Source organism: Nuphar pumila, chromosome 1 (genome assembly GCF_984573655.1).
Source record: "Nuphar pumila chromosome 1, dmNupPumi1.hap1.1, whole genome shotgun sequence".
NCBI classification, from domain to species: Eukaryota; Viridiplantae; Streptophyta; class Magnoliopsida; order Nymphaeales; family Nymphaeaceae; genus Nuphar; species Nuphar pumila.
In genome coordinates, this window is record NC_143249.1 from 181,934,997 (window position 1) to 182,007,085 (window position 72,089).

Sequence of the window (72,089 nt, forward strand, 5' to 3'; positions counted from 1 at the left end):
CGCTGCCCCCGAACCCCCGACTATCACACAAATAATTTTTTTTTGCTACACCCCTGTTTGCCCCCCCCCCCTCACACCCTTACCCTATTATAATGCAAGGGGCTGGTGCCCGTGAGAACTGAATTTTGACCACCGGCCTAGCAGCTCCCCTACCACTATGCCAAACCTCTCGAACAGTTGAATCATATCTCTGTAACTTGTTACGAGCCAAGCCTGAGCACTCAGGCTTTTGGGCTACCCGAGCTTGTACATGCCAAGCTTGGCTCAAGCCAGGCTCGTGCGTGTGCTGGCTGCTATAAGTGAGGAGAAAAGTCCTCCAAAAAGGTCAATATGATACCACCGACCCCTTAAACAGGGAGATATTGGCTTCTTTCTCAGGTAAAGCTCGAAGGAGAAGGTGAGGCTGCCACACACACACACACACACCAATCACATCATGGTCGGAGTTGGAAAGGCCAGAAGAGTTTATCATAAAAAAAAAAGGAAGAAGAAGAAGAAGAAGAAGAAGAAGAAGAAGAAGAAGAAGAAGAAGAAGAAGAGTTGTTTATCTGGATCTTGCCTTCCTGCCCTAATCAAATTAAATAATACTTTAGTGAGATCCAAACTTCTTAAGTCTGATTGTGTCAGAAATAACCAAACTGGAATTCTGAATCCTGGTTTAGGATTTCAAGCCCAAGTTTATTTGCTTTCTTAGTCCCTCAATAAAGATATGTGGCTCAGTGAAACCATTATATTGGCATTAATGTGTTTCAATTGCAACGGTGACCAAGTAAAAATTTCTGGACATAATTAAGATACATGCAGTTTAACTTAAAAAAACTATGCCATTTAAGATCTGCCATACAGAGCTCAATGGCTTATTTTGCTCCACTAAGATCAGTGATCTCTGATGCAACGAAACTTGGAGATTAGGATGACTACTCATGTGATATAAGCTGTTGGAAATCTTGAAGCACAGGCAAGGAAGATCAAGCGTTCTGCTAAATGTACTGCATTGAAAAGAGGTGCTTTTGAGGTCTCCAATACATCGTAAATGAATTATTTGGCTCCACTATACTACTGTTTGTATACTATTTCACCATAATAAAGATTCACGGATCATCCCTATGTACTGTGACTATGGCTCTTCAGTGATCTCTGATGCAACGAATCTCTGAGATTAGCATGAGTACTTATGAATGACAATTGACAAGTTTCATATAAGATGCTGGAAATCTTGAAGCATATATAGCAAGGACGATCACGCGGGTGGGATTGCAGGTTCAAAACCCCAGTGGTACGATTGAATAATAACTGGTGGGGGTCTACCTAACCCCAGCTTGCCTTTCAAAAAAAGAAAAGGACGATCGTGCGTTCTAAATGTACTTAATTAGTTACTATCATTTATTATGAATGAGCCATGCATGTCCTTGATGCAATTGACATTTCAAATAACTAATAACCTTAAACCAACCAATTATGAAGAGCTTGGATCAGGTCAGGGGTGTACCTGATCGTAAATTGTCAGAGGTTCCTCTATACCGTCCATCTATGGGGATTAATGGTTTGAATCCACTGTAGCCAAGTTGTTTATGTCTCAGATGGACCTCACAAAAATTTCAGATTATTGCTGTTTGTACGCATGAATGAGAGGTGTGGTTAGGTGATCGAGCCTGGTATTTTACAAAGTACTCGGGCTACACAAAACGCAGAAAATCGCTCTACGGGCAGCGCTTTTCTGTGTAAAACACAAAACACGGAAAATCGCTACAATTGCAGCGATTTTCTGCGCTTTTTGTGGCCAAGTATTTTGTAAAGTACTCGGGCCCAACCACTGGAATTGCACTCAATTATAAATTTAAGGGAGACAAATGGGTTAAGCTGAATTTTGTTAGCCCAATTGGGCTTTCTTCTCATTGCAGACATAAAATCTGATTTGGGAACTCCGAATTGCAGATGTTTTCAGAAAAGGATTCTGCTGCTGGTGTTTATACAAGGACACCCTTGCTCACTCTCTATTCAATATATAAAAGGTAGGAAGAAAAAATTAGCTTTCTTATGAGGTTATCATATAATCATATTACGAATAGGGACGTAGTGCCGCCAGCCCCACACCTCAAGTTTTCTCTTTATGGTGGCATCACGCTTTGGTTGACTTGGTTTTAAACAATTTCTTAAGACTTGTTGCCTCCCCTCGTATCACGTTCCCTTGACGTGCACTAGATTTTGTTGTACAGCATAAAGGTCCCAACCAAGTACGAGCTTAGCTCAAATTCCTTGTGTCTAGGTCTGGGCAACGGGCGGGCCCCATTGAGAAAACCCCAGCCCACAGCCCGCCCATTAGACCGGTCGGCCTAATCGGGTTGGGCCAGGCCTATATATATATATATATATATATATATATATATATACACATACACATACACGCGCGGGCAGAGCCAGGCCAGCTCATATGTCAGCCCGGTTTGAGTTTATAGGCCCAAGCCAGGCCCGATATGCCCACAGTTGTGTCCCCCATTCCAACCACAAACTCAAAGATGCTAATCATTTTTGCATTTTTTGTTTTTATGATGAGGAAACCTCGCCAAGAACTGGGTAACTTAATGGGCCTGACTCTATGCAAGGTAAACCTCAGGTGGGGTTAGCAACACCCAAGCCCTTACGGAGCCTAATAGGAACAATGGGTGGGTTGAATGTAATTATATTGGCCTTCAATAATATCGCCATAAAATTGCAATGTTTTAAAAATATTGGCGATATTTGTGACTATGCATGAGACATCTGGCCTCGGCCATGAATCTCAAAGTCTGAAATTAGCTCTCAATTAGCTCCCTGATAGCCAATTAAGATCTCTTTGGCCAGGAACAGTCAATGGATCAGGTGACTTTCACACCATTGGACAGGAACCGAGTTGGTGTGAAAGTCACCTGAGTCCAGGCCCATCCGATCTGATTCGAGCTTATATAGCAAGATCAACTCTGTTAAATTATCACTGTTGCAAATTAGTAGCTAGATTGGATCCAGCAGTTAAGAATACGATGCATTCAACCAGCATATTCTGGTTGGTGCATTGTAAATCGTAAGAGAATCTGCCAAGTACTCATCCTTCATAAGATTTGAATGCACTGAAATAGTGATTTTGTGCCTGGAAATTATACAGCCTGATCCTAGCATCACAAAATATTTTCTTGGTACAACTGTTAACGTCACAGGATTAAAGGGTCGACTAATGAATCGATCAGGCTTGCAGTACTGAGACATGGGCTCGGTCTGCGACTCGGCGTCTTCTGGCTAAATCAAGTCCAAGCTTATTACATGGATCTAAGGAAGTCCCCAGTAAAAACAGTACCCTAGGTGGGAGTAGGCAGGCTGGTTCATGGTCTTAGCCGTCTTGGTTATGTACATTAGGACTAGTCTTGGTCAAGTTAATTTTAAGTCTTGGTTCTGCAGTCCATAACAGGGCCAAATTTGATATATCTAACTTGAACTCACTAAGAGTCAGGGTCCAGCAGGCCATACATGAAGTCCACAGTATGACAACATTGAGCATGATTTTGAATGACCTTGTAAGACTAGGGGTGGGCATCTGTCTGGGCCGAGCCAGCCTAAATAAACCCCGGTAAGGGCTCGACATGAACCCAGGCCCTATTATTATCAGGATCGATCTGCCTGGTTATTGTTGGGATGCACCCGACCCATTGAAGTTATATTTGGGCCGGGCCTAGTTAAACACCCAATTAGTAGTTGGGCTAGGCTGGACACTACTACTATCAGGCCGCGTCTGCAAACTGCTGCAGCCCGGACCTGACTCATATCAGGCCGGAGACCCGAAAGCTCGTCAGGTGGGTCACCCGATGTCTACCCCTAATAAGAAGCATGAAAGACTTGACTGAGTAAACTCGGTCTGCACTGACTCTACCCAGTTTTAGATGCATCCATCATCCAAGTCAAAGGCCAAATATCAAAGTCCACAGCCTTTTAACAGAGCCTTCACATAATGAACTTGATAGTATTCTCTTTTCAGCCTGTGAATTTGACTCCCCGGATGTAAACTGCAACTTGTACTGTCTTGACTTCTTTGGCTATAAAAAAGAACGGCACCATGATGAGAAACTCAGGTTTGCAATGGAGAAAGCAAAGCAGATGGCTGATCCTGTCCTTGGAGATGATGAAGCAGAATTTGAAGCAATGGACCCAAACCCGCCATCTCTCAAGGCAAGGAAAGTCTCATGGGGAAGCCTTCACGTCGACTCCCTCAACTTTGAGGCTGAAAGGTTCACTAGAGCTGCAGGACATGGCAGCAAGGTCATACACTCAACCATACCATACTGTCTAATAGATACCACATATTTTTCAAATTTTAATTGATTCTTTTTGTGGATCAAGCCCTTCAGATATGCTCTACACGGTTTACTGAGTCAAAAGCATGTTTTGGATCGTTCAATTATGTTGTGTAAGAATGTTTTGAACTGCTCTCTCTCTCTCTCTTTCTTTATATATATAGGAAAACAAGTAACATCGGATGAGTTTAACGGTGGATGCGCGCCCAGCGTTAATCTGCGACATTTAGCTGTGGTAACAACCGCTGTTAAATGTCTGGGTGAAAAAACGACAATTAGCGGAGGTTGAGACTACCGCTAATTGTCTTGTTTCAATAAAAAAAATATCCGCCGCTGATCTGCACCAATATCTGTCCAATAACAGTGGATGAGCGCTCTCTCTCTCTCTCTCTCAGAGACTTGTTTGCGTGGCAATAGCCACCAAATGATGGATGTAACCATACATGTGTCTTTAACATGATTTATTTGATGTATTAGTATGTTTAATCTTCAATATGTTCAGTTTTTAAGATCGTGAAAATTCTTTTTTTTCTATGAAAGGAAAACCCTCATCGAAAACCAGGTCGCTTAATGGGGCCCACATCTATGAGTTTAAACTCCGAGGACACCTAGCCTCACATGCCCCAACTGTGATAAAGAAACGGCAGCCCCCATGTTCCAGCATAATTCGATCCTGGGCCTTTAGCTTGACACAGGACTCTGCTGTCCATATGGGTAACCATTGCAGTGGTAAAATATTTGAAAATCAAAGGCTCACAATTCATGTAGACTAAGGTGATCTTAGAAAAACCTAAAACATTATATTAAAGTAAACTTTAACCCATGAAAATAGTAAATAAAACATGCCAAACACGATCCGAATGTTGCTTTTGGAAATTTGATATCCAGGTAAATCGAGTGTACCACCACAAGTTATGGATGTTCAGTATATATATACCAGCCCCCTTTTCTCGTTCCACATGCCCCATTAGGCCCCTTAGTTTGAGTGTTTTATGATAGATCTGATAGTTAGATGTGTTTAGCATGCTCAATTTAGTGCAAATCGACTCTTGGATCATGTTTTTCAATGAAAAAATGCATTTTTATGAGCTGCAAAAAATTGATGCCTTCGTAACCATTGATTTTGGATCACCGGAAAACCTTGTATAAAGGTCAGATTTTGGTGATCCAAAAGCCATTTCCCACTAAACAAAACCCATATAGATCATGTCTATATATGGTGTTAAACAAAACATTACTCGTGTATATATATATATATTATTTATTTATTTGTACCTTTGTCGTTTTGGCTAAGACTAAGTATATATTTATATTTATATTTATATGCCACTCGAATGGGCTAATCCCTACTGACTACTGAGACCTCAGTGACCTTGTAATGCAGGTGGGATGGGGAATCACACTCAAGTTGGCATTTCAGAGTATTGGGGTGGCCTATGGAGACATAGGCACATCCCCACTGTATGTGTACTCAGGTGCCTTCACCCATGGTATTAATCACAAGGACGACGTCCTGGGGTTGTTATCCATCATCATATATTCCCTGATCCTCCCCATGATCAAGTACGTCTTCATTGTTCTCTGGGCCAACGATAATGGCGACGGTACGTTTTCTCTTGATACTACTTGGGTCAAGCTGCACATTATAAACAAGTATTCCAAGTTGAACTGGATAGTGCTCGTTTCCACAAGATTGGTTAGGAGGTGTGCCCATGTTTTAGGCCCACGCCTAGTAGATGTACGTGCATTCAACCACACGTTATATATATATATATATATATATATATATATATATATATATATATATATATATATATATATAGAGAGAGAGAGAGAGAGAGGATAATATTGGCTAGAATCATGAGTTCATAGGGATAAGTCACGTTTAAATCAGACCCATAGATGTGCTCAGCATGGTCAAAATACTAGGAAACAACCCATGGATTTTATTTTTATCAACATAAATATGATTTCTTGAAGGGTAAAAATTTAGCACATTTCAAGTCATTGATTTTCAACTTTCTTCAGACAATCTGAGTTACACGTTGAAAAAACATGAGGGCTGGTTTCTACTGAACCAAATATGTAGATCACATCTCTAGAGTTAGATGTGTAAAAAATAAAAAAGATAAAGCTTCTCACTCATGGGTTCCAAACTCATGTTTAGCTACTCTCTCTCTCTCTCTATATTTTGTGTTCTTTTTTTTTTTGGGGCTTTGTGTTCTTTGTTGGTCTGGGTCCTGTGTGTTTTGTTTGCCCGTTTCAACTCGTAATGCTCATATTCTTAATTCGTCTCTCTCTCTCTCTCTCTCTCTCTCTCTCTCTCTCTATATATATATATATATATATATATATATATATATATATAGGCACCAAACTATTGAGTTGGAAACCTTAAATAATAGTGTTGAAGTGCTGGTTGTATCATATTAGCCGCTGCTGCTTCCTTTTCTTCCTACTGCTGCTGCTGCAACACTGCTGTCAGTCGACGTAACTTTATCTCTTGTAGGGGGAACTTTTGCTCTGTATTCGTTGATTTGTCGATACGCAAGGGTGAGCTTGATCCCAAACCACCAAGTAGAGGACAACCAACTTTCCAACTACAAGCTAGACCTGCCATCGGATCAGCTGCATAGGGCCCAAAAGATGAAAAAGAAACTGGAGAACAGCAGAGCTGCTAAAACTTCATTGTTCCTCATCACCGTCCTTGCAACGTCCATGGTCATTGGAGATGGCATTCTAACCCCAAGCATATCTGGTAATTCAAATTTATTATCTTAACATGGCATTCATGAGTTTCTTCAGCACCAAGAATCATAGCTCTTGATTACTGGTTGGTAAGACTAGAGACAATAATTAGAGTCCCACCACTCATACAGCAACAACTTTCAAATTCAAAATTTCACAGTATCAATAATCTCTCACTAATAGTTAGAATGATATTACTGCGTGGATTATCATGCCGAGCACATGCCATTGGCACTCTACCATTCAAGAGTAGGGCTGGGGAACAAGCTGAGATGCTTGTTACTCAGCTCATGTTTGGCTCGTAAAGAGCTCATTCGAACTCATAAAATAGGCTCGCGGCAAGGTGAATATGATCAATAGGTACTCAACTCAGCTGGACTCGTATAAGCTCGTTGGGTAGTAAAAAATATATTTTCAATATATTTCACATGTATTTTTTTTTTTTTGTAATCCTGTTTTTCCAGCCCTAAAACAATGTAATTTTTTATAAACAAGCTAGATCGAACTCGGCTTGTTCAACTCAGGCTTATTATGAGCTTGAACTCGGCTTGGCTTGCAACAAGAATGAGCCAAGCTTGAACACTTCAAGCTCAGCTCATTTACCAGCCCTATTCAAGAGACATGAATTTTCATTTTAAAACAAGAGGCATGATTCTTCATTAACCAAAAAAATCTCATATGGTGATGATCCAGCACCAAGGTAGCTCTCAGCCTGAAGGCTAGTCTCTCTTTCTGATAAGTTCTATTTCTGTATTGCAGTACTTTCTGCAGTAAGTGGGATCAAGGAGTCAGTGAAATCCCTCAGCCAAGGTAATCTTCTGGATTATGAAATTGCAACTGCCACATTTCTCATTAGCAGAGTCAACAGATAGCAGATTTTTTGCGGCTGGAATACAAAACTAAGGAGTGGAGTAAACCAGTGCAAGAGCAAGAATGACAATATCAACATGCAAAAGCCAAAGGGACACTCAAACAAAATGAAAAAACAAAACAAGAGCTATAATTTTGTGTGGGCAGCATAATAGATCTCACGTGAAGTGAAGTAGATCAGTTTTGACTGATCAGTGGGCCTAGCAAACCTTTTGTAGGCCTATAAAACAAGTTCATGAAATTTGTGGCCCTGCTGAGCCATATGCAGTATCGGTTCTCAGTGAAGGATAACTGCAATTATACTCACAAACACCATATTTATCTCATAACAGCTGCCAACATCTGCACTCATAGTTGATATTAAGTTCAGCGTATCCCTTTTGTCCCCAAATAAATTTAAAACCTGTGGCGGTATTTAGTCTTTGTTTGGAACTGGACATTGGAGGGAACTTGAGAAATTGGAAAAGTAAATGCTCTGGAGTCCTGGAATTGACAAATAGTATCTCTAGGAGGTAACAGGTGATATTTGCCGGCTCACTTTTGGGTTCACATATAGAGGAGTAAACGCTAGAACTACTTCCTCAAACTCCTCAAATTCCTCCACACCTTTGGAAACAACACTGCCAAAAGAGTTTGACCAAACTCCAACTCGATTCCCCAGTTGTTACCCAAATCATTGACTTCGAGAGTCTTAATAAATTGTAGTATAAGTCTCTTTGTATTCGTACAGTATAACTAATAATTGTCATATGAATTTTTTTAAGTATTTAATTATCCACAATGGCAACAATTCATATAAAGAACCATCGCATTCTTCTGAAATATGTTAGAAGCAAAAAAAAGTGGTGAATTCGATATAGTGAATGCATGTGTGTTGCACACCAAGTCACTTGTTTTTGGACTGACCAACTACTTTGCTTCTTCTGCACACAGATTTCGTTGTTGCAATTTCGATCGTAATCTTGATCCTTCTCTTTGCCATTCAACGTTTTGGAACAGAAAAAGTTGGCTACTTGTTTGCTCCTATTATCTTGGTGTGGTTTTGTTTCATTGGACTCACTGGAATCTATAATATATTCAAGCATGAAGTGTCTGTTTTTCGTGGATTTAATCCAAAATACATTGTGAGCTACTTCAAAAGAAATGGAAAGCAAGGTTGGATCTCCGTAGGAGGTGCTGTGCTAGCAATTACAGGTAATACAAAATTGGGGAGTGTAACGTAAAAAGAATTGGAGAACCACATTGTCCTCTGATGTGTTCATTGCAGTTTACTTGATTTCATGGTTCTAATAACTTGAAGCATGTCTATAACAGGCACTGAAGCCATGTTTGCAGACTTGGGACACTTTTCTGTCAGATCCATTCAAGTATATGATCTTATAGCCTTCAAATTCAGCTTTAGAATCAATAAAGTTTGACTGTATGATGATGTTCCTATCTACCAAAATGCAGGTGAGCTTCTCCTTGATCGTGTTCCCTGCAGTAACATGTTCTTATATGGGTCAAGCAGCATATTTACAGAAATTTCCCAATGATGTTACCGATGCTTTCTACAAATCAATTCCAGGTAACTTCTGCAAAATCATACAGATTTAACTCAATATTCTCAGCCAATTGCCCTGAGGTGTATATTAATTCCACAGTACAAATGACTTTCATGGGGCTCATGAATGGCAGGTCCATTGTACTGGCCTACATTCATAGTGGCCATAAGTGCTGCAGTTATTGCCAGCCAAGCTATGATATCTGGTGCTTTTGCAATAATATCCCAGTCATTATCGTTAGGCTGCTTCCCAAGAGTCACGGTGATTCACACTTCTGCAAAATATGAAGGGCAGGTTTACATACCTGAGGTAAACTATATGCTCATGATTGCATGTGTAATGGTGACACTTGCCTTCAAAAGTACAGAGAGAATCGGCAGCGCATATGGTAAGTTCGTTCTTTTTGTTAAGAAAGATGAGACCTGTACATGTTTCTTCTTCTTCCACATGCTGAATACTTTGCCGTAGATAGGCTTCTAACACTTAATGTGCCCATTTAATCAAAGACGGTATGTTCACACGGTAACTCAGATATATAGCTCTCACCTCAATTATCCATCCAAGAAACCACATATCATCCCCCCATGCCAGCACCAAGTATCAATGAAATTTAGGCTCTGCTTGGAAGCCTTGAATCGTAGGTGTGCTTTAGTTTCTCCAACATCCTCTGCTATTTTGGAGCAATGCATTGTGGTTTTCCCAACACCTTATGTTGTTTGGGAGCAGTGGTGATGCCAAAACATTACGTTGGGGATGAAATTGGGCAAACCCTAACACCACATGTCAACACCAGTCACAGGAGTATCAAGAATATTTTTGGCAACTCCATTCCCAACACCACACTTTGGCAACAACACATTTTGTCAGAACCATATTTTGGCTACACATAGAAATGGTGTTTCCATCTCAATACAAAGCTCTCAAACAAAGACTTGAGAGGTTTACACTTCTGAAAGGATCATGGAGTGGACATTGAGGATAACGTGTTTCAGATAGACAGCGATGGGAAAAGAGCTTCAACTCAGAAACAACACAGATTATTGTGACAATTATTTGGCAATTGACAATGCAAATGAAATTTATATTTCTTGTACAGGTGCAGCAGCTGTGGCTGTGATGGTACTCACAACCTTCATGGTAGCACTCGTAATGCTATTGATATGGAAGACAAACATCTGGCTGATTTCACTATTTGCCATTGTGTTTGGAACGGTTGAAGTTATTTACCTGTCATCTGTCTTGTATAAGTTCAAGCAAGGTGGTTTTCTTTCACTACTCTTTGCAACATTTCTGATGCTTTTAATGGCCATATGGCATTATGTGCACAAAGAAAGATACATATTTGAGCTTCACAACAAGATTTCCGATGACCACATGCGGGCATTAATCAATGATTCAAACCTGACCCGGATGCCGGGAGTAGCCTTTCTATATTCAGAGCTTGTTCAAGGTGTTCCACCCATGTTCTCCCATTTCCTAGCTACCATACCGGCGGCCGTTCACTCTGTTCTAGTTTTTTTATCAATCAAACCCATTCCAATAAGCAAAGTGGCACCTCAGGAGAGGTTTTTATTCCGGCAGGTTGAGCCAAAGGGCAGTAGGATTTTCCGCTGCATTGTCCGGTATGGGTACAATGATGTTCAGGAAGAGCCCTGTGAATTCAAACAGCAGCTGTTAGAGCACTTGAAAGAATTCATTCGGTGTGATCGCTTCTTAAAACCAGGACCTCTTGAACAACCTACTCTACCTAAGCTTGAGGGAGCAAGAGTTTCAGATTCTAGTTATGATGTTGAGCAACAAACATTTCAATCTTCTAATGTGAATATTGAAGAAGGCATACAATGGCATAAGTCTGCAAATGTTTCATCAAGATCCACCCATCCAATTGTTACTTCCCATTCAACGGACTCACCTAGCTGGATTATAAATGGACCAATCGAGGGAGCTGAAGAAGAGATACAATACATCCAGAAAGAAATGGATAAAGGGGTGGTGTACCTCTTTGGAGAAGTTGAGGTGGTTGCAAAACAAGAATCTTCCTTATTCAAAAGAATCGTCATTAACTATGTTTACAGATTTATAAGGAGAAACTTGAGGCAGGGAGACAAGATTATGTCAATCCCACAAAGTAGGCTTCTCAAAGTTGGCATGACATATGAAATCTGATTCAAGAAGCCAATAAATGCCACCAAAGTCGCCTGTATCATCGTGTGTAAACTGCCTTAAGTGGCGTTACATAAACAGTTAAAATAAAAGACGAGCAACTTCTGTGTTAGCAGAATTATTATTATTATTATTATTATTGAAAGGCAAGCTGGGGTTAGGCGGACCCCTACCAGAACAACAGCCGTCCCATGTGGCAGAGGGATTCGATCCTGGACCTTCAACTTCTGTGTTAGGAGAATTATGCAGAAGGATAACTGAAGCAAAAGTTTTTTTTTCTCTGGCTTGCATCTTCCGAAGAAATGTAATGTTGAGATACTGATAGGCACAAAAAAAGACAACCATCACCCCCAACTTAGAGGTCATGACATATGAAGCAATTTCTCTAACAAAAAAGAATCCAATTAACATGAACAAAAGAAAGTTGCATGCTCAACTAATTAATAATAATGAAGGTAAAAATTGTCAAACAAAACAATAGCGAAGAGATGAGAATCTTTGATACACTCAGATTACACTCTTGGAATCTCGAGAATGCATTTTTTCTTCTTCTACATATCTTATCAAATTTATTTCATTATTTTTGAATGCCCTTAGGGGAGTTGGTTTCACACCCACTTGCAGGAAGACACTTTCCTGTGAAAGAGACACCTATGACAAAAGTGTTTTTCCATAGGGGGGAGGTGTGTGCGACAACCTATTCCTAAGAAAAAGTAGTTTTTGTATTTAATGATCAGACTCCACTGCCTCTTTTTCCAAAGTAAGTTTTTTCACTCCATTATAAAGAAGGAGGCTGAAACAAATCCCCCCTTAATATAAGGGAAAGTTTCTCATCATTTTACTGTGAAAGAGACGAGAAACCAAAGTATCGCCAGGTCAGCACCTGCCGAGATTTTGCTGGGAACAGTATTACCACGTGTTTTGGATTCAAATTCGACCCTGCTGTATTGAATCTTATTCTGATCCGGAGTTGGATTTGGATCTAATTGTACATTTTGGATTCATATTAGGATCTGACAAGATTCGGCGTCTGTATGCATCTTTGTAATTTGTAATTGGCTAGGGATGTAGACTGTTTGGATTCAGATATTCAACTAATTGGATGTTGGCTAAATGGATTTCGATGTTAAAAAGGCTATACCAGATCCGCTTTTTTACATGTAATATACGTCAAATTTAGATATTTATCAGATTCGGTAGCAAAAAAAAGAAAATCAAAACCATATTCGCATCGGCTTAACAAAATCGAATTCGGTCGGATATCGGATATAACCCGATTCTTTGAATTGGCAGACATGTAGTGGTGTGAATGAACAGCAAAGGAGAGGGCATTCTAGTCATTCTCCTACTTCAAATCCTCACCTGCCACTCTGTGGATAGTGTGCTCCTGCGCCTTTAAATATCTTCCCTCCCCCCCCCCCCCGCCCCCCCAAAGGCGAGGGAGAGAAGCCCAAAATCCAACGGCGGCACGGACCTCCATCCATGGCGGCAACCCTTCAATTCTCGATCTCAGCCGTACGTTTCCCCTCTCCCTGAGCGGAGATGGCTTCCCTCGGAACGACTCTCCTCCCTCTCTCCCTCTCCCGCTCCGACTCTTCGTCTTCCCTCTCCTTCGGACGCCATTTCTTCTTCTCCCCTGGCGAGGCTTTCGCCGGAAGATGCTTGTTCCGGTGCCCTGGAAGTCTCTTTCCCTCCCGGATAAGGGCCGTCGCTACGCAGGGAATCTCGGTCGCCCGCGGGGCGAAAGCCGATCGCCGAGAGAAGATCGAGACCGAACAGGATGATATCTCGATTCTGCACGAGAAGATACGGCGGACGGGCGCGGGGAAGCGGGACGGTTCGCGGACGGCGATGGCCTCCGCAGAGTCCGACAAGTACATTCAGATGGTGAAGATGCAGCAGCAACGGGGGTTGCGCAAGTTGAAAGGGGAGAAGGACGGCTCCTCGGGCGATGGTTTCAGTTACAAGGTCGATCCTTATACACTCAAGCCTGGCGATTATGTTGCTCATAAGAAGGTCGGTATCGGGAGGTTCGTCGGGACCAGGTTCGATGATGGGAGGGATTCGACGGAGCCGATTGAGTACGTCTTCATTGAGTACTCGGACGGGATGGCGAAGCTTCCCGTGAAGCAGGCTTCTCGGATGCTCTACCGATACAATCTGTGAGTTGTTTCTTTTGAGGAATTCACTGAATTCATGGGATGAAATGGTTGAATTCTATATTCGAAATCTGAAATACTTTGGAGTCCCTTGTTTCACTTTCTGAGGACTGAAACAGGTTTAGATACGTTTAAACATTGGCTTGAGATGTTTTAGGGAGTTTTTCTTTTCTTCTGACAGTTGTGTTATTTATTCTTGGGTGTCTGCGAGCTAGATATAGATGAACTCTTTCTACGCTGGAAGTGCATTGTTCTAGTGCTCTACATTGCAAGAGCTCTCAACGCTACAATATAAGAGACGAGATATTCATGGTAGAAGCCCCATTACGTTATTGCATGATGCTAATGTGTCATAGATAGTTCTCATGATCATTTACCTTGTCAGCTTCTTTGATACTGCTAGGTGACACAAAATGGGCCAATTAACTGCAAGGTTGGTGACACGCTATGGATTTATGAACTTCTTCTGCTTGAGGGTTCTCATGAGGATCCTTCTTGTTGGCTTCTTTGATGCTGTTAAGTGACAAAAAAATATTGCTTCAGATAACTGCCCGGTTGGTGATAGACTAGGGCATTAAGTGGTCAGGGGTATAAGTAAATTTCATTCTTTTGATAATGAAACGATTGGCCTTGGTTGGGGGTGCATAGTATGTGTAGGCTAGGATGAGCCATATCTAAGCTCAACTAACTAAGTGCACTTGGAAAATTAGTCTAGCCTTGAACTAGCCTGAAAAAGACCATCTTAGTCAGTCCAGGTGGGCTCAATGACAAACAACAGGGCCTTAAGCATTGAAAGTTGAATCCTAGATCTGGGCAGATTTATTGAGCAAAGCAAACTCTCCTAAAATCTTGGAATGGCCCATCTGCAAGCAGATTGATGTTTCAGCATAAGGGGAATCTTAAATAAGCTAAGAATTGCACAAACAGCTCTCCATCTGTTTGCTGTTTCACATAGAATTGACATCATATTTGGAAATTACAACATGTTTGCTTGTTTTATGCAATGAAAGAGTGATTTCTATTCTATCATGAATCGACCCAAATCCAAGGTAAAAGATCTTTAACTTGGTCGGATGGATTGAGTTTTGCCTGCAACCTGATGAAGATGCTCGCTGATTTAGGCCCTCATGAAAGCTCTCAACAGGTTTCAACTTGTGGCCATGAATATAAACTAAGATTGTAGTGGAGTGCTGCATGTTTATTTGGGTTCTTTTATTTCTATTGCCCCTCACATTTTTCTTAAAAGATATTTGCTATGAACAACTTCCACATGGAGATATGTGGGAGGCCCTCTGCCAAGAGGAAAAACTGCCTTATCCTTCATGTACTGCAGTTATTTATTGACAAATTTCCTCATTCGTAGAATCCCTTGTTTTGTTGAACAGCCCGAATGAAACAAAGAAGCCACGGTCATTGAGCAAATTAAATGACACTAGTGCTTGGGAGAAGAGAAGGATAAAAGGAAGGCTTGCTGTCCAAAAGATGGTTGTTGATTTGATGGAACTGTATCTGCACAGACTCAAGCAGAGAAGACCACCCTATCCTAAAAATCCTGCAATGGATGAATTTGCTGCTCAATTTCCATATAAACCTACTCCAGATCAAGAACAGGTGTAGTATATCAAGAATTGTAAGAGCCCCTTGTTTAGCCATTGAAAAAGTTTTACCTTCTTAAAATCCTCTATGAGAACTAAACTGCTAACTGCAGCCTGCCTTGAGTGTTCATTATAGAGAATTTATTGTCAAACCCAAAAGAATGCCATATCGAGCAGTGCTAGTTCAGTCATATTCTTAAGATTGTTATTCATGTTCATATTTTTATATTTAATTGGTGGGATACATATTCATCTCAGTTTGTCTGCTGCTCAGTCAGTTTGTAACAATGAACTTTTCTTCCTATGTGCACAGTCTCATTTAATATGTTCAATTGAATCCATGATCCACTGTTTCCTGCATTATATTTGTCTCACTTTACATTGTTTGGTTTTGGTTGCAGGCCTTTATTGATGTTTACAAGGACTTGACAGAGAGGGAAACTCCGATGGACAGATTGATTTGTGGAGATGTTGGATTTGGTAAAACTGAAGTTGCCCTTAGGGCTATTTTCTGTGTGGTTGCAGCAGGAAAGCAAGCCATGGTTCTGGCACCAACAATTGTACTTGCCAAGCAACATTTTGAAGTTATGTCTGAACGTTTTTCTCAATATCCTCATGTGAAGGTTGGACTTCTAAGCAGATTTCAGGTATGTTAAAATTCTCAGAAACTTTTAGGATACTTCGCAGCTTCTGGTGCTGTTGTTCCAAATCCTGTTCCATTCTTCCACCGTTTTAGGATATGTGATTCAAATGATGACCTTACCTCTCCAGATAGGGAAGTACAGTGCGCCTTTCTAAAGTCAAAATGTCTATTATTTATGAAGGACTTCACCTATTATAACAGGCAAACCAATTCGGGGAATTTCCCACAGATCTCTCTCTCTTGATATATATATATATATATATATATATATAGATAGATAGATAGATAGATAGAGAGAGAGAGAGAGAGAGAGAGAGAGCTTCTATGGTGGTACTGTACCACCATAGCTTATGGTGGTACTGTACCACCATAGCTTATGGTGGTACACACTTGATTTACACAGTTCTAAGTTCCAAAAGCAAAAATATAACCGTTGGATCATGCTTAACATATTCTATTAATTTTTTTCATGTGTTAAAATTGACTCAAATATGATGTTTTATACCATTTTTAAACTGCCCTTTTTTCATGAATGGTGAGCTGTTGATTTTCACTATGATGTTTTCATGAATTGTGAGCCCTTTTTTCATGAAATCTTATGGTGTATTAAACATGATAAAACCTTCTACTATACTAAATGAATCATACTAAACACATCTGTATGGTTAGATTTACCATTTGGTGGCTAGATCTATGCAAACAAGAGTGTGTACCACCATAAGGTATCATGTTTCAGAACCTTGAGTCACTTGACCTTCTTCACCTATCGCTGCTTTTTCACTCTGAATGTTCATTGGTCCTTATGTTTTCACTCTTTTTGTCCATCTGACATCACCCGTTGGTCTGCGTTTATTTATTTTGCCTATCTTTTCATGCTATATCCAGACAAAAGCAGAAAAAGAGGAATATCTTGCAATGATTAGGCAAGGGCTACTGGACGTCATTGTCGGAACTCATGCACTTCTTGGAAGTCGTGTGGTTTATAACAACCTTGGCCTTCTTGTTGTTGATGAGGAACAGGTATGTGTGCTTCTATTTATGATTGTCAATATGTTATGTTGAGCCAGACAGAAAAAGGAACAATGTGTGAGTACAGAATGTTGCAATTGTTAGTTGGACTCTTTAAAGACTGTTGAATATGCCTAAAGTTGGGCTGGATAATTGGGTCTGCATGGTATAGCATAATTTACATTATGCCAATAGCATGATCTTGGAAGATCTGTTCTTTATAAGCTTTTCCTCTCTAACCTTTAGTGTTTCCTCCTCAAGGTTAAGAGGGCTTTGTGCTGCTGAATGCCTTTTCAAGTCTCAGATTCGTCGTGTTGCATGTGTTTTGATAATTGTAGATGCATCTATATTTTCTTGTGAGGGTAGGGTCATCATTTTTCTTCGTTATTTGTGCCCCTATATCTACGAAGATTTTTGTGAGTTATCCATTATTAAGGTCTGTCCATAACAGTGCTCATAAATTTAACATCTACATTGGGGAAGCCTTTAGTTTCCTTCAGAATGTATGCGTGCGCAAGTTCTTTGCACCAGGTGTATGTCAATTAATGTTAAAGAATAACTGCGAAGATCTGATGCTGTAATTTTCTTTGATTCATCATTGCACTTCTTTGACTTCCATGTCTTCTGGTCTTCTTGCCCTTGTAGAGATTTGGTGTCAAGCAAAAAGAGAGGATAGCTTCATTCAAGACTTCCATAGATGTTCTCACTCTTTCCGCAACACCTATACCACGAACTCTTTACTTGGCACTGACAGGATTTCGTGATGCAAGGTGTTTTCCTATGGTTATAAATTTTACTCTAGCTTTAATGTGATATGCTTTCAAATTGCTCCTTATCAAGAAAATGTGTCTTTTGAAATAACTCTAATGAGAAAGAGAACTCGTTGCAGTTATTTTAAGGCATTTATGAGTAGAAATAAGAATGAGACTTGACCATGTTTTATGTACATTATACAAAATTGGTCAATGTGTACCTGATTGGAACTTACAGTTACGTGTGAATTTTAAAAATGCTAATTTATAATGATTAGTGCAGAGGTTCAAGTTTGTGAAAGAATGATGACTCCTTAGGACTGAAAAACGTTACTAAAAAAACAATTGAAAATTAAAACTGGTGTGCACATGATCAATGTGTGACTCAGGACAAGTGAGGAGAAGGTGAAAAAAAAATGCTGCTGCTTCCATTTATTGTTTATTATCAGAATAATTGATTTTTCATGTAGCACCTGCATGTTCTAGGGAGGGCCTTTCATTCAGAACAGTTTTTGGGAATAAAGGGAAGTTGTCCATGCAAGACAAACAGCAATGTGATTGAGCTCAGTGGAGCTTTTTTGTGTCTTTTGAACTCTCAGTGACACCTTTTTGCATGCTGCAGACTTTAGCAACACCATAAATTAGGACGATTCCGCATTTATATGAAAATTTCCTTTTTAGTTGATGCAGGAGCAAGGGAAACACATATCCGGGTCCACAAGATCCAATTGGATCCATTTTGCAGTTTATATTTTTTTATTTTGTATGTAGATATTGGATCTACATTGGATCCATATCTAATTAGGAAGCTTATCAACTTATCTTATTTAATGTTTATCAAATAGGAAAGCTAGATCTATTAGGATTAGGATCCCTCATCTATAAATAGATGAGAGATTTAGGGATAGTCGGTTGATTGGGATATGCAATTCAATTATTTTCTTTATTTTAATTTCAGTTAATTTCCAGTTTCTTTCTTATTTCCAGAATTTCCGGAAGCTTCTTAGATAGGTGGGAAGCCCGCTTCTCGAAAAGTCGCTTCGAAAGCACGATACTCGCTTCTGAAACTTGATGAGAATCTTGATTCTCTTGCGTTTCTCCTATGCTTTCCACACACATCATCTATTCTTCTTATATGTTCGTTCACCCTACTTTTCATGTTTTTTATGTGTTTCCTCTCACGCTTCTCACTCATTTCCATGTGCTTTCTCTAAATTGAAAGTCATCATTTTTAGATTTTGTTAAAAAATTAATTCTTACACCAAAAAATTATGAAATTTAAGAATAGTCACTTTTATTTTAGTTTTTATTTGTGTTACATTTTGATTCTCATTAAATTCTTATATTATTTTTTTTAATTCCTCGCTTCCCGCTTCCTATACATTTTAAAATGTATCGCTTCTCGCTTCCGCTTCCTGTATCATTTCCCGCTTCTGCTTCCTAGTTTGGCAACCTTGCTTATTTTTGCATTTTCCTGTTATTTCACGCTTTTTCGTAAATTTTTCTTGTAAATCCGGGGTGATTTACATAAAGTGGTATCAGAGAAAGATCATCAACTCGATATGATCGAGGAACGATCTTGACAGGTCATAGATTTGTCAAGCAAAACTCGAGGAGCAGTGTCGATCAGAACGTGGCTTACAACTCCCTAACAATCTATTCAGATCGGAGGCATCTTTGGCCATCAAACAACACTAGATCCTGTGATTGGTTGCCCTTTGCATTGTTCTTGGCAATTTTGTTGTTGTTATTGTTGGTTTTCTGCATAAAATTTATTGTGTAGTTGAGGATTGTGGTTGTGGTGAAGGGAGAATTGATTCAACTTGACCTAGTGAAGTTTGATGGGATCCACACATCTGTTTGTCAGAATGCTAGATTCACTGATGAGAGGGTTACTATGTCAGAAGCATCCAAAGGTGACATGAGTGATATAAGATGCTACTATTGCAAAGAAATGAGGCATATGAAGCATTGAAAAAGAAAATTGGAGGTTCTACTATTCAGCCCATTAGAGAGAGTCCTAGGGACAAAAATTAGCAAATGGATGATAGTGAAAATACTCAGCCTTCTGATTTTTCTATGAGAAGTTCTTTTGAGCATTCTGGTAGGAGTCAGTTACGAAATTTTGAGTTGATGTAGTAGATTCAACAATAGATTCTCCAGTTGCAGTTCTTAACTCAATCACTCATTGTTGCCCCTTCTCTCTCTCTCTCTTATGTTCCCACTTCCTCTTTTGACATTGCCCAATTATATCTGCATGCCTTTCTGGGTGTAGGGATGGCAGTGGACCGGGGGACAACGGGGCTCTGCCTCGCCCCGTTTGGACCAGGGATGAAGGGCATGAAACGGGGATGGAGGCGGGGATGAAGGTTAAAATCTATCCCCGTGCGGGGATGGAGGCGGGGATGGACTTACGCTTTTCCCCGCCCCGCCCCGTCCCAATCCCTGCCTAGCCTCGTCCCCAATCCTTTAAGGAATGACTATAGACTAAGGGGAAACAGGGCCCCGCCCCCGTTTGAACCAGGGATGGAGGTGGGGGTGGAGGTTCGGATTTTGAAACGGAGCAGGGGTGGAGACCTTGTCCCCCGCCCCGGTCCGCTGCCATCCCTACCTAGGTGGCTGATAGAATTAGGAGAATCATGTCACATGACGGCTCATGAGTCCATCTTAGCCAATTGTCAGACATGCAGTAGTACTTTTCGCACTGCAAATGGCTCCTCCATGGTTGTATCCAAAGTTGGGTCCATTATTTCTAATCTTTGTCTTGGGAGTAAATTGAATATTTCACAAATTTTTCTCATGTCCCTTCTCTTGCAATGAATCTTATTTTTGTTGATCAAATTACCAAGTTTAACTGTGTTGTTTTCTTCTCTCCTGTTGATTATGTTGTGCAAGATCAAATGTCAATAAGAAGGATTGTGATTGGCCATAGGAAGGGAGACTTGTATTACCTGGATTGGTTGAATGTGAGTTCACAAAAAAGATGCAAAGTCAGTCTAGGAGTTGTAGTTGTGGATGAGTCAGTTTTGTGGCACTAGAGATTAGGTCATATCTCTAGTTCTAGGTTGCAACATTTGATTTATGTTGGTAGTTTAGGTTGGTCAAAGTTGTATCAAGGCATGTGCAAGACTGTGGGAGTTGTAGGCTGGCGAACGGTCATGCCTTGTCATTTGAGACTATACATAAGGAAGTTGAGTGTTTTTTTTATCTTATTCATTCGGATGTGGGGTTCCTTACTAGTCATGTTTGATGGTTCATTATATTTCATCACCTTTATTGATGACTGCACGAGATATACTTGCACATATTTTATGAGAAATAGAAGTGAACTATTTGAGATTGTAAAAAAGTTTTGTACCATGATCTAAAAACTCAGTTCTTGGCTAAGATTAAGACTCTTTGAACTGATTCTGGTGGTGAATATGTCAGTTTTGTGTTTGAGAAGTTCTTGTAGAAAAAATGAATAAACCATAAAAAATCTTGTTCTTACATAACAAAGTGGCTGAAAAAAAGAACATACATATTTTGGAAACGAGAGCTCTTCTCTTTGGAGGTTGTGTGCCAAAAGTTTAATGGGCTGATGCAATTGAGTTGACTATCTATCAGATAAACCATGCAATCAAGTGTTCTTAAGGATGTATCTCATTTTCAAAAGTTATATGGAATGGTTACAAATTATAAAATGATGAAGGTGTTTGTCCTTAATCTCTTGGAAAAGTAAGAAATAACAAAGCAAAATACAAGGCTATGACTTAGGTTACAACTGTGATTGTTTAGATAAGGTGACTATTGAGAGAGTTAGGAGAACTTGTTGACGGTCGGACCTCTTTATGTTGTAACAATATGAGTGCAATTTATATTGCAAAGAATCCGGAGTTTCATGAAAGAACCAAGCACATTGAAATAATTGCCACTTTGCAAGGAGGGCCTATGAAGATGAAGTTATCTCACTTGAACATATGGGATCTAAGCATCAGATTGCATATATGTTCACCAAAAGTCTTCTTCCTTAACATTTTAGCTCATTTCTTTTCAAACTTGGGATGATTCCATTTTCATCATCTCAAGTTTGAGGGGGAGTGTTGAGCCTTATGTATCATATGTATTTTACCATTCTTGTCTGTTGTCCCTATATATATATATATATAGCATTCTATTTAGGGGTATTTTGTACCTTTTCAGGTAGTGTAGAGTCAAAACTCAAAAGTTTGGTCCTGTAGAGTTGAGGGAAAGTCCATTTATATGAGTATTCTTCTCATTTCAGAATTAATGAAGTTTCTTGTCTCATCTTCTTCTTTTCTATCTCTCTCATGGTTGGAACTCTATTGCTGTGATAGATACATATAGTCAAGAAAATGGAAGCCCATACTTGACCTGTATTATTTAAAGATTGTTTAAAATATTAACCTTTTACATAAAGTTGTGTATAAAATAGTTGGGACAGATACATGACAAAAATCATAGCTCAAACCAGACCTGTATATAATTCAGTTCAGGTTGAACCTCATTAGTGCTTGGTCAGCATTTTCATGTCATACCAAAAAAAAAAAAATATGTGGGTTTTTTCAGAAAAGTATTGACTTTTAACTAAAATAAAAATGTTAAAAAAAGAAACATTTTTTGATGTTATAGCAATATTTTTATTTTCATTTTTTTCAATACATCATGATATTTTGTGCAATTTTGTTTTTGAAAAAAAATCCTTTAAAAAGTTTGAATTGAAAAATATTGCAATATTTGCTGAACATGATATGTGTGTGTGTGTGTGTGTGTGTGTGTGTGTGTGTGTGTGTGTGATATTGATAAGGAACATTTGGTTATTTTCTTTCATTATTACATGCATGCTTTGTTCAGTTAGGAGATAAATTACCAGTGGATGATACTAGTAGTTCCTGAATGATTTATACTAGTTTTTTCTGATCGTGATGCTTTCCATGAGTTCTATTTTGCAATCTTATTTTTATAATATAACTTTGTATCTGTTTGGTTTACTTTCCTTAAACAATTGTTATTCACCTTTCAGTTTAATTGCGACCCCTCCACCAGAAAGAGTTCCAACAAAAACTCATCTTTCATCATTTAGTGAGGAAAAGGCTCTTTCAGCAATCAAGTATGAGCTTGCTCGTGGTGGACAAGTTTTCTATGTTTTGCCACGAATTAAGGGTAACCAGCACTCATTTGTTAAGGCAAAAACTTTCTCTTTGCATTTGTAAAATTTGCAAAGTGGTAATTCCTATGCTGCTAAAGCAGTATGTTCATATTTCCAATGAGTAATTTTCTAAAATTCAATGTCCATCAACTTTATATTACAAATTCTATTTCAATTTTCATGGCTGATCAATGCTTATATTTTGAAGAGATCTTTCTTGGTTACCTATTTAATTTTTTTTTGCATGGTTGTTTAATCAATGCCATTCCAATGGCACAGGACTTGAAGCGGTAGTAGATTTTCTTGAGCAATCATTTCCAGATGTTTCCATAGCAGTTGCTCATGGAAAGGTAATTTTATTGTTTTTTAATGCATGAAATATGTTTAATTTGCTGTTAGAATTTGACGTAGTGCAGTTTTTAAAGTTCTGTTCTTTCCTGTTTGGCTGCAAGAAAATGCATGAACTTAAGTCTTTTTTAGATGCATCAAATGTGCATTATGTTCTCCTAATTACATTAATTTATATGCTCTACAAGTGGGGATGATTGGTTATGCTTCATATATGCTCTATGTGAGATTGTCTTAAGATTGGGTCCCTTAAGTTACAATCTCTCACTCTAGGGAGTGCATGGTGGCTGTGTAGCCTCTCCCTTGTTTGTCTGGTACCAAGAAAATGCATCTCATTCAAGTGCTCAGAGCTTTCATGAGTTGGTAATTAATTGTGTTTTATTTTCTAAATTCATGGATATCGGGTATTTAAGTTGGGAAAAGTAGAAAGCAAATGCATTAAGATTCAAGGACTAACAAGGTGATGACTTACTGAATTTTATAACTTACTGCAATTCATTTTTCTAAATACGTGAGCATATACTCTACAGATGTGTGAAACATTGGTAGATGGCATCAACTGTTTTGTCATTGGCTCATTGCATTAATCTTTGGACTTTAATTAATGGGTCTTTCTTTCATAAATGACAATAAATTGTGGCCATTGTGGCTTCTAGGTTCTGTCTTGTTCATCCTATGCCTATGCTTGTAATATTTCCCATGCTTTCACATCCAAAAAAGAAAAAGTCATTTTCTTATCAAGGTTTCCTACTTTTTAGCATCTGTAAAAGCCTGAAAATGTTCTTACTCTTTTTTAGGAATTCATAACATTACAATGAAATTGGAAAAAACCCAGAAAAGTAATTGCAGAATTTTCTGAGATATTGATTTTTCCATAAGCATTTGAAAAAATTGTCTTACCCAGAAAAGGATATGAATGCTTTGAACCTCACCGAGGACATGGCATTGGATAGAAATGAATGGAGGAGAAGGATTCATGTGGAAGACCCATAATGATTTTCTTTGTTGGTTCATATCGCCGACCCCAATTGTTTTGGGATGAAGGCGTAGTTGTTGTTGTTGTTGTTGTTGTATTTGAAAAAAATGTCTGCTTCTATGTCTTTTATGATCACAACTTTTCCAAAGTTCGCCAAAAATCCAAATTCACCTCTAAAGCTATGGCATTGTTCTTTACGAATTATTCAAATGAATTGCATGCTGGCCCTATAATGCACCACATCCACTTGCTTTGTGGTCCAAATGATTTTTTCTTACCAAAGTTAGAGATGGGTTTCTGCATTAGGCTGAATTTCCTAAAGTGGCCCTTATTCCTTCTAAGTTATGTTTCATAATTTTGCTTCTTTGATTTGGAGTAACTTGTGATTTTTTGGATGAATCTCTAATTGTTTTTTATTTTTTATTATTGTTGTCAATCTGTCAACGTCATTCCTATTGATTGTACAGATTCCTTTCTTAAGTTATACAATTTCTTTTGCAGCAATATTCTAAGCAACTAGAAGAAACGATGGAAAAGTTTGCACTTGGAGAGACAAAGATACTTGTTTGCACAAATATAGTTGAAAGTGGTCTTGACATCCAGAATGCCAATACAATAATCATTCAAGATGTTCACAAGTTTGGACTTGCACAACTGTATCAGGTATAGCTTCTGGCTCCATATATGTTTATCCATGTGTTGTATGTTCTGATCAAGCCTTTTTTGTGGACCTATTGATTGTAATAGCAAACGATGTGCTATATATATAATGATGTAATAGGTAAATACCCATTAGGGGTATTTTGGTCATTCAGTCCTTGTAATAAGTTGTGCCCATTAAGGGTACATTAATACTTTTACTTTATTCTTTTTTGTCCTTTTCAGTTTTTATAGGGACTATTTGGTCAAGTAACAAATAGAGTTGTTGGAACAATTGAGGTTTCCCTCTCTCTTTATGTGTATAAATAAGGTTTTTTATCTCCTTTCATTTTCTAATGCTTTTCTTAAGCATTCATGCTCAATAAAATGTATATTTTTTATATTCTTGTGTTCTTTTAATTCATTTATGTCTTGTATGCACTTAGTGCTTGTGTAGTGCCTTAGGAATTGTCCCTTAGTTGGACTTGTGTATGTGCATGTGCATTTTGTGTTTATGATCATGTAAGCCCTTAGAAGCCTTTGTTTTGTATTTCCACATATTTCATTACATGGTGTCAAAGCCAAGAAATCTTTCTTGGTATTTTTTTTTTGGGTTTTGGGATTCTTTGGTTTGAGTTCATGTTTTGTGAAAGATTTGTGATCCTTATGTAGCTTGGATTCAAGAGAAATCTTGACCCGGTATGCATATTAAACCTTTAATGTTATTTGAGTTATTTATCTCATGCATTATGCATGAGAAAACACTCATTTTTTCTTCTTATTGAAAAGTTATTTGTTATTTTTGTTATTGTTGGTTTTATTTTCATTAATTTTTATAAGGTTTATAATATTTGTTTGATCTTGTGAAATGATATATGTGTATGCTTCCATGATATCTAGTTTGAATCTTAGATTTTTTTGAACTCGCTTAATTTAAAATGTATATATATATATATGATTTAGTAAATTTTGATTATTGACATTTAGATGCTTTATTCGAACATTTCATGGAGAAAATGTCAAATTATGTTTGTATTTATTGTTGTATTGAACTTTATTGTGGGTTGTTTTGAAAATTTGTCAAATATTTTTAAAATAATTTGAAATATTTATTTTAAAATGGTTTTGTGTGTCATTCACAAGTATGATCTTATGAGATTTTGCTTAACTTGTGTTTGAAATTTTCTTTTCTTTTCTTATTGATATATTTTTATGTGAAACATAAAATGTTTTACGAATTTTTAAAAATTATTTGTGGTTAGGATCTTGGTGATCATAGATACCTTACTATTTTTGAATTTTGAATAAATAATTTTTATATTGATATATGATCCTTGTGCACTTGTGATTGTCTTACGTGATAAATGAGATTATCTATTCGTGCATAAAGTATTGCACATGATTTCTTATGAGAATCATTCACTTTTATAAATGCCTTTTAAATATGTTCTTTTTAAAAAAATTATTATAAATTGTTATGTAATATGGGTGTTTCTCTTGTTGGCCCTTTTGTGGTACTTGTGATTGTGTTATTTTCTTAGTCTCATGGTTCTTTAATGAACATTATCTTACATGTTTTGCATAAGATTTAAATATTAGGCTTTTATACTTAGTTTTAATAAAATATTAATTTAAGAAGTATGAGAACCTTCTTTGTGTTTGCCCTTTGTGGGTGTTATAAGTGTTTCCTTCGTGGTTCACTTTAGTAATTGTCCATTATTGATTGACATGCTTGTTCGTAATTGAAGACTCTCATTGGTGGACATTTTATTTTGTTGTATGACTGCATGTTTTTATTAAAACTTATTTGCATCATGATACCTCACATGAGTTTCAAGTGTTATGTTTCTATTGCATACTTATGATATTTAATAAAATATAATTTTTTATATTGTGAGACTTCTTGTGTAGCCCTTTGTGGATTTTGTGAGAATGTTTTTTAGAGAACAACATTTTTGTTTATCCACTTAATATTGGTGGACATTTTGGTTGGTGATTGAAGGCTCTATAATTGCATTACTTGAGAATTTTCTTGACTTAAATTTTTTTGCAGTTCTTGTTCCTTGGAATGTGTCATTCAAGGTTTTTATTATTTGGCTTTGTAAGCCCATCACTCTTCTTTTGATACATCCATTATTATTTATTTGGCCTTATCGAGGTGAGTTGTATGCACTTCTCTGTTGTGGGACTAGAGTTAGTTGTTGAGGTGAGTTATGTGTTTACCTCTGTCTTCTTGTCAGTATAAATTGTCAAATGATTTGATTCTTACTAACGGTTAATTGACCTCTGGTTCTATGAGCGTGTTGTATCACTCATTTGTTTCTTGTGCACTTCGATGTTGTGGAGTCAAGGTTAGCCGTTGAGGTGAGTTATGTGCACCTCAAGTCATCTTATCAGTCAGGGTTGTGAGTGATGTGTTGTCATTTGCTTTGGGTTTGATTGATGGTTTATTGGCCTCTGAACTCATTATTGTTGGAAATCCGAGTTAGTCGTTGGGGTGAGTTGTGTGTGCACGTCATGTCATATTGTTAGTATAGGTATGTATCTAACCGGCAGGTGATTGACCTCAGTTTTTATGAGTGTGTTTTACCACTCATTTGTTTGTGTGACCATTGTTACAGTATTTGATGCTTGATATGTTGATTTTCCTGTGATGATAGGTATGTTTTTGGAACCATGGAGTTTCGAAAGATTGTTAAAATCGTTATTCTTATTCTTCTTGATGGCATTAGTTTGTTTTTATTACAAGCTCTCTTACCTCTTGTGTTTTCTCATGTTATGCCTCTTATTTAAGTGTCATTTTATGTAGACGAGATATTTTTCAAATGTGGTGAGTTATGTACACCCATTGATTATTCACACTTTTTGTGTGTTTGTTTTACCCATATGTGGCATTGTGATTATGCTCTTGTTCTAGTAGTTGCTACACTTGTTTAAGTGTCATTTTATGTAGACAAGAGATGTTAGTTATTCACACTTTTTGTGTGTTTTTTAGCCCATTAGTGACTGTGATTATGGTAGCTGATACACTTGATTTTTGAGGTTTGGAGGTCTAGTGAGATGATTGCTTGTGGTGGTTGAACTATTGTTGAGATTTGCAAATATCATTTCTTTTGTTGTGTGAGGTTTTTAAAATTTCTTCATAAAAATTTTAAACTTTTTCTACTTTTATGGAAAAATGTTTATTGATAAAATTTTATGCATCATATGTGCATTTTATTAATAATATATATAATTAAGATTGATGTTTGATCCATTGTGCTTAAGCCCATTCTAAATTGCATGAATGAATCCTAATGGGTTGTGATTTGTGAAATTGCTCTCTTTCATTATTATGTGCATTAAATATGTTTTAATTGCATGTTGGATATATATGTGTTTCATATTAATTATCTTGTTCACATTATTGTATGCATGAATTTAATTATCTCCTCTTTTCTTGAGGGCCCTTTTGAATTGTTATATTTTATATGCATGTTGTTGGTCATGATTTGTTATTTCATTTGAATTCTTTTCTAAAAATCCTTGAGATATTATTTATTCATATTTGTTTATCTTTTCTTTATGATTTATATGTCCTTTAGTAATAAAATTCTCTTATAATCAATGTTTATGTTTTTCTTAAAAAAAAATATGTTGATTTTGGGTTTATGATTTGATTTCATAAAAATTTATCCTTGAGGCATGCTCCTCTTATCTTTCTTAATGATTATCTAATGTTTCTCTTGTTCAAAAATATATTTGTTTTAAAAACTTTATAACTATTGTGTTAGGATATTTTTCTTTGTATAGTTGGAACCTTTGTTTTGTTTTCTATGCAGGTTCTTAAAGATGTGATGGATTGAAAAAGAAATATATTTGATGCATCATATCATGAAGATGGAGATAGCCGATGAAGGCGTTTGAGGACGATCACCAATGAAGATATTTGAAGGCTTGTATTTGATGCGACATAAAGATTAAGACTTTCAATGAAGACTTTGATCCTTCCCGTTTGATTCTTTTTGTATTTTCAAACTTTCGGTATATCACACCGTAAGTTTGAGAGGGAGTGTTTAGTTATACATGTACATATATGTATTTTCATACACATATTTTTGGTTCATATATATATATATATATATATATATATATATATATATATATATGTGTGTGTGTGTGTTTTATTTATAATGATATAATAGGTAAATATCCATTAGAAGTATTTTTGTCATTTCAGTCCTTGTAATAGGTTGTGACCATTAGGGGCACATTAATATTTTACTTTATTCTTTTTTTTGTTTTTATAGGGACTATTTGGTCAAATAGCAAATAGAGCTGTTGAGTTCTTTTTTGACTAGCCAATAGAATTGTTGGAACGGTTGTTGGAACCAGAGTTACCAGTCGAGGAAGCGGGAAGCGATACGGGAAGCGGGAGCGGGAAGCGAGGCTCTTTCAAAAATTTAGGAAGCGGGGAAGCGTGGGACCACTTAGAAGAAAATTACGAACCGTCTCGAAAGCGAACCAGAAGCGACATAGAAAGCGAACCGGAAGCGAGGGGGAAGCGAAAAAAATGAAAAAATGGGGAAGCGAGGGGGAACCGCGTTTCCCATAAAAGGGAAACGTGCTTCCCATAAAAGGGAAGCGCGCTTCCCATAAAAGGGGGACGCTTCCCCTCACGCTTCGGAAGCGCGATGTTTCACGCTTCCGAAGCGCGCTTCGGGGAAACACGCTTCCCCTTTTACCTAGGCGCTTCCGATAACTCTGGTTGGAACAGTCCAACAACTCTATTGAGGTCTCCCTCTCTCTTGTGTGTGGATAAAAAGGGGCTTTTATCCCCTTTCATTTTCTAATGCTTTTTTTAAGCATTCATGCTCAATAAAATGTATATTTTTTATATTCTTGCATTCTTCTAATTTTAGTGCTTGTGTAGCACCTTAGTGCTCTTGAATTGTCCCTTAGTTGGACTTGTGTATGTGCGTGTGCATTTTTGTGTTTATGATCATGTAAGCCCTTAGAGGCCTTTGTTTTGTATTTCAGCTGGAAAAATTGACTCAATGTGGTATGTGTGGGTTCACATTCTAAAGACTGATCAGCTTGTTTGTTATTGGAAGGAAAACCCCAAAAGAGATCTGGTTTCATGTGAAACATTTTTCTTTTTTGGGGGCTTTGTCTTTCTTTTTCCTTTTCTCTTGAGAGAGCAAAATTATGTTTTTTCATTAAATTGAACAAATATATTACTAAATGAAAAGAAATGTGCTGTGTACAAGAAGGAAATGCAAATACAAATGGGCTAATAACCACCTCTAATTTACAAGAACAATGAACCAAACTATTGACACACTTGGATGATTAGGAAAAGACTAAAATGTCTAAGAATAATACACATTCATTCCTTTTGTTACTGCTTTCTCAACCAAAATGGAATATAAATGTGCTTCACTGATGTATGTCATTCTCCATCCCAATACACCCAAGATTGGATTGTGAGCTTGTGTATGGAACAAAATTTCCATTTTAAGACTTGAAAGCTTTGAACAAGGAAAGTGTGAGTGTGAACAAGAAATTGGATTACCTTACTATATGTTGGAACCATAGTTTTAAAACCCAGTGACTCCTCACTCGGCTCGTCCTTGATTGACTCGTGACTCGGCCGGGTCAACCTGGTGGCTTGGTCGGGTCTTGTTAACTTTATATTTTATATAAAATATGTAAATATATGTATATACTATGTATATTTTATAGTATGTTACCAATATATTGTATATAATATGCATTATATGATATTTTTTATAATATGTTTAATGTATAATTTTATTAATATATGTATAGTCATATTTTTATATATAATATACATAATATTTATATTATATTTCATATAATATATTTAATTATATACAAAATATAATATATATGTATGACTCGGTCGAGTCATAGGCTGACTTGGCCGAGTCATGCTAAAATTCGGCTGAGTTTTGTTCATTTCTGGTTCATTCACTGGGTTGACCCAGCAAATGACCGAGTCAAACTGAGTCACTGGGTTGACTCGGCGAGGTATGTCTGTTACTGATCTATTTTCATTTCATTTTTATAGCCTATGTGTTTTTTTGTTTTTTCAATTCTTGAAGCAAAGTATTTATATTTTTTTCAAATGTTTACTGGTGTTTATTTGGTGATAGCTCCGTGGAAGGGTTGGAAGGGCTGACAAAGAAGCATATGCATACTTATTTTACCCTGAAAAAGCAACACTGTCAGATCAAGCATTGGTAGGTTGTCAACTATTTCCTGATGCTATTTATTAAAGTCATTTTGTAATACAGCCTGCTTACATTGAAACGCTCCCTCTATCATTGATGTTTCCATAAAACTAGCTTAATTTTGTTGTTCACTGCTAGATGATCCTGTCCATGTCACACAAGTGTGTATGTGTGTGTGTGCATGCGTGCATGTGTGTGAGAGAGGGGGTGGGGATTTGTGACACGTGGGAGTGCATATGCATGTGTACAAGATACTATGTTTCCTATTTCATGATCATATCATTCATATGATTATGGTTGAACTTCAGGAGAGACTTGCAGCTCTTGAAGAATGCCGTGATCTTGGCCAAGGTTTTAGTCTTGCAGAGAGAGACATGGGAATCAGAGGATTTGGAAATATCTTTGGTGAACAGCAGACTGGAGATGTTGGAAATGTTGGAATAGATCTTTTCTTTGAGATGCTCTTTGAAAGTTTGTCTAAGGTATTTATCAGATTACAATGTTTACCAAGACCAGTAACATGTCCTATTCCTGTTCTCTTCGAACAGCATCATCTGTTGCTCATTGTTATTGTTAGCAGGGATAGATGCTATGGGCTGTGAATAATAAATATGTTGACACACACACACACACACACACACACATATATATATATATATCAATTGGAATTGGTTATGGCATTTGATTTATGAGTGATTATTGGTAGGTGCGTGGAGTTTCTAAGGAAATTCAAGTTTATTATTTTGACATCTGCTGATGTTTATTATACCGAAAAAAGGAAAAAGCACAAATGAGAATCTGTCATTTGCTTGTTAGTCTAGCATCTGTTGCATAAAGGCATCAGGAAACCCATGATGAATTTTCTGGTACTCATCTAGTTGGTTCTTAGGCTCCATTACTTTTGGTATAACTTATTAATTATATTGTTTTTTTAATTGGAAGTTAATCTATTCTGCTTGTCTAGTCCTGGTAGCTGCACACAATGCAATGAGTTTGATATAGTTTATCATTTTCTGGCATGCAAATGTTACTTGTGCCATTCCTGTGCATGTCCTTGTTATCATTTGAAAATTTTCTGTTTATAAGAAAAATCATAGTTTTTCTGCAAATTCTTTAATCTCTCTAAGATGATGTATTTGGTGGTCAACGTTTTCTGTTTCTTCAAGGTCCTTGGGTCCGTTTCTGCAAGTTCTGTGGTCGTAGGTAAGAAATCTAGTGTCACTCAGCAAATTTTTGGAGAATCCTCTTTTGATTTGTTTCTCTAATGTTTTTATCTGCTATGATTTGTTTCATTCATCATGATTCACTTGGTGCATCAGGGGACCTATAATCTATGAATTAACTTTTCAGGATTCATTATTTACTATATGTTATTCCAACAATTTTCCACTTATAATCTGTGTGCTGGTTAGCAATATTGTGCATAACCTGCTAGCTGGCAATATACAAGATTCTGACAATGCTGATCTTTTGTACATGTTCATGTTATTTGTAATGCTCATTTGAAGGTTCTTTATACCAGAAAGCAATCACTTTCAACACAATAGTTCAAAGAGGCCTTTGCTTCGAACAGATAAAGCAAGTCTTTTTTCCCTTTTCTGCGCAGCACATAGTTTCTTAAACCCCTACCAGAAATGGAACTTTGGAGATGAAATATGATTTATAAAATATCCAATTATATCCTAAGTAACACTTGATTGATGAGGTAACCATAGGGGAGCTGCTAGCGCCAACTATCTTACACATACAATCCATACTAGATCTGAACAACTGCCCATCCTACCTCCTTTGCATTCTTGACAGTCCATGCCTAATTGTAAATTGAAAACCAGATGCACGAAAAAATAATGTCGCTTATATGAAGTCAGAAAATGCTTTTTCTAGCGTGTGATATCAACCAGAATCTACCTCCAATTAGTGATATAGCTGTTAGAAATTTGACTTATTTTGTAAGGTGATCTAAAAAGTTGCAATATTACCTATGTCACATGGGTGCGGGTGCGGGGATTCGGCACTTCCAAAAAACCCGGGCGCGGGGATGCGGCAGGGGAAAAAATGTAAATATATATATATGGAATTTAAAAAAAAAATCTTGGGGGAGGGGGGGGGGCGCCCCTGGCAGGGGGTTATAGGGGGCCAGCCCCCCCCCCCCCCTCCCCCCCCAAGATTTTTTTTTTTTAAATTCCGCAGCCCATTTCATAGGGCAATTTTTAAAAAAAAAAAACCAAAAAAATGGACCGAAATGAGACCGCACCCAGGGTCGGGTTGACCGCACCCGCGTCGACGCGGGTGCGGCACCCTGCTAGCCGAATCCCTGTGACATAGAATATTTACATAATTGTCATTCTCTCTGTCCACATCCAATTCTTATGTGGTTGGTTCTTTTTACTTTTTTCTGAAAATTAATGCAATTTCTTATCTTGTGGTCTTTTTGAGTACATAGAAGCTCCAATAGTTCTTCCATTATTTTTTTCAACATGAAGAACTTGGTAAAAGTTCTCTTCTGAATCAACAACAACAACTACGCCTTCATCCCAAAATAATTGGGGTCGGCGATATGAACCAAAAAAGAAAATCATTCTGGGTCTTCCACATGAATCCTTCTCCTCCAATCATTTCTATCCAATGCCATGTCCTCGGTGAGGTTCAAAGCATTCATATCCTTTCCTATCATCTCCATCCAAGTCTTCTTAGGCCTACCCCGACCTCTTTTAACTAATATATTTTCCCATTTCTCCATCCTTCTAACTGGAGCATCATTAGGCCTTCGCCGAATATGTCCAAACCACCTTAAACGATTCTCTCTCATCTTATTTTCAATGGATGCAACGCCTACCTTCTTACATATCTCCTCGTTTCGAATCTTATCTTTTATTGTATTTCCACACATCCATCTAAGCATACGCATCTCAGCTACACTCATTTTTTGAATATGATGTTCTCTTCTGAATCATCCAAACTTATATGCACTATGCAGTGAATGCTAATTTTATTTAATTCTGATGCTCTTATTTTGGGGATCCAGGTTGATGAACATCGATTAGTTCCAGTTCCTTATAAAAATGTTCAGGTAATCCTCCTTCTTATGACACTTTTGACCAGCTCTACTAACAGGCAAGACTGTCATAGTGAACTGATTATAAGCTCAATAATTTATTTGCTTCATGACAGCTTGATATAGATATAAGGCCCCAGCTTTCTTCAGAATATATTAATCGTCTGCAGAATCCTATTGAATTAATAAATGAAGCTGAGAAAGCTGCTGAAGAGGATATTTGGAGTCTCATGCAATTCACCGAGCAATTACGCCGTCAGTATGGGAAAGAACCTCGTTCAATGGAGGTATGCATTCTTTTACTTTAGGTTTTGCAATACTTCATATTATGTAGTGGTTTTTCAAAGATGTTCTTTTTTCTTCCAACAGATGCTTTTGAAAAAGCTTTATGTGAGAAGGATGGCTGCAGACCTTGGTATCATTAAGATTTATACATTCGGAAAGATAGTTGGAATGAAAACGAACATGAGCAAAAGAGTGTTCAAGCTTATAGTAGAATCTATGCCTACAGATTTTTTTCGGAGCTCTCTGACTTTTGAAGATAACCAAATAAAGGTATGTTTTTAGCTGTTACTTCCCTTTTGGCTTCTTTTTTAAGGGTTTTGTCCCATCTTTTAAACTATATCCGTTTGATGATTAAAGCACAAAATGGATTTTTATTGCTGAACTGGTTAGAGTTGCTGTATCTTAACCAAAGGTCTCTGGTTTGAATCCCTCTCGACCTATCCTCTTTCTTGTTTATCAAATGAGAAAAGGGAAGATCACAAAGTACTGGCACCTGACTAGTCAAGATGCATTACTTTGGCACTCAACCAAGACATCCACTTCTGAATCTTTAGAAAAAAAAAATCATGGTTAAAGGACCAAAAGATTGATAAATTTAGCAGCCAAAGATGTAAAGGTTGTTAATATGGACAACTTTTCTTTACTTTCTATTAATATCAAAGAAGCGTTATTATTTATCAAATTTGCTGGTGTGTTTCAGACGAGCTTGTGGTTTGGTTCTTCTATAATTCCAAATGCTTTAATTATTGTGTGGTAAATTGCATTTTTGCAGGCAGAACTTCTTCTGGAGTTACCAAGTGAACAGCTTCTGAACTGGATGTTTCAATGCTTGGCTGAGTTCTATGATTCCATGCCAGCTCTCATTAAATACTGATTGCTGTGTTAGGAGAAATCCCAATTCTTTTACTTGGCTGATTAGTCAATCTGCCCAAGTTAATATATTCTTTTCAAACAGAAGCCCCGAGTTGGAAGATTAAAGTAATTTCATATTGGGGAATAGAAGCATATGGGAAAGCTTCGTTAGCAGTATATTCTATCCCATGGAAGCTTGTCTTCTCAAGGATGCCATAGCAATCTGCTCCAGAAATCTACAACCTGCCATAGCAAGGTGCACTACCTACACGTTTACTGTATAGATCCTTAATAGGATATTTGACTGCTAGATCTTCAGAACTGGCTTTCGTCATGGCGGAAGCTCAGATCATCTTTAATCAGACAACTGCACAAGGTATGGATGCATAGTTCAAACTCCATATCGCTTTATGCTTTTTGATCTGAAGAACTTATAGCGGTGTCTCACCCATCTCCACCACTTACATTCAAGGATGATAATGCAGATACAATCAATCATGCTGGTCAGGTTTCAATACACTTCTTGGAATGGAGTGGTGAAGCATTTGATTACTTGATTTATGGTAAATGATTGGGAGATTTGCAGGTACAGCTTTAAATTTGGACGATATTACTGTGTTTTGAATATGTGCATCACTTCCAATCAATGCTTCTGTATCAACCAACATGAAAAGATTCCTCGCCCGAGCATGAAAGTCCGATAATTGCATAGTTCATTAATTGAATAGTTTTTTTTTTGTAGGCAAGCTTGGGGATAACCCCTATGGGATCTAAACCCGAGACCTTTTGGTTATGATAACCCGACCTAACCATCTAGCTTTGTCATTCGACCCCATTGATTGAAGAGATATTGCATTTACCTAAGAAATTTTTTTGGGGTTTGTAATATTCTGTGATTTATTATTTATTTTTAATATGAAGCTACACAATAGTGTATTCCATAGCTCTCGGTTCCCGGAAAGTAGTCACTACCTGTGCCATCAAAGGTGCTTTTTGAACCTTCATGGTGTTTGGATTGCAGTTCATCACATGGATGAATGTCTTCCAAATAACCTCTGACGGATTAACCTTGTTATGAGTCAAAGGAGGGAAGGGGGTTGTGATGGGGGAGAAAAGTCATATTTAACCTTGTTATGTTACCAATGGGAGCTCCGCTTGTCTGGTAAGAGCAGCTAGTGCACGTCATCTTGTATTGGAATGTTGCAAGTTCAAATCCCAATGGTATCGTTGTATAACTGGTAGGGGTCTGCCTAACCCCAGCTTGCCTTTCAAAAAAATTATCTTGTTATGTTGAATAAAGGGCTGCTTGTATAAATGCCCACTGTATAAAGAGACTGAGCTTGCCGTAGTGGAGCCATTTCTCACCACACGCTCACTGAGTGAGAATTGATGGACCAAATAATTCTCCGTTTGAAAACTGGTGGTCTGATGGACATTATGCATTTGCAAAAGTGGCTTGGATTTGGCAGCTAGGACCTATAAGGCCCTGTTTGGAATCTGGTAGCTGGGATGGGCGTTTATGCATTTGGTGGTCTTGAGGTAAAATCTTGGTCAAACTACCTTGGTGATCCAGTTTGGAATTTGGTAGCTGGGATGGGCGTTTATGCATTTGGGATAGAAGTGGGGCCCTTTTTCTTTATGTTTACACTAAAGAATGGATTTGGCAGCTGCTACTTCAAATGCATAATCTCCATAAACACCCATCCCAGACCTAAGCGGTGATAGTTATCAATTCCATGCTTTAGTGTAAATACAAATGAGAGAGGACCTTACTTCCCATCTCCAATGCATAAACTCTGATACCAATTACCGGTTTAAATTTGACTACGTTTTTATCAATTGCATTAACTTTCAGCCCAGCTAGCCTGGCCCTTTATTGAACTCGTACAACAGTTAGGCTCACCTGGCCCTTTATTGAATGGGGGCCCATTAGGGAATGTTTGAATCCTCAGGCACCGAGCATGGGCCCCACACGCACCGTACATCCAAGCAAACGCAGGATGCATTGACACTACTTTGGTGCATCCCGTGGACGCGAAACCAGCATCTGCCTTCCGTGCCCCCCAACAGAACAGCGGTGATGGACAAGACAAAATTAATAATAATAATAATAATGGCACGTAGACAGGAACTGTAATAATGGCACGTAGACAGGAACTAGACAGTGCATCCTGTCCTGTCTGCAGACAATACAGGGCAGGATGTGCTGTCCTGTCTGCTGTCTGTGATTCAAATGCCCCCTTAAACCCACATGGTGTTCCTGCTCAACCTAACAGGTATCCCGTGAGTTACAAGGCACGATTTTTTTTTTTAAAATGATCCCACTTGCCTCGCCCAAGAATTCTGTGGTGCTTTTAAAGTCTCTTACAAGAAGTCTGCAATCGGGTGAAAATCACTGATCGATAAAAAGTGACGTGCATGTCTCTGATTCCTCTTTTTGTTTCACCAACCCCTTTGTTTTTAATCGTTCCTTTGAACTTTAACAGGGAATCATGAGTGCCATCAATCATGCACTCTAAGGGCACATTTGAAAGAGAGAAAGAAGCAAAAAAGTGAAATCTTCTTTGCTGAGTTTTTCTAAAAAATACACTTTTTTATAAAAAACATTCCTTCATGGGAGCAGTGGAGGAATGTTTTCTACCAAGAGAATTTATTTTTACACTCACCACCACTATCCATCTTACCACCACCCACCACCTCTCGTGCTACACAAACAAGTGAAAAACTTTCTTTTGGAGAACTTCTAAAAAACTATAGGAAAAGAAAATTTTGCCTTCACAATTTTTTAGTGGCTTTGAAATCACCACTATTAGTGGCTTCTGTCACTACCATGCATTAGCTATGGCCCTTTTGCCGCCATTCTCCCAAGAACAAGCAAGGTGTTTAATTCAAACTTGTGAAACAAAAAAGAGGTTATATCTAAGTTCAGCATGTGATTAGGCATCTGTACCTGAATTTTACTAGGTACCAGCATTAATGCATCAGATCCCATTAGAAGTCTGAAGCTTATTAGCATGCTTAAAAAAGACTAGTCAACAAGTATCCTCAGCGTTGGAGTGACCCCAAGCCTGGTGCAGTCTTCTAGAGTTAGTAGGTGGTACCGTGCAAGGTCTATTGCAAATTATCAATATGCCAATATAAAAGGGAAACTTGACACTGCTTTTGTGGTGATTTTCCAGATTTAAATTCAAATTTGGCAAAACTACATACATCTCAAAACACACAAGTATCCACAACAAAGATTAAGAGCACTTGAAGAAGGGGCACCCCATAATCTAAGTCATAATGCCTAGAAATAGGTGTTCACCAAGGTCTCAAGTGGGCTAGGCTGGGACAGAGGCTAACAATTTAGGCCAATTTTGAGCTGAGTTTGCTGAGCAAATATCAAGAATCCAGAAAATGGTATGGGCCCAAACCAGAGTGGGATAGTGGCTGCCCTGTAGGCTAGGTTCCACCCATGGCCTAGAAATTTTAGCGGGGTCTAGAATTTCAGAAATCACTGTTATATGCTTCCCTAACGTTATGTACAGTGGTATCTCCTTTTCAAGCACAGATCCCATAGAGTGCGTCACAATCAAAACAGATAAAGCGTCTATAATATAGACACTATAAAAAGTATGAAACCTACTGAAGCAATTGGTGAAGAAGCAAGACTGTCTAGGTCTTTTTTTTAGGATCAGCAACAGAAATATCTTCTGCCTGTGTAAATAGCTTTTAAAATGGTCTCCACCATGGATTTTCACTTTTCAATGGTCATGATTAATTTCACTCAAACAGTCACCAAGCTTTAGAAGATTCTAAGGATGACCATTGACATTGTGGCCCATGAATTGAGGATGCTCAATTAGCACAAGAATGAAAGTTTAGTGGTTTGACCACAATAAGAGTTTTATCGTAGAAAATGAACCACCACAATCCCTCAAGAATGCCTAGTTGGAATTGTGTGAACTATATCACAAGAAAAGGATTTGCAGAATAAAAGATACAAATCCAGGACATTAGATAGTTTTTCCCGACAGACTTTTATTTTGTAGATATTATTATTGAAGCTACCTCAAAGGCAATGAAAACTTAGAAGTATAGAGGAAATTTGAAGTGGAACCTAAATCTTTATGCATTGATGCCTAATAGAAAAATGTGGGATTCAGAAATGAAAGAAATCTTTAGTAGGCCAAATCAGCTTATTAACAAACCACAAGCCAAATGCCATAATCATAGACATTGGATCTTCAAAAAAGTAAGGTTGCAGCTAACAAAAGCTTATTACTGCAAATCTTGTAGATCACGCTGCAAATATAAAAAAAAAAAACATGAATCTTGGCTGGACGATTTGCTCCAAGTTCTTTAGGGATAAGGAATGTTCTGCCAGAGGAAGTCAACAAGAACGTATCCATAAAAAATGATCTCATGCCCCCAACAACTTGCGAACATCATTGAAAGAACCCTAACCGAAAATCATTTGAAAAAACACCATCCTCATTCCTACTCCCCACATGACCTAGAAGATTTCTATAGCAGTAAAAATAGTATAGGACTGGTGTTATCCATAGAGAGCGTAGGCCAACACTGTAAAATGGATGACCTATTTAGCAGTGAATCCAATCAGATATATTCAAGAGATATTTTACCAAAGCTGCAAAAAGTGTCTTGAGATGGGTGAGAGCTCCTTGGAATTCTCTTGTTCTCATACAAGTCAATTAAAGCGTAGGCCTGATGCAAGCCTATAAATACCTATTCATGTCTTGTACTTGACATCAAATTGTAATGGAATGGATATTTGAGTATGTAGGGTGCCTCCTGTATGTGTTCTTTATATTTTCAATTAAGGCCCTACAACTAAAAATATTTTCTACAGGTTCCTCCTCTCATGTCTTAGTAAAAATTTCATTAGCGCGTAATAAAAAATAACACCACAATTAAACCAGCAATCTTGGGTTCGGCCCTTGCGCCAGCGAGGGGAGGAGGAGGAGGAACGAGAAGGAAGAAGAAAAAGAGAAGGAAGAGGAGAAGGAAGAAGAGGGGAAGAGTGTTAAAACTGGTAGCTTTGTCGTGAATACCAAGAGGGAGGTAGTAGAAGAGAGGGGAGGAAATTTTTCTTGGAATCCGCAGCCACACTTTTCTTCTGTGTTACTGCACTAAATATCATTAAGATAAATAGGTTTACAAAGTCTTTTACAATGGCAAGATTGCCCTTAGTAAAGTATATTACATCATAACATACAGGTGGTCTATATGGATATGGATCCTCTACTGAATCCATATCCGATCCGATTTGTATTCTAATACCCTCCCTCAAGTTGTGCATGGGATTGAACCATGTGCAACTTGTTCTTCAGATACCAAAAGCGGTTACTTGTGAGACCTTTTGTGAACATATCAGCAACTTGGTCTTCTGAAGATACATAAACCGGTTCAATCTCTTTGTCTGCTACCTTTTGTCTGATGAAATGTTGGTCAATCTCAATATGTTTGGTCCGACCGTGTTGAATATGATTGAACGCAATTTGTATAGCACTTCTATTATCACCTATGTCACATGGGTGCGGGAGCGGGTGCGGGGATTCGGCACTTCCAAAAAACCCGGGTGCGGGGGTGCGGCAGGGGCAAAAATGTAAAAAAAAAATATATATATATATATATATATATATATATATATATATATATATATATATATATATATATATATATATATAAAATTTTGAAGTTTTAACAGTTTAACATTTAACAGTAAACATTGTCATAAACTCATAATATGATTCATCATGCATGCAGTATATCAACCTAAATATCAAATTATCAATCAAATAAGTAAAGCAATTACATAAATCGACCTAAATATCAATCAAATAAGTATGCATAAAAGAACTAAATTACATACCAAAGTATATCCTGATGAAGTAATGGATGCTAATAATTTTCTTCTTCATCATCAAATGCATCATTAGAAGGAATACTGGGCTCAGCTAAATCCATGTTTGTTACGTTGAATTCATGTTCTCCCTCGAAGTCACACTCTTCTGGGTTTACATCCCAAAATTTGGATGTTCCTTGTCTGCATTATAAACCCAATTTGAAAATGATCAATACAATACAAGTATATTTAAATGAAAACTAAGAAATAATCAAATAACTAAGAGAGCAAATTAGTACCTGTATTCATCATTGCTTCGCGAAAGTAATCGAAGATTTGAATGAACATATACTAAATCCTCTGCACGCTTGCTGGTGAGTTTATTTCTCTTCATGTTGTGGATTTGAGAATATGTGCTCCAATTTCTTTCACAACAAGATGAACTAGCAGGCTGCGATAGCAATCTTAATGCAAGACGTTGCAGAAGAGGTGTTTCTGATCCAAATGTTGACCACCATGTGATAGGATCTATATTATCTTCTTCTCTCGCGAATAATGCCGGTGCATATAATCTCGAAGATGAAAATTTTCCAAACTCTTGTGTGACTTGATGTAGAAGATGTGCTTCTGGAAAAAGTCTTGTCATACACATATTTCTATGTCTTGATAGCTCTGGGTCTAAATTTGGAGGTACACGACCAATACCACCAGCCCGCCACTTATTTGCATAATATTTTGGATTAAGAGAATGTGCCATGCAATGCAAAAGAGTGTTGCTCTTATCCCATCTTCTGACTAAAATTGAATGAATATGATTAAAAAAATCTGAATCATCCAATGTAGGATTTTTTTCTTCATGCATGAAAACTATAGCTTGTATTTTTTCAATCATATTATCCCACATTTCATAAACTCTGTGAAGCATGGGCTCATCCTTATCAACTTCTCTTAACATTTCCCAAATAGGTTGCGTAAATTGAAGGAAGTATACCACTTTGTCCCAAAACTCATCATCAAGAATGAATTTCTTAATTTCTTGAGCCTTCATATCATCATCAACACGATAGAATGTCCAATTTTCATCAGTCACCATGTTAATCAAAGCATTCTTTACTCTTTTAATCATCTTCATCATCACAATGATGGACGCAAAACGTGTTTCAACGACCTTCAACAATTTCAAATCAGAATGCCTATTAAATATAGCATTAGCACGATGGTGGTTAACAACAAAATTCCTAATGCTTTTGACATTTCTTTCTAAATCTTCAATCCATGAACATAAAGCATATGCTTGTGAATTTTTTTCTTCTTTGGGGTTGCATATGCTCTTTAGGGCTAGATTTAAGCTGTGTGCTACACACGGAGTCCAAAAAATATGAGGGTACTCACTCTCCAAACTCAACGCTGCACTTTTACAAACCGGAGCGTTGTCTGTAATGATTTGTACCACTTTCTGATCACCCACTTCTTTTATCACTTCTATAAACAATCCCTTCAAATACTCTGCATTTTTATATTCCCCAGATGCATCAACTGCTTTCAAGAATATTGGGTCACTAAGCGAACAAGCAATGAAATTGATTAATGGACGCCTTTGAATATCTGTACATCCATCAGACACAATGGAAACTCCATTTTGCTCCCATGAATATTTTTTAATTTCTAGCAACCTCTCCACGTTTGCCCTCTCTTCTGCAAGAAGTGTGGTTCGTATTTTTTCTGAACTTGGAGGCACATAACCACTCAAATTACAATTTGCCAAGGATGTTACTAAATCCTTCCAATAAGGATTTCTAGCCGCATTAAATGGGAGTGAACCAGAATAAAAGTACCTCCCAACTTTTCTATCCAATTCTTCTCTTCCATATGTATTGAATGTTGCTTGTATTGTTCCTCTACCTCCTAGATTGACTTTTCTTTTTTTTTCAGCATCTTCTTGGTGGCTTGCAAATGGCACACTGAGTGCAGAAGAATCGGCCATTGCCTTTCTCTTCTCATATTCTTCTTGTATTTTCTTGTATTGCCTTCGCATTGCCTCATCAACTTTTCTGCAAGCTGAAATGCCATGTCCTGGTATCTTCAACAAATGAGCCTTCACTCTTGTGTAAGACCCAACAAAATCTTTTTCGCAGAGCTTGCATCGAAATCTTTTGTTTCCACCACCTCCTTCTCCAGTTTTTGCAAGTTTATCTACATGTACCCATAGTGGCCCCACATCATCAATCCCACTGCAACTATCAGCAAAACTAGCAGCAGAACTCACATGTTGGGATGAGGATGACGCAAGTCCTTTCCCTTTATCCGTCATTTTTATCCTGAAAACACAAAAAAAAATACATTACAATTTTCAAATCAATTCAAAAATACAGGGAGAAGGGGGGGCTCAGCCCCTCCCCTGCCAACCCAACAAGAGAGCGAGAGCGAGAGGGGCTCGGCCCCTCCCCTGTCGACCCAAAAAAAAATGATGGGGGCCTCTCCCCTGTCGACCCAAAAAAAAAAAAGATGAGCCCCTCCCCTGTCGACCCAAAAAAAAGAGGTAGATGGGGGAGGGGCTCGGCCCCTCCCCTGTCGACCCAAAAAAAAAAACTGATGGGAGAGGGGCTCGGCCCCTCCCCTGTTGACCCAAAAAAAAAAGATGGGGGAGGGGCTCGGCCCATCCCCTGTCGACCCAAAAAAAAAAAAAAGATGGGGGAGGGGCTCGGCCCCTCCCCTGTCGACCCAAAAAAAAAAAAAGATGGGGGAGGGGCTCGGCCCCTCCCCTGTCGACCCAAAAAAAAAAACTGATGGGGGAGGGGCTCGGCCCCTCCCCTGTCGACCCAAAAAAAAAAAAAAAACAGATGGGGGAGGGGCTCGGCCCCTCCCCTGTCGACCCAAAAAAAAAAGATGGGGGAGGGGCTCGGCCCCTCCCCTATCGACCCAAAAAAAAAAAAAGATGGAGCCCCTCCCCTGTCGACCCAAAAAAAAGAGGTAGATGGGGGAGGGGCTCGGCCCCTCCTGTGCCGAAAAATGAGGGAGCAGGGGAGGCTCAGCCCCTCCCCTGCCGACCCAACAAGAGACCGGGGGGGGGGGGGGGGGGGTGCTCGGCCCCTCCCCAGCCGACCCAAGAAGACGAGAGACATACCTGCCAGCCGAGAGGAGGAGCTGAGAGGAGGAGTCTGGGAGGCGGAGCTGGGGGCGGCGGAGCTGGGGGCGGCGGCGGAGCTGGGGGCGGCGGAGCTGGGGCCGCGATGGGAGAGCTCGAGCTCAGGGGGAGAGAGAGGAGAGATTAGGGCAAAAAAAAAATTTTGCCCTAATCCTCCTCCTTTTCATCGAGGGGGGGGGGAATTTTTTTCGCCCAAAAATTTGGACAAAAATGACCGCACCCGGTGCCGCACCCGCACGCGATCCCGCGTCGCGTCGCGTCGACGCGGGTGCGGCACCTGTTTTGCCGAGTCCCTGTGACATAGATTATCACACATGAGGGTTGAACTTGAGATACTCTCTCTCATCTCTGTAAGGAGAAGCCTAATCCAGGTTACTTCTGTTGTGGTAGTTGCCATAGATCTATATTCTACCTCTGTGCTAGATCTTGCCACAACTTTCTGTTTTCTGCTACTCCATGAGATAAGATTATTTCCAATGAAAACATAGTATCCTGAAACAGACCTCCTTTCATCTGGGTCCCCTACCCAGTCTGCATCTGTATAGGCCAATATGTCATGTTTCGGTGTTACCCATGAAGATTGAGCATATTTGAGTCCATCACCCACCGTGCCTTTCAGATATCGGAGAATACGTTTGACGACATCCATATGACCAGTCTTTGGTTCATGCATAAACTAAGATACTTGATTTACAGAATATACAATGTCTGGTCTAGTAAAAGTAAGATACTGTAACATGCCCACTAAACTGTGATACTTGCTTGCATCAGGATACAACTCGCCATCACAAATGTTGAGCTTTTGATTGACAATACTGGGTGTAGGGACGGGTTTGCAATCTGTCATTCCTGCTTTGGCTAAAAGATCAAGAGTGTATTTGTGTTGAGTTAATGACATTTCTCCATCATGTCTGCTCACCTCTACACCAAGAAAATATCTTAGCTTTCCAAGATCTTTCATCTTGAATCGTATACTCAGCAAAACTTTAATTTGCTGAATATGTTCTGGAGCATTACCAATGACCACTATATCATCAACACATATAAGTAAGAAAACCACAGCGGTTCCATCCCTGTATATGAATAAAGAATGATCTAGTTGGGAACGAATAAAGTCGTGGTTCTGAATCTCTAAGGAGAAGCTTTCAAACCATGACCTGGAGGCTTGCTTTAAACCATACAATGCTTTGGTTAATTTGCATACATATTCTTTTGGGTCTCCCTCTGCATAACCTTGAGGTTGCTCCATATAGACCTCTTCTTTTAAATCCCTATGAAGAAACGCATTTTTGACATCAAGCTGACTAAGGCTCCATCCATGTTCAATAGCCAGGCCAAGAATAATTCGAATGGTTCCCATTTTCACTATTGGACTGAAGGTCTCATCATAATCTTCACCATATTCTTGGGTGAAGCCTTTGGCAACAAAACGTGCCTTGTATCGTTCAATGCTCCCAACCAGTTTATATTTAATCTTATACACCCATTTTGAGCCAACAACATTTTTATCTGGGGGACGACCAACTATCTCCCATGTTCGACACTCATGAAGTGCCTCTATCTCCTCATTCATCGCCTCAATCCATTTGTGAGATTGAACAGCTTGACAAAACCCAAGTGGTTCTTCATGTTTTTCAATCTTGGATAGAAAGATCTGAAAATCCATAGAGAAGTTATTGTAACTTACCCATTTTTCAATTGGATGCCTTATCCTGCTTGATCTTCTTGGTGCCTCTCTGTTACTGGGTAATGTCATGTGTTCTCCAACAGGGGCATCTGTTTGCTCTCTGGGTCTTCTGGTGTAGACATTCCCTTTGTATCTCTGACATTCTAATTCCGATACCTTATCTGAAACCGTCTCATCATGTATGCTTTCAGGAGCCAAAGTGGTATACTCAGCAGCATATGAGATAAGTTCAGCACTGAGCCATGGATCATACCAATTATCAGCCATATCACCATGTTCACGATCATTGTTGGCTTTATTTTCCAGAAAGCTATTTTCATCAAAGACAACATTTCTGGAAATTCTTATCTTCTTATTGATAGAGTCATAACACTTGTACCCCTTGTGTTCATCTGCATAACCTACAAATTGGCATATAGAGGGTTTGTCTTGGAATTTGTTTCTCATGGATTTGTCAACATGTACATAACATGTGCATCCAAAAACTCGTAACTCATTATAATTAGGCTGTATACCAAAGAGAACATAATAGGGAGACTGATTTTCAAGGACAGGGATAGGCAAACGATTTCCAAAGGTTTAATGGGCAAATTACAACCATGCATCATACTCATTGCACTTTCCACAATATGTTTGTGTTTACGTTCAGCAATTCCATTTTGTTGTAGAGTATACGGGCAAGAAACTCTACGATGTATCCCATTGTCTTGGAGGAAATCTAAAAAATCTTTGGAGGAATACTCACCACCTCCATCACATTGAAGAATTTGAATATTTTGGGAGAATTGATTTTTAACATAGGCATGAAAGTGACGAAAAATAAGAAAGACCTCTGATTTGTGTTTCATGAAGAATATCCAAGTAAAACGAGAGAAACTGTCAATAAAAGATACATAATATTTACTTCCAGAAGAAGAAGGATTGGGAGCTGGACCCCAAACATCAGAACATATTATCTCAAAAGGAATAGAAGCTCTTTTATTTATTTGATGAAAAGGAAGTACATGACTCTTGCAAACTTGACAACTGGAACACATTTTATTCTTTAATGAAAGTGAAGCAAACTCTGAAAAAAAACCATTGGACACTAACTTTTCAATAAAGACTTGACTACAATGACCAAGACGAGAATGCCAGAGATCTGACTTATTACATTTGGATAAACTTAGGACGTTTTCAGAGACATGATCAGATTTGGGCTTCAAGACACTGAAGGTTGGATCTTCATTGAAGACATACATGTTTCCACATCGCTCTCCTTTAGCGAACATCTCCTTCGTTTGAAGATCCTTGACAAAGACAGAAGTAGGAGTAAATTCCACAGATGAATTGGTAGAGTCAACAAGTTTAGATACAGAGACAATGTTTTTCTTTATATTTGGTGCATGAACAACATCAGATAAAGAAATAGATGACTCCGGCAAAGGAATAAGGACATTGCCTATGTTTGAAATAGGGTGGTGAGTCCCATCTCCAGTTACAATATTAGATTTTCCAAATAGGGAACCAAAGTAGAGAATTTACCTGCATTGCCAGTGACATGAGCCGTTGCCCCAGAGTCAACATACCATATTCTATCATCATTCTGTTTCAGGTTCAAGTTGGCCATCTCAGATAGGAGAATATCCTTAGCATCATCACTGACCCGAAAAGTACCTGCAGTTCCTGGTGTAGCAATATTTCTATTATTTTGTGCTCTGTTTCGATTCTGTGGGTTGAACCAACAGTTGACTTTGATGTGACCCCATTTATTACACTGATAGCATGTGGGAACATTCCTTGAAAAATTGACTGTGGAATTTGGTGTAGGTAGTAATCCACGTCCACCCTGGATGGCAGATCCTCTGCCACGTCCTCCTCATGCACGATCAACTATCATTCCTGTGGCAAGAACCTCATGTGTAGATGATTGTCCAGTTGAAGCATCAGACATGCTCTTTAGAGTCATTTCATACTGAAGGAGTTTGGCACGTAATTCCTCAAAACTGAGTAATGTAGGTAAGCATAACAAAGAGGTCACAAGGACATGATATTCTGATCCCAGGGCATTCAATGTTTGTTGCACATTTTCTTTATCTGATATTGGATATCCAACCATGACTAACTGGTCTGTAATGCTTTTAACTTTATTTAAGAATTCAACAATGCTCATTGCCCCCTTTCTTAACATCTGAAATTCGCGTTTGAGAAACAACACTTTAGCCTCTGATATCTGAGAATATGCCTGAGCTAAGACCTCCCACAAAACTTTGGATGTGCAATCATCAGGAATGGAAATCAATATCTCTTTTGATAATGTGGAAGTGATGTATGCGACGAGAGCTTGATCGCGCTTCATCCAAGAGACGAATGCAGAATTGCGGATAGTACTCGGCAATCCTCCATCTTCTTTGGCTTCGATTATGATAAATTATGGCGGTATTGGAGTAGAGCCATCCAAGTGGCCTGAAAGGTCTTGACTTCGAATAAAAGGAGCAATTTGCCTTTTCCAAGTCAGATAGTTGTTGGTAGTCAGCTTTTCCGAAACTAGCTGTCCAAGGAAGTTGGAAGAAAGACCCGAATTGCCTGAAGTATCCATTGGTAGTAGCAGTAACGTGAGGGTTCAGAACTAATTAGAACTGATTAGAGAAGGAAATCAGAAAGCAACGACTGCGTGGAAAGGAAGGAACGATAACAGGTCTGAAACTACTTCAGATCTATGACAGAGAAACTCAGCAAAAGGTTATGGAAATGAGTATTTAAGCAAAAAGGGAGAAAGGAAATGAGTATTTCAGTAAAAAGGGAAGAAAGGAATAAAGGCAAAAGAAAACAGGTATTTCAGCAAAAGGGGAGAAAGAACAGAAGACTCGGTTGAAGGGGAGAAAGGAACAAAAGCATAAGAAAATAGGTATTTCAGCAAACAGAAGACTCGACTGAAGGGGAGAAAGAATAAAAACAGATGTGACCTGTCTGTAAACTCAATTGAAGAAAGGAATAAAGGCAGAAGAAAATAAGTATTTCAGCAAAAAGGGAGAAAGAACAGAAGACTCAGTTGTCTGTAAACTCAACTGAAGAGGAGAAAGAGCAGGCTCGGCTCGTCTGATTGGAAAAGGTAGCAGACGTGACGGAAGATGGAGCAGGCATGGTAGGTCGTGAGGCACGGTAGGTCGTGGCTAATGAAAGACTCGGCTCTTTCACGTTCCCTGATGAAGAAACAGGCTCGGCTGAAGGTGGATCAAGCTCGGCTGAAGGTGGAGCAGGCTCGGCAGATTGTGGAACAGGCTCTGTCACGTTCTCTGGTGAAGGAACGGGCTCGACTATGGGCGGAGCAGGCTCGGCAGGCCCTTTCACATTCTTTGGTGAAGGCACTTTTACGCCCAGATCAATCGCCGCTCTGATACCATGTTAAAACTGGTAGCTTTGTCGTGAATACCAAGAGGGAGGTAGTAGAAGAGAGGAGAGAGGAGAGGAAATTTTTCTTGGAATCGGCAGCCACACTTTTCTTCTGTGCTACTGCACTAAATATCATTAAGATAAATAGGTTTACAAAGTCTTTTACAATGGCAAGATTGCCCTTACTTAGTAAAGTATATTACATCATAACATACAGGTGGTCTATATGGATATGGATCCTCTACTGGATCCGCGATTTGTATTCTAATAAGGAGGAGAAGGAAGAAGAAGATGAAAGAGAGGAAGCAACAGAAGGAGGATGAGAAGGAAGAATAAGAAAGAAAGGAGGAGGCTGAGGAGGAAGGTGAAGAAAGAGAGGAGGAGGAGGCAGAGGGAGGAGGAAAAGGAAGAAGAAGAAGAAAGAGATGAGGAGGAGACAGAGAAGGGAGAAGGAACAAGAATGAGAGAGAGAGAGAGAGACGTAACTATTTCAGCTCGCTGTTGGCGCCATCAGAAGAGGATGAGGGGAGGGGAGCAGGAGGAGTCAAGGTCGGGGGGCCCTAAACTGCACCCCCCCCCCCCCCCGCCCCCCACCACCTCACCCCCAATTTCATTTTTTTTTAAATTAGACCAAAATAGACTGGATCAAAGTTGACCGAGTCCATTTTGGACAAATATAACCTTGGGTGCAGGTTGACTGCACCTAGGGGTATTTGACTGCAGCCAGTGCAACAAATTTTAATATCTGCCGCACCCGCGTCGCTTTGACAGGCGTGCGGCGGCCTTTTTAATGCATCCGTGTGACATAGATATTAGGCACAAATATGGCCTACAGGGCTGGTCATGGAGATGGAAGGAGGAAGCACATTGGAGAAATGATTCAGGAATTAAAAAATGGTGGGTCAGACATTCTTGAAATTTTTAAGGATATATATTGAAGGCGAAACTGGGAAATGGTGGATTTATTGCTTTTTGGATAGATTCATGGCTAATAGAAGATGCTCGGGCAGGAGACAAAAATTGATTAGTTGCAGACTGTTGGAACAAGGCACAAGGATGGCATATTGCAGGAATAGGAGATTTAGAAGAATGCTGTCTAGAGACATGGTGGAGCTGAGGACACTGCTGCATCCCTATTGCTGGACGATGTGAGTATGAGGGATCAAAAGCAACAAGTATTAAGCGTGCTACAGGTCTCCCATGAATTAGAAAATAATAAAGCTGAGGAAAATGGTTCTGACAAGGAAAGCTGTAGCTCAAATAGTACTGTTTCTATAGACCTTATTCAAAAAGTTTGAATCGATCTCTTATTTCTCTAGCCAACTTGAGTTACGTAAGGTGTTTCTCCTTATTTTCAACTAAGATTATGGCAATATTCTATGTTCTGCTTTCAAATGCCAAATAAGACAAGATATGCTTTCCAGCTTTCTCCTTTCAGGAGCATGTGTAAAGGACTAAAGGTACCAACTAATGGCATTATCTGTTCCAGTTATAAATTTATAATGGTTCAGAAGAAAAGAACAGCTGTAGCACTACAAGCATCTAAGTTGATAACTTTACACAGAATTTTGAATTCAAGGAAGCAGAAGCAAGACCACTAGTAATAAGATCTTGCTACTAAGGTTCACATCCTCGTCAAATTCAATGATTGTATGGCTATTCTAGCAACATGGGCCACATCTTCTGCTAAGTACCTCCATTTACAATATCATCATTCCATGGTGGCAAGCCAAATAAACAGTGGAAATCCCTAATAGTTCTTAAACATAAAACAAAATATAATGATGATCAACTGACCCAAAGCATGTTTTAGACATCTAGGAAACCTCATTAATTAGAGGTGTGAATTAAAAAGTATCAAAATAATGCTTCTGGACTCAAACAAATCAAGTTTCCTTAACAATCACGTAAGCTTCTTCTACAATAGAGGTGGTCTAGTAACTCTTGCCAATACTCCTTTCCTTGGACAAGGTAGACTTTAATGATTGTGACAAACAGTATAAAGAATTTCAAGACAGAGTAAAACAGTAAAAGCTGAACGTCTATGAAGAAACTGAAACAATTGCCATAAAAATTTCATATCATGACAAAATCATCTGAAAAATCACAAATTTCACAGTGATGTTTCTGCCTGGTATAGCTCTTTCTTTGCAAGTGCAACACAAATTTCCATTCCAACAGATTGCTGGGAAAAATCACAAATAATTGAATGATAGGTTCCCACAGACAAAGAAATCATGTTTCTCGATACTATCAAGATGGGCTCATCAAACTCTGCCAACTTATCCAACAAAGTAGTGACAAGTCAAATGGCATGAAAGCTCTTCCATATAAAAAAGAGAGTAACTTGCCTCTAACACCAAACATATCTTATCATCACTACATTTAAAGCTAAATTGTTCTCCACTACACGCTTTGCCAAGGATAACTGTTGGTGAACATACCACATTCACCAGAAAGAGCTCATTTAATGGCCCCTAAATGTATTGCTATTGTGAGTCTGTGACACTCTCTCACCTAACTAATTAATCAGATGCACCCACAATTGATCCTATGGATGCTTTAGATACTCCCATAAAAGAGAAGCTCACATTGGCATCTTCCATGAAACTGGAAAAATGACTCCTCATACACAAGTGAATTACATAATAGGATCTATAAATTATGTCACTCGGTAATAGATAATCGAACCTCATAAATGCATGAAATGTTAAAAAAAATAGCTGACTGAATGAAGAACTACATAGAACAGAAAACTAAAGTTTGTGAAAAACTTGGGAATATATTTAATAAGGCTCTGTTTGGGAGCCAGAGATGGGAAGGGAGATGGTATTTAATGAGGGTTTAATTAATACCACCTACCCCGACAACCACAAGTGTTTGGGAACTCTATTTTGGGAGATGAGAATGGTGTTGAGAATGGAAAAGGGGGTGGCGATGGGCCATTTTTAACTACATCCTCACAAGGATGTAGTTGACAACTCCAGCCTCATCTCCCATTTTCTTCTCCACTCCCATCACCCCTCTCATCTCCTTTGCAACACCGACTCCCAAACAGAGCCTAAATGTGATACTGCAACAAGCATTTTCTCACACAAGTACCTCTGTCACGGGCTTACTTTTTTCAATAAGCCAGTGCGGCGCGACGGTCCTTCCTGTTAATTTTTGTATCACCAGGATCGTGAAGAGGAAGACACGATGGGAAGGATTGATACCAACTGTGTATCGACTGCAGCCAATATCACCCGCAGCCCTGAAATCGATTATTTATAGTTTGTGTTTACAAACTATTTAGGGTACTAAACTGCCCTGCAACAAAAGATGAGAATTACAATAAAGTCATTAAGTGGCACATAACACACGGGTCTGAATCTGGCTCCAGACCCGTACTGTTTTTCACCCCCCCTCAAGTTGTGCATGGTCTTGTACCATGAACAACTTGTTTTTGAGCTTCCAAAACATGTCTTTAGTTAATCCTTTAGTGCACAAATATGCTACTTGATCTTCGGTTCTCACAAATTCAGGTTCAATCTCCTTCTCTTCAACCTTCTGCTGCACGAAATGTTGATCTATCCCAATGTGCTTGGCTCGACTATAGTGGATTGGATTAAAAGACATGTTGATGGCACTTTGATTATCGCATAGCAAGGATGACTGCGAAATTTCTTCCCCTACTTCTGTCAATATGTGTCTAACCCAGAGTTACCGAAAGCGCCTAGGGTAATGGGGAAGTGCGTTTTCCCGATACGCCCTTCGAAAGCGCGAAACATCGCGCTTCCGAAATGTGTGGGGAAGCGTTCCCCTTTTATGAGAAGTGTGCTTCCCATTTATGGGAAGCACACTTCCCCATTTTTTCCATTTTTTTCACTTCCCCCTCGCTTCCGGTTCGCTTTCGGTTCGCTTCCTAGGTCGCTTCCGAGACGGTTCGTAATTTTCTTCTAAGTGGTCCCACGCTTCCCCGCTTTCTACATTTTTGAAAGTGCCTCGCTTCCCACTCCCACTTCCCGTATCGCTTCTCGCTCCCGCTTCCTCAATTGGCAACTCTAGTCTAACCCACGTAACTTCTGCAGTGGCAGCAGCCACAGATCGGTACTCCGCTTCAGTGCTTGACCTAGCTACAACTTTCTGCTTCTTACTACTCCAGGTGACCACATTTTGTCCAATGAAAACACAATACCCCGAGACAGATCTTCGCTCATCTGGATCCCAGAACCAATTCACATCACTGTAGACAGCAATTTTATGCGCCCTTTGTTCTGTCGGCTTTTGCCTATAGAGAAGTCCATCACCAATTGTCCCCTTTAAATATTTAAGGATTCTTTTGACCGCCTCCATGTGTCCAACGTGCGGTTCATACATGAATTGAGATACTTGATTGACTGAGTAGACAATATCAGGTAGGGTGAACGTAAGATATTGTAACATCCCAACTAGGCTCCGATATCTGGTAGGGTCGTTGTATAAATCCCCATCTTGGGCACTCAATTTTTTGATGAAGAATGCTCAGAGTGGCTAAAGGCTTACAGTCTTTCATACCTGCTTTGCTCAGGACATCCACTGTGTATTTGTGTTGGGAGATGGAATGACCAGGACGAGCAAAATCCAAGATATGTTCTTGAAAGACGTACATGTCCCCTTGTCTTTTTCCCTCAGCGTATGTTTCTCTCGTGCGAAAATCCTTGACCTGCACAAAAAAGGGAGTGAATTCAACTGAGGCATGATTATCATCGACAAGATTAGAGACAGAAACAATGTTTTTCTTAATATTGGGAGCATGAAGAACATTAGACAACTTAAGAGTAGAAGTTGACATAGGAACAATGGAGTTTCCAATGTGAGAGACAAGGTGATGAGTTTCGTCTCCGGTGACAATGCTACCTTTACCAAAATAAGGGATAGGATTAAGAATCTTACCGGCATCACCAGTCACATGGGTTGCTGCACCGGAGTCAACATACCAAGTTCCCTGATCACTTTGCTTCAGATTTAATCCCGCCAATGCAGATAACAGTAACTCTCTGATTTCATCATTAGCCTTGACACTACCAGACTCTCTTTTGATATCTGTTTGTGGGGACTTTCCTTTATTCTGAGGATTAAACCAACAATTTGCCTTAATATGTCCTCTTTTATTGCAAAGATAACAAGTGGGTATTGTCTTTTGCCCTTGCGCATTTGGCATGATATTAGGTGTAGGCAGTAGTCCACGTCCACCTTGTCCTCCTCTTCCACAAAACCCAAAACCTCCTCGTCCTCGCCCATATGACATTCCTGTAGCAAGAACCTCCTGAGCATGTGTGTGAGAGTGTGACTCCTCAAAAAAACCCTTCAGAGTCATTTCATATTGAATCAACTTGGCGCGCAATTCTTCAAAAGTAGGGAGGGCAGGCAAGCACAATAGAGAAGTAACAATCATGTTGTAATCAGGCCCTAGCCCACTCAGAGCCTGCTGAACCATATCTATGTCACTTACCACGCACCCCACAATAGCAGGTTGGTCTGTGATAGTCTTCATCTTATTTAAAAACTCCATGATGGTCATACTGTCATTTCTGAGCAATTGAAACTCTCGCTTCAAAAACACCATTCTCGCCTGTGAAACTTGAGAATATGTCTGAACTAATCTATGCCAAAGCTGGCTAGCTAAACAATCATCAGGTATAGCTACGAGCACTTCCTGCGATAAAGTTGAAGTGATGTAGGCCACAACTGACTAATCTTTCTTTTTCCAAGTCTCGAATTCTGGATTTTTGACATATACAGTTGAGATCACCCCTTTGTCATCCTTTCTTTCACATGCAATAAATTCTAGCGGGACTGAAGTAGTTCCATCCAGATGACCAAGGAGGCCTTGACTCCTTATAAAAGGAATAATCTGTCTCTACCAAGTCAAGAAGTTTGAGGTGTTTAATTTTTCAGAAACAAGTTGATTAAGAAAGCTCGAGGAAAGGCCCGAATAAGATGGAAAGGACAAGAAAGAATTCATAACACAAGAGGAAAGAAAATGCAAAGCACACACAAGAGGTGTAAATAAGATTAACCGTGAGCCGTCCTTCTTTTACCCCTCTTTTTTTTCAACTGTTCACAGGCTCGAATCTGAAATCAATTGCCAACCGACACGTTCAAATCCTACAATTAACCAATATTTTTTGCCCCCTTTTTTTATATAAATATATACTTCACCTTGAATAGCGTGCAAAACCGATATAAAACGCAGTACATAGTAGCAAAAGGAATTTCCCAGAAAACCCAAGCACGTGAATGGGGAATACTGGACTGAAATTGGGTGACACTTTGAAAAGATCTCAGAAAGCCCAAGCACGTGAATGAAATAGATCTCAGAAATAGAAGTGGCTTAAACTGGGAGGACGTTGATTCTTAAGGGGCAAGATAACAGGGAATAGCTGTAATATCCAGATCTAATGTTCAGTGGGGAGAGACAAAAGAGAGATAATGGGAAGTGGGTGATCTGATTTTACCAGATCATAGACTTGTTATAAAAAAAAAAAAAAAAAGAAGAAGACTTCACGCAGGAATACATCTCAACAGAAAGGGAGATTCAGATGGTGAAAAATAGATTCTGTTTAGAGGCAGATTCGGTAAAAGAGAGAGAGAGAGAGAAGCTATGAAAAAATAATTTTGACTTGAAGATCAGACGTCTCTTTGGTCATACCTTTTGGAGACTTCTTCAAACCCAACAGTGGCCTGCTTTGATACCATGTTAATTTTTGTATCACCAGGATCTGTTGCAGTGAAGAGGAAGACACGATGGGAAGGGTTGATACCAACTGTGTATCGACTACAGCCAATATCACCCGCAACCCTGAAATCGATTATTTATAGTTTGTGTTTACAAACTATTTAGGGTACTAAACTTCCCTGCAACCAAAGATGAGAATTACAATAAAGCCATTAAGTGGCACATAACACACGGGTCTGGGTCTGGATCTGGCTCCAGACTCATACTGTTTTTCACTTCCTTCCCGTCGCAAGTCTTTCTATCGCTCTGTCACGGGTATAGAATGCTTCACAAACCCGCGACGCGCCAAGCTGGCTAGCCTAACGGCCAAAGGCCGCGTAGCAACACCTTTCTATGTGCTGAATCATTTTCATTGGCCCTATGCACCACCCCGTGCGCAGCTGCCTAGCGGAAGCTGATCAAACTCATTTTCAAATGCATATTCTATGTAGTACATGCCGCTTAGTGCATAATCGTCCTATACCAGCGCTATCACTTCCGAAAGATGCACAAACATTGTCTTAGCCTTGCGTATCATGGAGCGTATTGCGCCTCCATGCGCATGACACAGCAAAACCTCACCACCGAAGGAACAAGACCTTACGGCCCCCAGTCCGAAGACCAGTTGATGATTGAACACCATAGTGAAAAGTACCACTCAGACTCATTCGTCGGCGCCTACGCATTCACTCGCCTAGACCTGAGTCACCATACTCGGTTGAAACCACCTAAGGTGATCTCTGGGAGAATTAACCCTAATCCATACGCACTCCCGTGCATCCAACCGCTACGCATGGGACCACTCTTGCAAGCCGAGAGGTCCTTAACCAAATCTCCAAAGGCAACATCCTCTGATCCGCTGGCATTGCTTAACCAAACAATGCTCCACATTTGTGCCGCCACACAGCGATGCACTAACGACGATACCGATGCCTATCGCATGTCGTGCTACCACTACACGCCATCGATCAAGCGAACACATACTGCGTGTTCCTACACTCGATGCATTTTCCACTCAGTAGAGCTTCGCACTGCATATGCCCCATTCCGAAAGATCGGCCTGGGACATTCTCCCCCACCCAAAACCATTATCGTCATCGACAATGCTGGTGTAGGTAAGAACACAGTCTTCACTGATATGTTAGTTTTTCTTTGTGCTTATCTTTAGTTTACTCTTTTTTTTCAGCCTACCCAACTTGTTCTGGATTACATCCACCATCGTTGCAACCTTTAACACGCCAAGTCTCATACCTTTAACCCATCTCCGATCACTTAGACAACGGTCTTCCACTTTATCAACATCGAGCGTTCTCTGCTCGGGAGACCCCAGTGCAGTCTGAAACACAAACGAGTCATCTTCGTCAGCACGACAAACTTGTTGTCTTCAAGCTCATGGTCAGGATGCCTTCCAACCCCAGCGGGGGCAATTCCAAGCCCTTCGTGGTCTTCGAAAAGAAAGACGACTACCAATGCGTGCCGCAGGTATATCAAATCCCTTAAGCACCAACTTGCGGTTTTTCAAGTTGGTCTAAACTAGTTCTCAAGTGGAGGATATCTTCTTGCGTATCACCCCAAAGTGGTCCTTCAAAGTGTCTTCCTGAGCACTCGTCCTCACAAGGGCACTTTGCCCCAATGTCATAACTCTCGTCCCAAAGCCAACACGTTATAACTCTCTTTCAGAGTCAGCAAAACGTTCTTGCAAGAACCAATGAGCCACAAACAACAACTTTTTCTGCACACACAATCCATTGAGGATCTGCCAATTCAAGGGACCAAAACAACGAGCATTCTGCTCAACGTGGGCACTCCGCTAACCCACAATCTTGGGAGAGAATCTAGAAGTTTAGTTGAGTCTCTCATACCTAAAAGTGCAAATCCATTCAGCCGAATCCCATGTGCATTCTCTGCATGCACAAAGCAAACGTCATGCTCCACCTGCGAGCCTAACGCACAACTGGTAAGAATCTTTGGCTTATCCATGTTCCCTTATCATCGACAAGATGACCCCTACCAACTTGCCAATATCTTGCTTTTGTACTTGGTTAACCACACTTCAGTTGCACAAAATTACGTAACCAAGATAAACCTCCTCTTCAGTGTCACACACAATGATAACAAGGTCTCCGTGAATCTTTCTGCTCTAATGCCAATTTGTTACGGGCTTATTTTTTTCAATAAGTCAGTCCGGTACGACGGTCCTTCCTTACCACCGCAAGCCTTTCTATCGCTCTGTCACGGGCATAGAATGTTTTGCAAACCCGTGACGTGCCAAGCTGCCCAAGCTGGCTAGCCTAATGGCCAAAGGCTGCATACCAACACCTTTCCATGTGCTGAATCATTTTCATTGGCCCTACACACCACCCCGTGCGTAGCTGCCTAACGGAAGTTGATCAAGCGCATTTTCAAATGCGTATTCTACGTAGTCCATGCCGCTTAGTGCATAGTCGTCCCATACCAGATATCACTTCCAAAAGAGGCACAAACTTTGCCTTAACCTTGCGTACCATAGAGCGTATTGCGACTCTCTGCGCACGACACAACAAAACCTCGCCACTGAAGGAACAAGACCTTGCGACCCCCAGACCGAAGACCAGTTGATGATTGAAAGATATAGCGAAGAGCACCACCCAGACTCATTCGCCGACGCCTAGGCATTCACTCGCCTATCCCCGAGTCACCATACTCAGTTGAAACTACCTAAGGTGATCCTTGGAGGAATTAGCCCTAACCCACATGCACCTCTGTGCGTCCAACCGCTATGCGTGGAACCACTCTTGCAAGTGGAGAGATCCTTAACCAAATCTCCAAAGGCAACATCCTCTGATCCGTTGGCACTGCTTAACCAAACAACGCTCCACGTCTGTGGTACCACACAGCAATGCACTAACGACGATACTGATGCCTATCGCATATCGTGCTACCACCGCACGTCACCGATCAAGCGAACGCATACCGCACGTTCCTACACTCGATGCATTTTTTACTCAGTAGAGCTCTGCACTGCACATGCCCCATTCTAAAAGATCGGCCCGGGACAATCACAATGTTCTTCATAAATTTTATAAGGAATATATGAAAAATCCTGCAATAATTGGGGATTTTTTTGCACACATGTCAACACTCTTAAAGAGCTTCATCTACAAATCCTATGCTAAAGAACTCGCTCACCCACTTAGATTCAAAGTCTTAAGACAAAAATCCAAACAATGCAGTTCTCCCACTTAAAAGAATAACCAAAACCAACACTTTTCTTATTTTAAAACCACATCAATGTTTATGAAACCTACTTCAAAAAGATCTTTTGTAGCCACATGAACCGGCTAACAGCTAACACTATAAAGTAACTTGCATGTCAAGGAACAGGTAGGCCTCTCAAGATTTACTCAAATCCTAACAATGAACATCTCACTCGTTGCAAGCCGACATGCCACCTTTTCTATCCTAAGCATGCATCTATTTAATGATGATGAAGGAAACATCTTCAGGAAAGAGAAATAAAAAATTTGTAACGGTGTTACATAAGAATGGCATTAGCATAACTGGTTCCATCAAGTTAGAACAAGAAAACATAAAGCATCAATCAGGGAAATTAAATGCAACTCACTAGATAAGTTCAACACTTTTGAGTTGATCGATTGGAATCTTGGAAATCAGTCTACTTCAGTTATCATGATGGTAAGCTCGACTGGTTATTTGAAATCACTCTCACATTATTTTACATAGCCTTGGACTGTGTATACGTTCGACTGGTTATCTGCAATCACTCTTACGTTGTTTTACATGTAGTTAGGCTCTGTACTTCTTCAATGATGTTTGCCAACTGTGATCGAATGACAAACCACACAAGAGGGTGCTCTCTATTTCAAAGGTCTTAGGTATCAAAAGCACATATGAAGTTGTTAACACAGTTCAGTTGCAGCTGAGAACGAATTTCAAATAGGTAATCAAGAGCAGCTCGATTGATTAATACTTTTAATGAATCAATTTTGATTACGACATGTAATGAAAAGAGAGACCACATCGTGAAAAAGACATACAGCAACATCTAAATTTCTACTCAACAAACTGGTGTTTCTAATACAAGTTCGAGCCTAGCGAAAGTGATCCATCAATCATCAAAGCGACCGTTGATGCTTCGTGAAAGAGGGAATGAAGAATGCCCAATCTAGATGACAGATCCGAAGGATTCAAAATTTCCATAGCTCACCGGAAAAAAAGAAGAAGAAAAAATTCAGTTCAACAGAAGACGGGTACTTCTATACAACAAAACCCCATTGAATTGAAGTAAAAAAAAAAGACAAGAAAAGGGGACTAAATTCACACATAGCATTGTGCTAAATGAAAGAGATTAAGAGCCACAAATGAACCAATTCCGTACATTTCAATCGATCATCCGCTCAAGCTTGCATCTCCTTGGTGAACGATTTCATCTGGACGTGGTTCGCATCCACCGCCGCCGAGGTGGTCGGCAGCGCCTCGTAGGATCCTAATCTCCTGATCCCCACCACCTTCACCACCAACGCATAGGCAGCGACCACGACGAGCAGAACGAAGATCATATGGAACACGAAGACGAGATCGAGCAGGGCGAGGGCGCGCAGCCTCGAGTCCTCGAGATCGCAGGTGGTCGAGCCCTCGACGCCGGACGCAACATCCAGGAGGCGGTGGCACCCTTCAGGGATGAACGCCTCGACGTAGAGGGAGAGGCCGGTCTGGAGGACCCAGAGGCCCTGGAGGCAGAGGGAGGCGCCGAGGGCGAGGTCGGCGATGAAGAGCCTGGGGTTGCAGGCGAGGGCGAGGGCGAGGGCAGCAGAGGCGGCGGAGACGTCGGAGGCGAGGGACTCGCACTTGCCCTGGATGCCGGAGGTTACGGAGGAGGAGCTGCGGAGGACGGAGGAGCGGAGGGAGAAGCCGGCGGCGGCGACGAGGAAAAAGAACTCGGGAGGGAAGGGGAAGAGCGAGGTGGCCTCGGAGAGAAGGAGGGAGAGGGAGAGGACGAGGAAGAAGAGGAGGACGGCGGCGGACTGGAGGGAGGAGAAGCGGTAGACGGGGGTGCTGCCCTTGACGAGGGGGTCGGGGTCGGAGGAGGAGAGGAGGGCGTATAGGATGGAGAGGGAGAGGAGGGCGAGGTGGAGCTGGAGCTGGAGGAGGCGAAGGCGAGGGGAGAAGGGGAAGGGGTGCCAGGGCCGGGCAACGAACTCGCGAGGGGACCGCTTCTGGTTCCGGGCCGACCAGACGAGGTGCCACAGACCCAGAGAGAAGAGCGACGCCGACGACAGGATGTGACTGAGCAGGGCAGCCATCCTTCTTCCTTCTTCTTCAATGCAGAGATTGCAGAGAGAGAGAGTCGGAAGAGAAGGGAAAGTCTTTCCTTCACGCCTGCCTGCGTCACAGCATCATGCCTCTGTTTCAAAGTCATAAGTCGTAACCACTCCCTCACCCAGCTGGGCCTGAACCGGTCCATGAAATGGGCTGCACAAATCCGGCTTTGCTCTCAACCCTCCTGTAATAGTAGAAAGTAGGGCTGAAAAAAGCTCATCGACTTAGGGTCGAACCAAAACGAACATAAGGAATTCAAGCGTGGCTAGTTTTGTGTCCAGCTGAGCCGAGCGCCTCATTTACAAAATATCTATAGTAATGCATAGGTGCTAAATGAAACCTGTTAAATGGGTTTTTCTCCAGTTCCAACCTCATAAATGTGTTGGCCATGGTGATTTACCAGGATCCACACTTGGATCATGTGTTTTCAATGAAAAAAATGATATTTGGAGCCTTAAAAAATTTGCAAAGATTTTGAACTCGATTTTTCGAACCTTATAAAAGCCCACCCATGTGTAGTGGAACACTTCAAGAGTTGATCCCTATAAAATCAAGTACATAGATCACATTTGTAGGATCAAAATTAAAAAAAAAAAACAATTGGAAAACCCATTTAGCATGTTTCATTTAGCACATACATATCTCTCTCTCTCTCTCTCTCTCTCTCTCTCTCTCTCTCTCTCTATATATATATATATATATATATATATATATATATATATATTTTTTTTCAAAAGTTGAAAACAATAAATTGTTAGGAAGAAATTAGCATACTTAAAAAAAATCGCATATTTTTTTAGAACAGTCTTATTTCTGAAATTTGTATCTCTCTAATTCAACATAAAAAACCTACACTTTTATGATCGTTGAAAAGTTGAGACACAAACTTATAACTTTTTTGTTTTAAGTGAGAACCGAAAACCCCTCTAAGGTTCTCGTTTCTGAGTTCCAAAACCAAAACAGAAACATACTGTGTAGAATGAGACAACCAAACAGTCTAGCGTCGAAAGAATGTTTCTCTTTAATCGCTCATCAGATCAAGATGATCTTAGTGGTGGTGAAAAGCTAAGACCTCAATTTATCTCTATTCTTTTTATTGTTTTTTTGCATTTCCAACACAGACAACTATAAAATAATATAGAATAATCAAGATAGGCGCAATCACGCTTATTCATCTCTTATTTTAGGAATGTATATCTCAGTATTTGTTCATCATTTTCTAACGAATCAAGTATCATTGAAAATATATTTTTGTCTAGCTTTTTTATTTTTTTTCTATATTTTTTTATAATATTTTGTCAAAAATCAGTAACAAAGTTTGTTACAAATCTTAGATGCAATAGTTGGGCATATATTTGGGAGGAAATTCACATATCTTAAGAAAATTCACTCATGTGAAAGTTAAAATGTTTCTTTTAACCCTAAACATTTGCGGTTTTCGACATCAGGTGAATTTTTTAAAATTGTAAGGTTTTTCAAAAAATATATCATTTTTGGCGTATAGTATGACCATTTTTAGTTTAATATATATATATATAGGAAAAGTGGTAGCTGATTACCACCTTTTGAGCCTACCACCAATGAAAAGGTGTTTTTAGGTTATTTTTTCCAAATCTAACCATGTAGATGTGTTCGACATGGTCGATTTGCTAGGAAATGACACTTTGATCATGTCTTTTTGTTAAAAAGATGTTTTTTTAAGCATTGATTTTTTTTTTTAAATTGTGGATCCTTGATGTTTTAGATCTTATGAAAACCTAAATGTGTATTTGAATGGAAGAGTTGATTCCAATAAAATCAAGCATGTAGATCACATTTGGTTGGTCAGATTTTAGAAAAATGAATAAAAAACTTTCAATAGGCTGGTAGTAGAAAAGTGATAGGCAGCTACCACTATATATATATATATATATATAGAGAGAGAGAGAGAGAGACGAACTATAACCATCAAAAACAGGTTCAACCAACATTGAACCTACCGGGAAACCAAAACACGGGCCCAAGACATGCCAAGGAGCCCAAAAAAGGAAAAAAGAAAAGTAGCGATGCAAGGAGAAAAGGAAGAAATAAACAAGAAACAAATACAGTTAGGCGACGAGCATCACCCTGGATCATGAATGGTCCCAGGAGGCAGATGGTGTTGCAGATCAGGGATGTTGATGCGGAGAATGGCGTATACGTCTGCCAAAATAAGGTTCACCATTTTGTTTAACACTGCCGGAATATGCCGAAAAATAGCATTGTTGCGAGTCATCCATACGACCCACCATGACGAGAGCAGCCAGGTTCGCTAAATAATACGCCATTTGTTGCAATGACGAACTTGTTGAGGGCCCCACAACAAATCGTTGGCGAACGATTCCTGACGCACGCTGACCTCCGGCTTATTCCAAGTCACCTTAAAGATGTTTTGAAAAACAGAGCACTCCTAAAAAAGGTGGAAGGCAGATTCTTCAGCCGCCTCACACAACACACATTTACTCGGCAGATGAAATCCGATGGATTTGAGAAAGTTGTCAGTCTGCACCCGATCGTGTAAGATTTGCCAAGCCAGGAAACATGATCTCGGAATGGGACCCTTGCCCCAGATCAAGTTCATCGGGAACCGGTCCACCTCCGACGGAAGGAGAGCGAGGTAGCCTTCTTTTGAGCGGAAAGATCCGTTCAGAGCAAGGTTACGACCAAAGAACTGAGACTGCGAGTCAACATTGCCATTATAAGACAGAACTGCAGACCATGCTTGGATCCATGATCGTCGAAGCTTTGACATAGTTCGTTGACGCACGCTTGTGGTCCCCACCAATGATTCCACACCACCGTATTTAGCTAGAAGCACGCTTGCACACGGAGACCCAGGTTGGTGTGCCAGCCAGCTCTGCTTCACGACGAGAATCATACTCCTCAGTCGGGAATCCTTGATTCTCAAACCCTCCCTATTTGGGGGTAGTCGAAGAGTGTCCCACCCTATTAGGTGGCGCTTGTTTTTGGGACCTCGCCCAGACCACAGAAAGTGCGTCACTACCTGAGCTATCTTCTTACTAACCCCCATAGGCATCAGGAACATAGACATAAAAAATTCTGGCATAGCATAAAGAACGTGCTTGATGAGAGTTAGTCTACCCGCGATAGAAAGGTAGGACGCTTGCCAGCCCGATATTTTTTTCTGAACCCTTTGGATAGTGGTGCTCCAGGCTGCCGTTGAAACACGACTGATTTGAAGCGGCAGACCCAGATAAGAAAAAGAGTTATCCGAAACCGAGCATCCGAATATCCGCTGGCCCATGTCCAACTTTGATGGAGGGGCGTTGACCATGGATAGACAACACTTCTCATAGTTCAAGGATAGACCTGACATCGATTGAAAAAAAATGATAAGCTTGAATCTTAACATTTGTTGGATGGAGGCCCTTCCGAAGATAATTATGTCATCAGCGTAGGTTAGGATCTGACTACGACACTCTTGAATACCGAGAGATTCAATTAGATCACCCTCCACTGCCCTCTTAACCAAAACCACCAAGCCTTCAGAGACGACGTTAAAGAGTAACGGAGACAGAGGACATCCTTGTCGAAGACCACGCCCAAGTTTGAACTGTTTTCCTTTTACCCCATTGATCTGAAACTGAGATTGGACATTGGTTACTAGCTCATGCACCCAGCTAGAGAAATGCCTACCGAAGCCCAAGTTTGCCAACATGTTGAAGAGGAACGGCCAATGAACCGAGTCGTAGGCTTTATGAAAGTCAATCTTCAGGGTGAAAAATGCCCCCCGCTGATCTTTAGGGAGTGCAACACTTCTGTGGCCAAAATGAAGGAATGTTGAAGTATTCTGTTAGGAATGAAGGCGAACTGTTCCTCCGAAAAAATCTTAGGAGCAATTGACCGCATCTTGTTAGCTAAGACCTTTGCGATAATGCGATATAAACTCCCTAACACTGATATAGGTCTAAACCGCGAGATATCCGATGCGGCTTCCTCCTTAGGAATAAGCGACACAATTGTTAGGTGAGAGTGAACCGGCAATCGGCCATTACGATGAAACTCGGCGAAGACACTAAGAATGTCACTCTTAATGCATTGCCAGAATATGCGAAAGAAATCCACAGGATTTGGATTTGGAGAGAGAGAGATGAATCCATTGGATTTGGTATATGCATGAATCTGAATTTGAGCCCACTTTGGCCACTTATGAATGATTCTAAAGTTTTACCAAGTACCAAAGTATCCTGGCCTAGTTAGTTTTGGACCTTTTTTTTTTAAGACTAGCTAGTTAGTTTGGACTTTAGAATCCTTGTTTGAGTACACTCGGCCTTAAGCTAGTTTGGACTTTAGAATCCTTGTTTGAATACAATGAACCGTCTTCCTGATTATTTATTTATGTCTAACCCTTCCTCATAAATTAACGAGCTTTTCACGGAGAGAGAGAGAGAGAGAGAGAGAGAGAGAGAGAGAGAGAGATGCCAACATCAGAACATGTTTTAGCTTCCTCAAGATGGAATACCAGAAAGGTGCTTCTGCAATTCGAAGTGAAATTTTACGCAGAAACTAGAGCAGAATGTGCAGCCGAGCTACGGATGGATGATCTCTTGTTAGTGGAGATCAGCTCCCTTGTTCTCGACTACAGCAACTTCGACACCATAGAGGAGACCTCGCAGCACGTTCTGCAACACCTATCAATGACTGGCTCCGTCCCACTTCTTGTAGTGCTCGACGACATTGCACCAAGTTTGTGCCAAACAATCCAAAGGTTGGTTCACGAGTCAGGTGGCCGAGCCAATGATCGTATCGAAGTCATGTCGATCATTGAAGTCATTGATCTCGTTACTGCTGAGGAAGAAGGATCAGTTGGTTATGAAGCAGTGGAGGATTTGGAGGAGTTGGCTCAGGATGAGTCTCTGTTCGTTTATGATCCGGTGGCTATACCTGCATCAAAGACATCGGTGGATGCTTTGGAGAGGAAGAGGGTAGAGGATGATGATGATGATGAACGTGCTATGACAGTATGTGTTGTTTGCCAATGCGAATTTGGCATAGGAGGATATGTGACCATGCTGCCTTGTGCTCACGAGTATCATGAGGGTTGCATCCTTGGATGGCTTCAACGAGCTCATTCTTGCCCGCTGTGTCGATTTGAGTTGCCCATTGCTTGATTGTTCGCTAGACACCTCCACCTATAGTTGGGAGGTCTATTAACAAGTTCCATACTTACAGGCAGACCTTTATCCTCTTTTTTTTGGTATAATGTAAACCTGTCTGCTTGGTTTTTGATGTGATAAATTCTTTCAAATCTAATTTTTATCTGAGCTTGAATGGATTTGTATATACTATTATATTGAATGTTTATGTTTTGATTAACTCCTTAGTCTTGCACAATGCGTTCTGACAATTTGGAAAGTGTTGGTAAATCATTGCTACAAGCACCCTTGAAGGAGAGGAGATCAGGTCCAAATACCTTTTTTTTTATTCCTAATAACGAGTTGAAACCACCCTTACGGTTCGGATGCCGTAGTGAAGAGGAATCCTTCTCCCACCAATTTTGGAAGTGTAGATTCTTCAGAGTCCTATACAACATTGCTTGGGGGGATTTTGACCTTGCATGGGGCAACCGAGCATTCCCCAAAGACCTCCTAATAGCCAGGCCTTTTAGCTCAAGGGGAAAAAAAGGGAGTTTCATATGGCAATCTTGGATCCTCATTGCTTAGAGGACTATATGGCTCGAGATAAACAATCGATTTTTCATAAACTCAAGAAGCAATTCTGAAGCCATACACATCAAGATCAGATGGGAAGTCAGAAATATAGCTGCCACTAAATGGTCGGGTTCAGACTTGCAAAGGGTAGGGAGTATCAAAATCATCTTGGAAATCTGAAACATTGCTCAGTTGCAATGGGTTTGTATTTCGGTTTCCGCTGGCAGCCTACTGCATGAGCGCAGGGGTTTACTATTGGGGGTGATACCAACAACACGGTTTAGAATTGATGAAGGACTGCAACTGTAATATTCACAAAATTTTAGAGAATATTTTAATAAAATATTTTGGAATTTATTTGTCTGGTATTGATCTTCACTAATGAATTTCTAATAGCTATGCAAATTATGGTTATTTTCATTATTTTATGCAATTAATTATAAAATTTAGATTTATAAAGCGGTACTTGAATCTGGATCTCGATAAGGATCTAAGAGAAACGAATCACAGGGAAACCAAGTTATGAATATCCGTTGAGAGCATATTGGATATGAAAACTGTTTGATTTGGATCCACTGGATCTTGAGTTATCCATATTTGGATCTCCGAATAATTCAGGTTAACCCAAATGGGTTCGGGTAAGGTTTAGACCCATAACGGGATTTGAACCGGATATGAGAGAGCTTTGGATCCGTCTGAGACCTCAAATGGTCTCACTAAGGATTTGAATACATTGGAGACCCAAACGGATCTCCTAAAGGTAAATAGGATTTCAGGTCTATTTAGAGACCCAAATGGATCTCACCAAAGTGAGAATGGTTTGGATCCATTTGAGACCCAAATGGATCTCATTCAAGGTAAATGGAATTTGGATCTATTTAGAGACCCAAATAGATCCCACTAAGTAAAATGAGATTTGGATCCATTTGAGACCCAAATGGATCCCACTAAGTAACATGGGAATGTTGGTGTAATATATGATATTTTTTAAGGTTTTTCTAATTTTTGATAATTTCTAGATAATGGAATTTCTAAGGCATTATTCATAAATTTTGAGTTCATGGCTGCATTCGTATCAAAATTTTGAAAATAACAGTCTTCATTTTGTTGAAAACAGAGTTAATTTGAGTTCGGAATGAGTTCGTCATGTTTCAGAGGCAATTTGGTTATTCTGAAAGAGTTTCGGGGGTATTTTAGACATGAGGGATATTGCCATCCGATTTTGGATTGACCAAGCCAATCAAATTCGTGAGGGTCATAATTGACCATGTTCGGTTTGACTAAGTGGTAAGGTGGTTATTTTTGGTGTTGACCAAGGGTATAAATGGGTAAAAAGGACCCATATGGGAATTAAAATCCATGCAGGGGCATTTTGGTCTTTTGGGAGACAAAGCTATAGCTCAGCCCAGCCAATCAAACCTGCCAGAGTCATTAGGACTCAGCCACCTAGCTGAGCCCCTTGAAAGCTGGTTAGGGTAACTAGACTTGGGACCTAGTTAGCCTAATAAAAGGCTAACTAGGGCCCAAGAAAGTCATTCTAGTTGGGTTTTGGGGTGGATCTCAAAGGATCCAATCCTGAACCCAACTCTTTCTTTATAAAGAACCCAACGTCTCCCTCTCAGATCTTTTTTATGAATTTGCTATCTGTCACCTCTCTCTCATTTGAATTGCCATTGCCACTCGCTTTTCCTCCATTTTTTTTTGAAGTTGTGGGTGTATCTTTTCCACTCATCATCTTCTTTCTTGTAGTGTTGGTGTGCTACACCCACTTCCTCCGCTAACCGCCATTGATACGGAGTAGTGGAGTGTGGATCGTGGTTGTTGGAGTGGCAATTGCGAGGAGGATTAGCAAGGAAGGAACGACTTAAGGAAGGTTGTCCCTCCTCTTGATTTTTCCTCATATTTGTTTTTCCTCTTTTCCTCGTTCTTATCCCTTTGGGGTTTTCTATTTTGGGGTGTCCTCAAGGCGGGGGACAAGATTGCAACAAGAGTGCTCCAAGGAACAAGATAGCACAATTCCTTGCATTGGATTGTTCTTGTTGAATCTGGTAAGCAAATGTAGGTGCTTGACTTCCCTCTTGCGATAGTGGCATGCATAGGCATGAACTATTTTTATGATGTGCGAAATGGTTATGAAATCATGAAATGTGTATCATGCTAGATTTATGTTTTGCACTTGCATAAATCTTTGTAATCATGTTATGAAAGATTTTTATGCGAGAAGTTTGCCAAAAATTGGATTTCTATGTATTGTTAAGGGTTTTTTAGAACTCGGGAGTCGGCTCCTGCAAGATGAGCATTCAGTTTGAAGCTCAGGTGAACATAGGAGTCGACCCTTGCTCTGCAAGAGTTGACCCTTGTATGTTCAAGAGGTTTAAGGCAGCCCGATGGTCGACCTTTGGTTTTAGAGTGTCAACTCTCAGGCTATGTTAAATGACCTTGAGTCAGCAAGTGTCGACTCTTGTTTTAGAAGAGTTGACACCTTGTTGTTCTGTTTATGTTCCTAAGGCTTTGTTTTTGAACAATCGACACCTTGTTGTTTTTTTTATGTTTCTGAGGCCCGAGTGCCGACTCCTGCTTTTGATGAGTTGACACCTTGTTGTTTCATGAGTGTGGTTGTTGGACAGACCCGAGAGGGTCGACCCCTGGGTTTTCAAGGGTCGACTCTTGCTAGGATTCTGTATTGACCTAGACCCATGAGGGTCAACCCCTGGTTTCAGAAGTCGACTCTTGCTGAGTCTTGGGTTGACCCTTGAGTGTCTGTATCGATTCTTGTTGACCATGAATCAAACATTTCACTTTGTGAGTCTATCCCTGGTTTTCAGGAAGTCGACTTCTGTGGTTGTAATGGGTTTTCTTTGGAATTTTTGGTTGAGTTTCACTTATGAAAAGAATTTGCCCTTGTTTTAAAGTATTGAATGTCAATCACTGATAACTCTTTGTTTTGATTCAATGCTTTGCTGAGAGGTTCCATAGTTAAAATAATTTTAGTATTTTGAAAACAATTATAGATTTGAGGGGTTCTTTAAATTCTTTTTAGTTTATTGAAAGTTGATAAATTTTATTTTTGTATTCTTCATAAGGGTTCCAAAAATCTAAGATTTGATACTCTATAACAATTTTTTGAAACCTCCTTTGGAAAGGCTTTAAAATCTAAATAGTTGCAGGTTTAAGCATATTTTGTAAAAGTTTTTGGAAATCTGAAATGGTTGTAGTTTCTAGTTCTTTAGAATAGTTTTCTAAAATCTTGGGTTTTTTGCAGAGGTATAAATTCTAAAAATATATATGCATTTTTACATAGATAAACGTTTCTGTAAGATTATTTGAATGCCTACATGTTGGAGAAAGTCTATTAAATATATTGTATTTCTGTAAATTCTTGTTTTGGAGTTTGTTTTCGACACTATGAAGCACAAAAGTCGACTCCTTCAATTGAGGGTCGACCCTCGTTGGCTTCACAGGTGGGTGGACAGATCCAAGGGTCGATCCCTGCTTTCTAGGAGTTGACACTTGAGGTGTATGGCATTGACCTCAGTTCAGAAGGAGTCAACCCCCTAATTTTGAAGGGTTGAACCCTAATAAACTGAATGGGCACTATTTTAAAAAGAGTCGACCCATGATTTGAAGAGTCAACTCTCCTAAACAGTGCTAGACCTTGTTGTCATGGGTCAACACCCGAGTTGGAGGAGTCAACTCTTCTGAACAAAATGACCTTCTGTTTCAGAAAGAGTCAGCCCTAGAGATGTGTGAGTCGACTCTTCTTAGTAGAATAGATTTTTGTTTCAAAAGGAGTTGACCCCTGATTAGGGAGAGTCGACACCTGAGTTGATAGAGTCAGCACTTTTACACCAAATTGCATATTTTTAGTGGTTTGAATCTGGATAAAGGTTGTTTAGCCTGGTTCTTGGTTGGATCAACCCTGAAATAGGCCGGTAGGCCTGTGTTTGATATATTTATGGGATATATACATCGGGTTGGGTTTGATATTCCAAAAAGAGACCCGAACTAAGTTGTGATGTATTGTGTGAAACATGTGACTGATCTTATGAGATAGTATATTGTGTATTCTTCCAGTATACTTAAGCATGATGTGCTAAGGTGTATGCGAGCATGATTTTATGGATAAATATACATATATTCCTATATGTATGAACATGCGTGTAGTTAGATAGATCAAGCATACATGTAGTTATTAGAATCATCAATGATAGGTATATGGATAATATATTTTTGCTGAATAAGTTGGTGTAACACTAGGTTATAAAAACATGGGTCTAGGCAAACTACACATTATGTAGTGGGTATCGTAAAATGCTATTTTTATGAATTTACCCCTAGAGTTGATTTTAGACCTTTGAAAGTGAAATTTCCTAAGTGTGAGCTTATTGTGATATAGTAAGACTAATGTGATCATGATGTTGTTTGGGGCATGATGGTGAACCCATGTGTGCAACTGTGAGTTGGCATATTAAATAAATACACTCATAAGTTAAGAACTAATATAACTTATTGGGGGCAAGGCTCTGTGTACCTAAGGGGTACTATGAGAACTAATTCATAATGCATGATAAGTAAATATGAAACAAGTTACATTGAAATTTAAAGTCATGCCCTGAAAGATGGGGTGACCTATAAATGGATTCGACTCGTTGAGTGAGTTAGCATCAACCCCATGAATGTTGAGTTATCGTCAAATTTGCTCTCAGTGATAGCTATTTTGGACCCTGTCTTGGTCACTAGTGTGGATTGGTCTCTAATTACGGTGGCTTAGAGGATATACAAACTCCTTTGAGTGGGAGGTCCTGGCTATGTATGCTAGTGGTAGTGCAGTATAATTTTTTTTAAGGAAATGAATGCCTTGATGAAGGGTTCTGAACTCTTGGTGCTGGTGAATTTGGGTGCTCTTGAAAGATAATAATAAAATATAAAGAAAACACAAGTGTAT

General features: G+C 39.6%; 3 protein-coding genes across 4 annotated transcripts; 2 read left to right on the forward strand and 1 right to left on the reverse strand.

Annotated features, from left to right (window-relative positions):
- Positions 1-4,104: 4,104 nt before the first annotated feature.
- Positions 4,105-11,647, forward strand: LOC149851566 (potassium transporter 5-like). Its single transcript, XM_090008718.1, has 10 exons — positions 4,105-4,284; positions 5,704-5,923; positions 6,829-7,077; positions 7,827-7,877; positions 8,871-9,131; positions 9,252-9,304; positions 9,390-9,504; positions 9,615-9,869; positions 10,578-11,269; positions 11,333-11,647. The coding sequence occupies exons 1-10, from the start codon at positions 4,105-4,107 to the stop codon at positions 11,645-11,647; spliced, it is 2,391 nt and encodes a 796-aa protein (XP_089864844.1).
- Positions 11,648-13,075: 1,428 nt separating this feature from the next.
- Positions 13,076-36,283, forward strand: LOC149851567 (DEAD/DEAH box helicase). Of its 2 annotated transcripts, none has more exons than XM_090001485.1 (16): positions 13,076-13,806; positions 15,189-15,414; positions 15,800-16,045; positions 16,927-17,061; positions 17,695-17,819; positions 22,825-22,964; positions 23,230-23,300; positions 24,776-24,937; positions 31,072-31,158; positions 31,458-31,631; positions 34,175-34,219; positions 34,321-34,491; positions 34,574-34,759; positions 35,262-35,717; positions 35,814-35,927; positions 36,084-36,283. In XM_090001485.1, the coding sequence occupies exons 1-14, from the start codon at positions 13,187-13,189 to the stop codon at positions 35,361-35,363; spliced, it is 2,490 nt and encodes an 829-aa protein (XP_089857611.1). In that variant the 5' UTR covers positions 13,076-13,186; the 3' UTR covers positions 35,364-35,717; positions 35,814-35,927; positions 36,084-36,283. The 2 variants fall into 2 exon arrangements, with proteins under 2 accessions (XP_089857611.1, XP_089857602.1); XM_090001476.1 differs by having other exon boundaries at positions 35,827-35,927.
- A 23,782-nt stretch (positions 36,284-60,065) lies between these two features.
- Positions 60,066-61,521, reverse strand: LOC149851568 (uncharacterized). Its single transcript, XM_090015388.1, has one exon. The coding sequence runs from the start codon at positions 61,436-61,438 to the stop codon at positions 60,533-60,535; it is 906 nt and encodes a 301-aa protein (XP_089871514.1). The 5' UTR covers positions 61,439-61,521; the 3' UTR covers positions 60,066-60,532.
- Between the last annotated feature and the right edge of the window lie 10,568 nt (positions 61,522-72,089).

Coding starts and splice junctions, on each gene's coding strand:
- LOC149851566 (XM_090008718.1), top strand. CDS start 4,105: ATGGAGAAAGCAAAGCAGATGGCTGATCCTGTCCTTGGAGATGATGAA. Junction 9,305..9,389: donor TTTCTGTCAGATCCATTCAA/GTATATGATCTT, acceptor ACCAAAATGCAG/GTGAGCTTCTCCTTGATCGT. Junction 9,505..9,614: donor TTTCTACAAATCAATTCCAG/GTAACTTCTGCA, acceptor CATGAATGGCAG/GTCCATTGTACTGGCCTACA.
- LOC149851567 (XM_090001485.1), top strand. CDS start 13,187: ATGGCTTCCCTCGGAACGACTCTCCTCCCTCTCTCCCTCTCCCGCTCC. Junction 31,632..34,174: donor TCTTTGAAAGTTTGTCTAAG/GTATTTATCAGA, acceptor TTGGGGATCCAG/GTTGATGAACATCGATTAGT. Junction 34,492..34,573: donor AAGAACCTCGTTCAATGGAG/GTATGCATTCTT, acceptor TTCTTCCAACAG/ATGCTTTTGAAAAAGCTTTA.
- LOC149851568 (XM_090015388.1), bottom strand. CDS start 61,438: ATGGCTGCCCTGCTCAGTCACATCCTGTCGTCGGCGTCGCTCTTCTCT.